At 40.5% G+C, this 69,865-nt stretch overlaps 3 protein-coding genes across 7 annotated transcripts; 2 read left to right on the top strand and 1 right to left on the bottom strand.

Annotated features, from left to right (window-relative positions):
* Positions 1 to 7,536: 7,536 nt before the first annotated feature.
* LOC129756735 (coiled-coil domain-containing protein 6) lies at positions 7,537 to 12,010 on the bottom strand. The gene is made up of 5 exons (XM_055753730.1): positions 11,629 to 12,010; positions 9,509 to 9,639; positions 9,310 to 9,400; positions 8,811 to 9,244; positions 7,537 to 8,751 (listed from the first exon to the last, which is right to left on the bottom strand). The coding sequence occupies exons 2-5, from the start codon at positions 9,622 to 9,624 to the stop codon at positions 8,091 to 8,093; spliced, it is 1,302 nt and encodes a 433-aa protein (XP_055609705.1). The 5' UTR covers positions 9,625 to 9,639; positions 11,629 to 12,010; the 3' UTR covers positions 7,537 to 8,090.
* Positions 12,011 to 18,886: 6,876 nt separating this feature from the next.
* On the top strand, positions 18,887 to 20,947 carry LOC129754619 (IST1 homolog). 3 transcript variants are annotated; one of them, XM_055750782.1, is made up of 4 exons: positions 18,887 to 18,974; positions 19,054 to 19,813; positions 19,888 to 20,088; positions 20,353 to 20,947. In XM_055750782.1, the coding sequence occupies exons 2-4, from the start codon at positions 19,055 to 19,057 to the stop codon at positions 20,512 to 20,514; spliced, it is 1,122 nt and encodes a 373-aa protein (XP_055606757.1). In that variant the 5' UTR covers positions 18,887 to 18,974; position 19,054; the 3' UTR covers positions 20,515 to 20,947. The 3 variants fall into 3 exon arrangements, with proteins under 3 accessions (XP_055606757.1, XP_055606756.1, XP_055606755.1); XM_055750781.1 differs by having other exon boundaries at positions 20,341 to 20,947; XM_055750780.1 differs by having other exon boundaries at positions 20,317 to 20,947.
* Positions 20,948 to 27,969: 7,022 nt separating this feature from the next.
* Positions 27,970 to 69,232, top strand: LOC129751286 (uncharacterized). 3 transcript variants are annotated; one of them, XM_055746689.1, is made up of 11 exons: positions 27,970 to 29,600; positions 29,682 to 31,115; positions 56,415 to 57,275; positions 57,344 to 57,425; positions 63,161 to 63,273; positions 65,979 to 66,186; positions 66,251 to 66,455; positions 66,519 to 67,163; positions 67,220 to 67,445; positions 67,508 to 67,673; positions 67,990 to 69,232. In XM_055746689.1, the coding sequence occupies exons 1-11, from the start codon at positions 28,653 to 28,655 to the stop codon at positions 68,424 to 68,426; spliced, it is 5,325 nt and encodes a 1,774-aa protein (XP_055602664.1). In that variant the 5' UTR covers positions 27,970 to 28,652; the 3' UTR covers positions 68,427 to 69,232. The 3 variants fall into 3 exon arrangements, with proteins under 3 accessions (XP_055602664.1, XP_055602665.1, XP_055602663.1); XM_055746690.1 differs by having other exon boundaries at positions 27,970 to 29,193; positions 29,332 to 31,115; positions 67,990 to 69,231; XM_055746688.1 differs by having other exon boundaries at positions 27,970 to 31,115; positions 67,990 to 69,231.
* Positions 69,233 to 69,865: the final 633 nt, after the last annotated feature.

Below are 69,865 nucleotides of genomic sequence, written 5' to 3'. Positions count from 1 at the left end.
AGTTGTGTTTATCTACACTCATGATTGAATAGGTGTATATGTGCAATCGGTTCAATCAGCTGAATGAACTGATGCACGTTTAGAGTAAAAACCCCAATTTACGGCTTTGAACGCAACCCTACGCGCGAAATTGCTCGCTCAAGGTTTTAAAATGGCCTGTGGGTACATTCAGTTTGTCACGGCTGATTTTAATTTTTAATCGTCATCAGACCCAACAGACGGACCATTAAAGGCAACAATGCTACGCTACCGATCGAGCTGGACCCGCCCAGGCTTCCCCCACTTCCGAGCGGTGCCTCAGTCGAGAACGACAACAGCAGCAGCAGCTCATCGTCGAGTGAAAAATTCCCCATCATCTCAACAGCACGACCACTCAGGCATTGGTTAAGGTTCCGCCAGCTCACAGTGCTCCGGTGCACTCCGGAGTCAGTCACATCGGGCAAAAAAAGGAGCTGGGTAAGGATGCTTCTTGTGTATTTTCAACTGAGAATGACGACACTTGTTTTCCAGGAAACGTTCGGTGACCAAACGTACTGTTTCCGGAAGCGGTGATGTTTTGAGGATAGAAGTCGAAAATAATTCCACCGACTCAGCTGGCACGGTTTCATTCATGGGAGTCAGCCTTCAAGCTTTATCCATCCGATCCAGCAAATTACGAATGGAGGGTGAAGATTATCACAGCACCGAATTGCAGGGCGTCATTTTGCCTCACGTGCTTCCCTATCTATGTGAATTATTACGAAGGACAACTTCAGTACAACACTAGCTTCCATGATATTCTGGAAACAGGATCCCGTCAAGAACCTGGAACGAATAGTCTAAAACAAAGATTCCGAAGGTTATACTTAAAGTTAGGAAAAAAAAATTGAATTATATTGCCTAAATGGCTAAATGTTGTGTCCATTTCAACAAACACGATGCTTTAAAATAAATAATATGATAACACGATTTTTTTCTTTTATTCTGTTCGACCGAATGACCATATAATGAATCGGCTGGCTGCAAACACGACTAGGAGGATGTATGGAACGAATTATTGTTGTTTACAATTGAAGTTTATTTATTTAAGTTGCTGAAACTGTGGCCGGGTGTTTCCATCAGCAGTATCTTCAGCATAGATAGGTTTGAACCGGGCAATGACAACATGTTCCTCCATCTCGCTGCACCATGGTAAAAGGTTTCGAAGCCGAAGTCCTGGGACCAGCGGCGGAAAACCTCCTGCTTAATGGTGGAAATCCACGCAGCAGCTGGCATATTTCGCGCAGGTTCCGCTGACTTTTGGATAATCCCGGCAGCTGCTGCCCGGAAGTTCTTGCTGCACCCGCCACGGGTTCCGATTGCTGGTTGCTCGAAGCTGCTTGGCTCTGCTGCTGCTGTACGGCATGTTTAACTAGGATGTCGACTTTGACGTCACTTTATACAGATAGCAGCTAACCCGTCGAAGAACCGCCAACAACTCAGGCCCTTTTAAGGCCCACCATTAATCGAAATTTAAACAAAACAACTCACGACATCGAAAATTTATTCTGTCCGTATTAATTTAAGTTTTTTGAAAAAGTTTTCTCAGTGCTATGCTAAATTTAAAAATAATAAATGCGGCCGCCCGGTGCGCGAAAGAGTGTGTATCCTAAAACCGGTCCGCTGAAATGAGCAAATCCGGGCCGCGTTTACTCCCGTATTGGTGCGTTTGCTCTAACCCTTGGTCTGTACGACTCGGTGGTCGAGTGGTTAGCGTGGTAAGACGGTAATCGCTGGTCCACTGATGGAATGGGTTCGATTCCCATCTCGGTACTGGGTGTTAAATGTTGATCTTACACACAAAACTTTCGAGGCTCCACTTAGCAAAATTTTGTTGTTACTTTCGATTAGCAAAAAGGATTATTTTACTAATGTGATAGCAAAAAGCCAATTTTGCTTCTTTTTAGTAATTAAAAAGGCAATTTTACTTGATATTAGTAAAACGAAGGTTTTCTAGCCGCTTTGTTTATAGACAGCAGCCGCCGCCAGTTGGGGGAAAAATAATAAACTGACGCGATAAGGTGCGGTTCTGAAAGCGCGATGCTAGTGGTCCTAGCGGTGGCAAAATGATAGCCAGATCAATTCCGGATGCGTACAGGTAAGGGCCGATCAAGTAGTGTACAGATTTTCCGATATTCGAATTGTAAAATTGTTTGTTTTTTTTTTCAACCAGGTTTCAATTTCCGACAAGATTGACGGGTTTTTTACAACAGTTCGGAAGTGGACAACTGGAGTTTCAACGCACTGCATCAGGCACAATCATCGATGCATGAATGACGATCGGTCGCTTGGGGTTTCATTAGCCGGAAGGTGCGTTTCCAGGATCCAAACATTTTATGAAAAGTGTTAGTGAAAGGTGTTTTGAAAAATATAAAAAAAATCAAAGTGATGTTATCCGAGCAATCTTTTAAATAATCGAATATTCCCTCGAAATTTGCAGATAAAAACATAAAAAATTGAAATTTCAGATTCTGCAGGATTTTTTTCACTGGTTTTTGCTAAAATTTTAGTAAAACATGCCGGCGGCTTATTTTTCTCTAATTTGCTAAAATTTGAGCAGAAAAAAATTGCTAAATTGATTGCTAAATTTCTAGCTGGTCAAATTTGAGCAAAATTTTGCTAAATTTCGGCCTCGAAAGTTTTGTGTGTAAGTTGTCAACGTCATTTATTTAGTCTGTAAAGCCTAAATCGGCTAAGACGGTGTATGTCTTTTAACCCCGGTCATAAGATTCTGAACAACCTGTTAATCAACCGTTTTTTGCATATGAACCCATACTTTCTTCAGTTCCTAGACTTTCTTCACTACCTTAGGTCGTTTAAGAAGGTGCTGCTTCATAAGTACTTCTCGATGGGGCGGAGCTCCGGAGTGTTGAACATTTTCGGTACGGAATTGACCTTATTGTCCGCATACCCCTTCATCACGTCCTTGGAGTAGTGGCATGAGGCCAAATACGGCCAAAAGATTGTTGGGACATTGTGGGCCTTCAGGAGAGGAAGCAGCCGCTTCTGGAGGCACTTTTTCATGTACACCTCTCCGTTCATCGTGTCCTGGGTCACGAAAGGTGCACTCCGCTTCCTGCACGTGCAGTTGGCTTGCCAAACCAGGAATTTATCGGCAAATTTGGACATCCTCTGAGTGCGGACATGCTCCGGAACGCTGAACTTATCCTTGGCCGTGAAAAACAGGTTGCCGGGGATCTGTTTGAAGTCGGCCTTCACATATGTTTCGTCGTCCATGATGCAGCATTCAATTTTCGTCAGCATGTTGAGGTACAACTTCCTGCCAGGGGTTTTGGCAGACTTGTTCTGCTTCTCGTCGCGATAAGAGGCCTTTTGTACCTTGAACGTTCGAAGCCCAGCCTTAGTTTTGGCCTTCTGGAAAAACTTCGGCTTAGTTGCTGCTTCTTAGCCACATCCCGAACGGAGACGTTCGGGGTTCGGTTGAAGGTTGTGATTTTTGGTGTTGTATAGAAAACTTTTTCCTTCACTTCTGGGCTTCCGATCGGTGGTCAAGTTCCTCGAACCGCTTAATCACTCGCGACACCATGGAAGTGGCCATTCCCAACGTTTTAGCGATGGAACGATGCGAGAGATCCTTCTCGTGATGAATGCGCAAGATTTTATCACGCACGAGCTGTTCTTTCGTCTCCATTTCCGCAAGTTTTGATCACATGACTTTAAAACTTGTAGGATGTAAACAATCCACTATGAACTAAATCCATCCAAATTTTCAATAAATTCTACCCAACGGATAAAAAGTTGGAGCAATTTCATAGTGTGGCAATTTCATCGTGAACACCCTTTATTCGAATACGAGGAATGTTACAATGATATTTTGAGAACCCTTGGATCTTCCAGTTGGAGAATTTTAAGGAAAGAGACTGCTTCCATGCAATTTTTGACATTACTCGAAAACTTATCCAACAAATGGAAACAAATTTGGCTTCGAAGGGTATTTGGATACGAGTAATGTTTCTTTGAATATTCAGTAGTACATACTGCTTCCTCCCAGTGGGGTGATAGGAAGGAGAGGGGAGCTTCTTTACCATTTTTCTCATAACTTTAGAGCTTATCAAGGAAATGGAACCAAATTATGCATGGGAGCCCTCCCCTTGGATACGAGAAAAGATTATATGCTTATTTGAGACTTCTTTCTTCTTCAATTGGTGATAAAGTTTGGGAAGAGGGAAGCTTCCATACAATTGTTTTGCATAAACCAAGAACTTATCTAACAAATGGAACCAAATATGACATGGGAAATCATTTGGGTACGAACACGCCTGAATTGGAAGGGGGAAAGGGTGAGGAATCCATACCAGTAAACAATACATTTAGGATAGTTTAAGAATCAATGTGAAGCAAAAATTGCAGATCCTTGAAAACTAGAACGATTTTCAGAAAATTAGATTAAATCATCTTTGTAGTGCAAGTCGAAACTTCTCGAAAATTTCCGAAATTAGAAAAGTTTAAATTCTCATTTTAGAGCGGTTGCTTCAGAATAATTCAGAAGCAACCGCTCTAAAATGAGAATTTAAACTTTTCTAATTTCGGAAATTTTCGAGAAGTTTCGACTTGCACTACAAAGATGATTTAATCTAATTTTCTGAAAATCGTTCTAGTTTTCAAGGATCTGCAATTATTATGTGGAAATTTTATTTAAGATGATTCCAGCGAAAAAACCAAATTTCAATAATTTTAATGAATAAAGCACACCGGGTCAGCTAGTTTTGATATAAACTGACGATGAAGATGTTTAAATATCAAAATTTATACGAACCATTTTATAAAACCATTTCGTCAACGTTCTTCTTCAATCGTGTCCAGGAGCAGGAGGAACTTGAAATACATCTCATCGTCATCTGTCTGCATGCACTGCTTTACAAGGCTCACTGTTCTCTTCAACTGATAGGTTTTTTTTTACAATTTTCCTGAAACATGAAAAAATAAAACAGAATATGTAATAAGGTTAGTACACAGAAGTTTTTAAACACGGGTTTCGGGAGTTAGCACGTTTTTTACGCGAGTCCTTTCAATGGAAAACACTTGGACTTTTTTAAAGTTGGAGAAATCCTGGCTCTCAGGCTTGGAAAGTGAGACCTGAGACCAGAGACATGAGCCATAAGACATGACGCATTAGACTGAGTCGATTTGAGGTCATTTTTGAATTGCTCAAACCCTGGGGTCTTAAAAGCTTCGTTTTAGTCCAAAACCCATCCATCATTTTTTGCAGAATTTTTTGGTAACGTTTACATGAGTATATTTGAACTTTTAGGTTTTTATGGGAAAATTGAACATTTTGTACTGAAAAATCGACATCATTTTTGTTTCTTCTGTGGAACCGAGCCAGCTCATGATTTTTGTGCCAATTTATAAATTCTTATAGGAAATTTTCCGCTAAACAACTTTGTCGAATATCATAACTTCGTATCTTTTTTTGACAAAAAAGTTATTAGCTCTTTAACAGGTGTATGTCTTCTGGCATTGATAAACAAGAAATTCAATTGACACCACTGCTTGGTGCCTAGCAAAGCATTGCAAGATCACTTTTCAAGCCATACTTCGTGGGGCACAAGCAGTGGTGTCAATTTAATTCATGGTTTATCAATCCAAAAAGACAAACACCTGTTAAACAGCTAATAACTTTTTTGTCAAAAAAGATACGAAGTTATGATATTCGACAAAGTTGTTCAGCGGAAAATTTCCTTGAAGGAATTTATAAATTGGCACAAAAACCATTAGCAGGCTCGGTTCCACAGAAGAAACAAAAATGATGTTGATTTTTCAGTACAAAATATTCAATTTTCCCATACAAACCTTAAAGTTCAAATTTACTCATGATACCTGAGAATGAGAAGTGAGACCTGAGAATTATGAAATGAGACGTGGTATGTGAGAAGAGAGAGATCTCACTTTCACGTCTCATGGCTCAGGTTTCATGCCGCAGGTTTCATTATCTCGAATTTCAGAGCAGGTCAGCCCAGTCACAACTTTTAACGTCATTTTCCAAAATAAGCACGGGTCCTTACACGGTTTCCGGGAATTAACTAACAAGTATTTTTTGCGGTACGTAATACCAGTGTAAAAAACTTACTGCAACCCTCTAATGAAAGATTTACAACCGTAAATCAGAATACTCACCAAGTGTGTAAATTCATTAAGTCGCTTTCACTGTTCTATCGCCCACAGGTTATGTTTGGAAAACGCATAAGCGACGATGGTCCTCGAATTCCATCGAACTCATAATTTCTTTCGATCAAAAAACACTGGTAACGTTTATTACGATTATTTATTTTTAATGGTTCCTGTATTGTAAAAAAATAAAATAAAATAATGAATAGCATAAGCGGGTAGGCAATTTTTTTTCCTTTCGTTTTTTTTTCTTTCCCTGGAAATACAGCACACTGTAGGTACAAGATCAATAAATACAACCCAGATCAATTTTTTAACTTTTCCCACGAGGAACAGGGGACACATAAAACACTTTTTTTGCAAACCATCCAACACATGAGGAAGTTGCCTAGTCATCACAATTTCATGATAAATGGTAATCAACAATAGCTTCAAGACCGAATTTTGCTTTCCAACGATTGAAGTGAAGGTATAGAATATCATTGTTTAGAAACTTTGCCAAGTTTGTCGTTGCTTGAAATTATTTAAGCGAGATGTAACAAATGTACTGTTGTAAGCATAATATTGGTACACAAATAACGATTAGAAGTTTGAGAAGTTTCTGTTTTTTCTCCCCATCGATTGCATTCTGTGCCTTCCGTTTTACTTCTCTAAGTGTTTTTACTTGTTTGCTTTCGTTTGAAATCCACTGGTGTTCGAAGGTGTGAGATTATTTAACGTTACGTTGACTATTTGGTTGTGTTGTGACTCGGTTGCATATTTATGTTGTCTATAATTTCGATAATGTGCTCGTATGTTTCTTTCTATTGCTGATCACTGCGCGGCGCTGCATTTGACTGGGGAATTGTAATGGCGTTTGCATTCCATGAATTGCTGTCCTTCGACTAATTCCGGGTATTGCAGTTATGCGTAAGCGAATCTTGTTTGTAGATATCCATTTTTTAAAACGTGCACCTTCCGTGCTTATTTTTGTTTATGAATAATTGTAAATATAAGTACTGCCCTGTTCCATTCTTCTTTTTTTATCATCTGCAGGTTTTCTAGATACAGCTCCATCATATTAATAGTTTATAACACTCAATTTCCTATATAGAACTCAGTTCACGATTTCAATCCAGTTCAATGACTATCACGCTTTACCGTAGGAAATGACGCCTTCTTCTTACGTTTAGCTTACCTAGTACATACTACTGTCATATTGTTTGTATACGACCAATCCGTTTACGATAACTAGCAACATTTTAAAATTCTTTCCTATCTTAGAAGAAATAGTTTTGTTTTGCTGTAATGTTACTTATTTTTTTAGTACGACCTTAAATAGCAAATATTGATGGAAAAGTTATGATTCCGATATTATGATAAACGAATAATCAAAACATGTGCATATAAGAGATGTTCTTTTCCATACAGCTTAGTACCATCATGAGCAAGGGAAGGTTGTTTGATTGATGTATTGACCTTTTGATTTGTGGAGTCCTTTAAGTTCAACATTCAACCGGTTGAGGAACATAGCATATGAATGACAAACATCGTTCACTATTTCGTGTGAATGCTCTGAAATAGCTGTTTACTGAATATTGTGCTATAACACCCTCGTATAATTGCTGGTTCCGTGTGTATTAATTATAGTACACATAGAATGGAATTCGACCTTAGCGTTTATCGAATCCTTTATCGTCTTTATAATCGCAGTATTTTGTCATACAAAATAAGTTCATATCTGACTGTTTCGAAAATAATAGTAATATTGAAAAAAACATGGTTATGAAGAAAAAAAAAGTAAATCATTAACAACTTGGACATTTCTCCCGAACAGTACTATAATCCCGCCCTATGTTTCGTCGTATATGCGTAGTTCGTTTCTCCGTTTTCGAGAATGAGGTGACGAGTTATTAAATTCATACGGAATCCGTCGCTCAGAGACTAGTCTATCGTTCTAAAATCTAGTCCTTACACATTGAGGTATCCATTGGACTGGCCGGCTGTACAAAGGACGAATTTCCTCCAAAGGAAATGTTACTGCTAGTGTTGTGAGCTGATGACGACGAGCTGTTCAGGGAGCTGCTCGCACCGGTACCACCAACTCCGGTAGAACTGGCAGTCACGGTGGGGAAATTTGGGAAATGACCTCCCGGTGGGCATGATTGATTATGAAGCACGTTCGGTGCCGACGTATTAAGGCCAATGGGAATGGCCGGTTTGATGAATCGCTCGCTGGTACGACGAGCCACCAGCTGGCCGCATGCGTGACATCGGGTCAAACCTCCAGGACTTATCGGACGGTTGCTGCTGCTGGCAAAGGCAGAAACATTCTCATTGAACAGCCGTTCCTCTTCAAATTCCAGCGAAGATTCTGATTCAGACAACTGGCGCGACAGAGCCTCTCTGCGTTCAACTTCTAGTTGAAGTTTCCGTTGCAATCGCTTATTTTCATCACGAATGCATTTTTCTTCCTGAGCAAATTGCTGAGATTTTTCCTTATTTTCTTTCTCCGCAGCAGCCAAGTTGCTGCGGAGCTGATCCACCTCAGATCGTAGATTTTGAATATGAGCCGTCAGCTGTGAGGCAGTGTCGTTCCCATTTTCAATGCGAACGCTGATTTCTCTGAAAAATTGGAGAATTAACTTTATACTGTTTCAGGTGAAATGCAAACGATCACTTACTTCGGGCTTGTTGGATCGGACACTGGTTGGTCCAGTTTGATTTGCAGCGAACGCTTCTCCGCTTCCAGTTTATCCATGCGTTTCCACAACTTGTTGACCAGGGCTTCTTGTTCCTGTTCCAGTGTATTTTCCAGCTCCACCATCTCTCGTCGCAACTGCTCAAGGTGATTCTGCTTGGCAGAAGTTTCCGCTTCCAGCTTTTCAATCTTTCGCATCAACTTGTTGACCAAGCACTCCTGTTCCTGCTCCAAGGTGAGCTCAAGCTTGCATTTTTCCTGTCTCAATTGATCCAATTTGCGGGACAGGTCATTGGTCAGGCATTCCTCTTCCCGTTCGTAATGGTGAGCCAGTGTTTCCTTCTCTTTTTTCAAGGCCTGAATTTTCTTCAGCAAAGTGTTGGAAATGTATTCCTCCTCCTGTTCGGCTTTAGCTTGCTGAAAGGGTTGAAATTGAGTAGCATTACAAGTACATCTGACAATAAATCTTCAAAACTTCTTACAATTATGACAGAAGCCTGACGTAATGAGCGGTTCTCTTCCTGGATAACTTTCACGCGGATTTTATAAGTCTCCAGCTCAACCTTCAACACCCTGGAAAAGAAACGATATACGTATAAATACAGAGAACAGTCTGATAGAGTCTACAGATAAAATCAAACATCTAACTTTAAAATAAAATTAATCAGTCAATTTGCTTACTTGTTTTGCTGGGTGAGGCTTTCGATCCGTTTCTGCAGCTGCTCCCGGGACACCGGACTTGGCGGAAGCATCGCTCCTCCATCCAACGAGCTCTCCGACTCGCAGGGGCTGTCCATCGCTAAATGATTAATCTGGGAATGGAAAATAGGAACACAAGAGAAGTGAAAGGTTTTGTTATTATAACGTGAGCATAAGTTTGATTTGTTAAATGAGCTATCTGGAATCTAACAGAATAAAAATAAACATTTAATGTACCCTATTAATAGGCATTTCATTCTTCTTTGACACTGTGAGATCAGGCAGATTATGGTTTTTATTCGATAATATTGAGACAACTGCAAGACGAAGACACTTGGAACTTGGCAGGAATGACAAATAACAGGAAACTGGAATTTACTTCTACAGTTCAATCAAGTTGATTCAATTAGTCAATTTTAGCAATATTTGTCTGTAATTTAGAATGAATGTGTTCGTTCATTCGTTTCCACTATGACTGTTTTTCTGTTTTCATAGGAGCTTCTTATGAAAGTAGATAAATTGTATAAGATTCTTATGCAAAACTAATTTCAATATAAGTCGATTTGGTGTCATTTTTGAATTTCTCGAACCCTTGGGTCTAAAAAGCTTCGTTTTGCTTTAAAACTCATCCATGATTTTTAGTAGCGTTTTTAAGTAACGTTTGCATGAATAAATTTTAACTTTTAGGTTGGTATGGGAAAATTGAATATTTTGTACTGAAAAATCAACATCATTTTTGTTTCTTATGTGGAACCGAGCCTGCTCATGGTTTTTACGACAATTTATAAATTTTCTAAAGGAAATTTTTCGCTGAACAACCTTGTCCAAGACCGTAATTTCGTATCTTATTAGAAAAAAAGTTTAAAGCTGTTTTACAGGAGTATGTCTTTTGGCATTGATAAATAATAAATTCAATTGACATCACTGCTGGTGCCTCGCGAAGTATTGCATGACTACTTTTCATACAATTCTTCGCGAGGCACCAGCAGTGATGCCAACTGAATTTATTGTTTATCAATGCCAAAAGACATATCCCTGTCAAACAGCTAATAACTTTTTGCCTAAGATACTAAGAGAACCTGAAACTGAAAACCTAAATTACCTAAATGTTGAAAGTAAATTGTTTATTCACTTTTACTCTTTGGCTTTAAAGGCTTCCTAATTCATACTTTAAGAAAACAATGTAGAACATTATTGAAACCTATGTTTAGGTATAAGTAGTCAAATCTCTGAGGCCGATGACATAGAAAGCGAATTGGTGAACGCGATCCATGCGAACTCGAGCGGCGGAACAAATTGGCATCTGCTCCGCCGCAATATCAAAATATTGTTTAAAAACGATTGAACTACCTATTTGTTATTGTAATTATATTGAGTAACGATAGCCTTTTTCGGTAATACATAAGGTTAAGGAGAATACAGGGAAAGTATTACACAGGGGAATCAACGTGATCACAACACATTGAGACTGGAATAATAACGTTTAACAGTTCTTTTAAAACTGGCTTCGTATTTCGTATGTACACATATTTATCCCCATTGGCGACGCTTATTCAAAACAGCAAAAGTTTGGACTTGATAAAAAAGTGAGATAAGAAATTAATTTATTTGATGGAGTATTTGTTAGGTTTAAAAGGTGTGAGTGAAGTGGGTCTCGAAAAAAACTTTTTTTTTTGACCTCGTCATCTTTGCCCCACCTTACCCCATAGTAGGTGCCAGGGTGGAACGAAAGCTCAGGGTAGTTTTTGTTGAACCAACGTTTACTGGGCAGAGTTATTGTGATATTTTATTTTCGTCACCATGAACCTCATGAACTGTTATCCTTAATTTGATTACCAATCGGTGTTTACCGTGGCGATAACGAAAGTTTTCTACGATCAACAAACTCGATTAAGTAATCATTTCGCTACTGTTTAATATTTGTGGAACTGGTTTGTCGTCCAATTATAGCACCTCAGGCTACCAAAAAATATCGCCCCACTGACAAGACAGGAAATAAGCAACGGAATTAATTTTCGGGGCGTAATTCCTGTTTTTTTTTTTCTTATTGTACCTATCCGTCGATGCACTAAATGGAAAACGGTGGCAGAGTTCCCACTTACTTTTTGTTCCTTTTCTTCACGGGCGCTGCTCTTTATTGTCGTCTCGTGCACTCCGCCAGCTGTCCGCTGCTTTTTGCTGTTGCTGTAGTTTTTGTTTTCTGCCACCGCTGCTAAATGAACCAGCCTTTTTTTTCCTTCCACCGAGAAGCAAATCCGATTCCACAAATTGGAAAGCACTGGCACGTATCAGGTCTGATAACGCTTCCACCGGGTTGAAAACCGTTTTCCTAATGATCCGCACTAACCTCCGAACAACTGGCAGCAAAATTTAGCACTTAACTTGCACAAATTTTGGATAATCTACGTAGAAAATGTCACACTCATCGTTTTCTTCCTCGCTGTAGGGGATGGCGAATAAAAGATGGATGATCGCCGTGCGAAGAAAACGGAGAGAGACCGAAAAAAGGCAGCAAGGCGTTACGCCCGTGGAATTGATGATGATGAGAGAGCCGTAACGCTCAATGATTTTGATAGGATTACACGGTAAATGCAATGTAGGATACGCTACTTCGAGGGTTATTTATTTTCAGGGAACTATTTAAAGGATGCATGCATGATGGCTCTAGTATGGTGATCTCATATGCCAAATCGCCATTCCGCCATATTGAAAAAAGTTTTGACAGCTGGCTGTAGTGTTTACGAAAAAAGGGGTCCAGGGATGCCAGGTGTTAGAGATAAAAAATCACATGGCAAAAAAGTGTGTATGTGCACAAGCCAATCGTAAACGAAAGATCAAAAGATTCAAAACCGTACTGGGGTTTATTTTATTTTATTATATTTAAATTGAGTTTTCGGAAAAAAGCAATGATATGAGTATACTCAATGAACTAATTTGTATTCTAAACACTTTTTTATAATAAAATTACAATACAGTTCGGTCTATCCGTATGTTCCGAAAAAGAAAAACTTTTCATTGACCGTTATGATAGAAAGGATCTTAAAGGGTGGAACAAACAACCAAAACCCTAAACCGGATGTTGCTTGTTCCTTATTCTTGTTACCTTATCCAAAGAGCTATTTTGTTTCCCTCCAATCGAAAAGTGTTGGATGAAAATAAAAGTAAATCGGTTCTGCTAAAGGAATGCTATAAATTCTGCTATTGATAATTTTCATGATTAAATGATAAACTATTTTATGGTTCGAAATTTTTTTCAAATAACTGTTGCATCATGTAAATACCCGAATAGCAAAGACCGTGGTTTTAATATAACCGAACAATGATTTCTAATGTAACTATTTTTTTTTTGTAAATTCTTTATTTGAAACGGCTCATACCTTTAGGCTTTAAGGAGCCAAACTCGTTTTGTTTGATAACAATTGTGTGCTTATATCTAGTTCACTTTTAAAGAAAAAAGAAGATAGATAGGGAAATATGAGAATAAGAAGAAATTATAGACGAAGATCAATAGCTTTTAGGAAAAGATATATTTCGAACATGTAGTCCAAGTCTCTCACACCCAGCACATCTCTCACTGGAACATAGGGTGGTTTTCCTCGGGCCCGAAGGGAGTCTATCAAATTCGTTCTAGCGACAAGATGGACCTCGCACGACCAAACAATATGCTCGATGTCGTGGTAACCTTGACCGCAACTACACAAATTGCTGCTAGCAATATTCAAACGATAGAGTACCGCGTCTAAGGAATAATGATTGGACATGAGACGGGAAAATATACGAATAAAATCTCGACTCAGGTCCAATCTATTAAACCAGGGTTTGAGGCTTACCTTTGGGATAATCGAGTGGAGCCATCGACCCAACTCATCCTCGTCCCATTTGCGCTGCCAGTTGACAAGAGAGTTCCTTCGAGCTATGAAGTAAAATTCGTTGAAGACGATTTCACGGTGATATGTGTCGCCTTCCATCGCCCCCACCTTTGCCAGAGAGTCCGCCCTCTCATTACCCAATATCGAGCAATGTGAGGGGACCCAAACGAAGGTGATGGCAAAGCAACGTCTTGATAAAGCACTCAGAGTCTCTCGTATCTTCCCGAGGAAATACGGTGAGTGCTTTCCTGGTCTTATTGAACGGATTGCTTCAACAGAACTGAGGCTGTCCGTTATAATATAGTAGTGTCCTACTGGCCTTGAAACGACGCTGTCCAACGCCCAGTAAATGGCTCCTAATTCTGCGATGTATACCGAGCATGGTGGATGGAGGTTATATGAGGCAGTAGCTATTTCGTTAAAAACTCCAAATCCCGTTGATTCTAATGTAACTATAAATTTCATCGTAACATCATAATCATTATTAACCACTTTAAATATACAATTTCTCACAAGTTACTCTATAATAAACTTATAAATTATTATGGATTCTCATTGAATGCTGCCAATTTGCTAAAATCGTATCTAAACGGTAGATCTCAAGCTGTTTTTAATAATAGAGAATACTCGAGATTCGTACCAGTTACATCTGGGGTACCTCAGGGGTCAATTTTAGGGCCCGTTCTTTTCACATTGTATATAAATGATCTGCCTACTGTATTGAAGCATTGTGAGATACATATATTTGCAGACGATGTTCAACTATACTTCGATTGCAGTGACTGTAATGTAGAAGAAATCACAAGTAAGATTAATGAAGACTTATCAAGAGTCAGTAAATGGTCTTCAAAAAACATGCTTTCACTCAATTCTTCCAAAACTTGTGCCATTATGTTCAACAAAAATTGTAATTTTCTCCCATGTATTACGCTGAATAATCTTCCTATAGTTTTTGTTGACACAGGCATAAGTTTGGGCTTCCGATTTCAGTCAAATTTCCAGTGGGATGCTACTTTACAAACACAATGTGGAAAAATATACAATGCTTTGCGTTCTTTACGGCAGAGTGACTCTATAATAAGCATTGAAACAAAAATTCGACTCTTTAAAAGCTTGATTTATCCACATTTTTTGACATGTGATTTTCTGATGCTACAAGCTACGGCGCAAATGCTTAATAGATTACGTGTTGCATTGAACTCTTGTGTTCGCTATGTTTTCAATTTGAACAGTTTTTCCCACGTTTCTCATCTCCAGTGTCATCTTATCGGCTGTTCATTTGAAAGTTTTATTAAGTTTAGATACTGTATGTTGCTCCATAAGCTTATCGAATGTAAAACTCCAGGATATTTATATGAGAAATTAACATTTGCAAGAAGTACTCGGTCAAGAAAATTAATAATACCATGACATCGCACCGCAAAATACGGCGATTCATTTTTCGTAAAAGGCGTATCTTTATGGAACTCATTACCTAATAGTGTGACGATAGAAAAAAGTGAAAAAGTTTTTAGAAAAACATGTCTTGAGCATTTTAGTGTTTAACTAGTTGAAAAATTATAAATTGTGAAAATTGTATTATATTCAATAACTCTCATTCTATGTACCGCAAACAAACTGTTGTAACAATTAAAAAAGATGTTAGTCTTAAGTTACAGAAATAAACAAATAAAATAAAATAAATAAATAAATACCATATTTCATTAATCTTCTTGTGATTTTCAATGTTACAGTGTTTTTCAAGGTTTAATGAGAATTCGAACAATGGAAAACGGTAAACTTTAGCTCTTTTTACATTTTCATATTTTTTCGTGTAGAGGAAAATTTGGGCGCCATGTTCTGCATTTCTTGCTGTCGAAACCGGGTTATTCCGGACAGTTTCTGATTTGCTGGAAATAAAGATGAAAGATTGGGATCGGAAAGCGACGGCACGGATTATGGTGATAGCGGTGAGTACTGGAGTATTTTACATAAGGCTTAAAAGTTATTTGTATATTATTTTCTTCCAGATGCAGATGGAGAGAGCAGTGTGTCGCAGAGGTAGTTTCAGCAGCTTCAGCCGTGGGCGCATGCAATTGCACAACCCGTGCGAATATATTCACACATCCTGTGGTTAGAATGTGCGCCAGGTCCGTCTCCCGAGAATGGTTGCGCAGGATGTAGCCAGCCGGTGCGCAGTGCAGGTGATGGAAAAACAATCAAATTAGTGCCAATTAAGCGTATCATAGTGAAATTTTTTGTCTAAAAAACCCGGATTATCAACCGGTATGTGTGAATCAAGTGTTGATAATAAATAATAAATTAATTTATTTTTAATTAAACCATTGTAGAAAAATGATGACAACCAAAAAATAAATAATAAATCCGACCACGAGCAAATTTTTTTATTTCAGTGGGTTAACAATGAAAATGAATGGATTTTCATGGTTTTACTATGAAAAAATAGAAGTTGTAATTACCATGAACTTTATATTTTTTGGATTCTGAATGTATGGAAAATCGCCATTTTTTTCATGGTCACGCTGCATAACAATACCCCTTTTTCATGGTTATTTTCGTCAATACGATGACATTATGGTCGAAAACAATGAATTCCAATGTGCATTCACGGTATCGTGGATCATAGAAATGATTGTGCCAACCATACAATTGATGGTAATGTGAACATGAACTTCATGGTTTTTTCACGGTATAATTCTATTCGGGTACTGCTTAAGCCTTTTTCAGTATTAACATATTCAGTTAATCTACCTTCACCACCACCCACGAGCAGCGCTGAGCTGGAGGTTTGCTGCACTTGAGGATGACTAGCAATTGGACAGCATCACCTGCAGAATCCTTCAGGGGCTCAATACATTCCGGACAATCAACAGTCTGCAGTGGATCGAACTGATTCCCCAACCCACTCATCGGACTTATCGTCATGCTGCTCAGGCGCCTAACGTTGCGCCTATTTTCCTATTTCAGCTCATCGGTCCCATCATTCAAAAGTGCCAAAAACTTCATCTGATTTTCCCAAATGCTACCCATCAGATCCGGATTACTCGATTGGATCTTCTGGAGCAGCGATGGCAACAGACGGGGGTCCTCCTGAAGCAGCTTTTTAATCTCGATGAAGATCGGATGTTCCTGCAGGAGAGCGCTTCTCGGACGATAGAATGTAACGCCTCGCCATGTTACCATCCGATTCGATGACTTTCTGCTGCTTCTAGATAGCTCTTGAAAGAAAAAAGTGTTGAATAAGCATAAATTTGTCATAAGTAATGCAAAATTAATGTTACTCACCGCTACCGACAAAGCTGGCACCGTCGTTTATAGGTCCAACTTCTTCCAGCTTTGCTTACCAGCCCGGAGCTCAGCCGGAAGATTTTGTTTCGATTCTATGAATAATATTTGCAAAAATCAAGGCGAAATCTTTGTCTAAGCAATACCTTGGTGATTGGCAAAACTTCGTGTTTTACAAAAAATCAGAGCACCTGGCATCCCAGCCAGCCAGCAGCCAGCCGAACAGCCAGCTGTCAAATTTCGGATCCTCCTCCGCCTCCAACCCTCGTCTACTTTTTGCCAAAGAGAGACCACCATATCTAGAGGCATCATGGATGCATGGTTAAAAATTTTGTACCCGGATGTTGCTGTTCCGGTCAGGGATGCCAGGTGTTGAGGATAAAAAATCTGGGCAATTTTGAAAAAAAGTCTGTGTGTGTCTGTGCACAAGGAAGATCACAAATTTGATACTGAACAAGAAGTTTTTCGATGCGTGTGAGGTGGGAGGGGGGGGGGGGGGGCTGGGTATTCGGGTTATTTTCGAGTTGAGAACTACATAACTGACACTGTTTCCTACCAGTTACCATGCCAAAAAAAAATGTTTATGAATGATTGGTAGAATACCCATGAATACAAGCGAGATTTTCAGTCTAATCTGGCACTTCAGGATCAAATCCGATACATGAATACTGATTTCATCACTCAATTTCAAAAGTCTGTAAAATCTGGGCACTCTGATAAAAAATCTGGGCAAAATCTGTGTCTGACCAATATCTGGACGAAGGGTCAAAAGTCTTGGTTTTACAGACAAATCTGGGCACCTGGCAACCCAGGTTCCGGTACATTGCATTGCAATTAAAGAGCGGTGGAAAGTTTTGACACTTTTTTTTTTTTTTTTTTTTTATTCTACAAATGGCTTAACCTCTAATACATAGCCGGCCAAGTGTTAAATGGTAAATTGTAAATTACATGTCTATATTACAATCAATGAAAAAATCAGCAATATTTCTAAACATATTTAAATTTTTGGTTTTTAACATCAACTGTAGATCAGGTAGTGCGATTCGTTTTTCCAGCAGAATTTTCCAAATAGGCCATCTCATCTGTCCAAAATTGGGACAGCTGAAAGTTTTGACACTTTATTACTTACTTACTTAATGATCCCGCGCCGATCTTCCGGTGCATAGGGCCGTGGTAAAAGACCTCCACTGTTGACGATCCGGAGCCAGCGTCTTCCCAGTCAAGATTCTCGTCGACAGTTCGGATTTTAGCGGCTAGGCTTCGCCGCCACGAGTTTCTGGGTCTACCTCTTCTTCGATGTCCTTCTGGATTTCAATCTAGCGCTTCACTGCAAACCTCGTTTTCATCTTTTCGCAGCGTGTGCCCAATCCATCTCCACTTACCTTTGATGACACCGGTGATGTAGTTCCTCATTCGAGATCCAGTTACCAGGCCACCAAGCGCGGCTGATATTATGCAGACAGTTTACGCGGTTTACGAAGTCAGTTTTCGCGTCGTCACCGCATATGTGCACCAAGTTTCGCACCCGTACAGCAAGCAATACGGGTTTGACGTTTGAGTTGAAGATTCGGATTTTCGTTCGTAGAGAGATCTGGCGGGAGGGCCAGATGTTTCGGAGACTCGCAAACGCAAATCGGGCCTTTCTGATCCGGGATTTGATGTTTTTCCTGGTACCACCATCAGGTGTAATCTGGCTACCAAGATATATACTGGCCAGCACCATGAAACTGGAGGGATTTCCTGTGTTGATCTTCATCGACTTGGTCCTTCCGACATTGACTTTGAGATCTGCTGCCTTGGAACTTTCGGTGAGGTCGTCGAGTTTGCTCTGCATATCCGGTTGTGTTTGGGCGAGCAAAACAATATCGTCAGCCAAGTCAAGGTCGTTCAGTTGCTCTATTGTTGAAGGATTCCACATTCAGTTAAAGAAAACTTCCGGATATTACTTCCCACGGGAAGTTAATAACATCCGGAAGTTTCCGGACATTCCAAGCTGCTCACCATATGATGACAATGACGGACAGAATTTTACGTTTATACGGCGAGCATTCCATTATGAAGTTCCTTCATCCGGTAGTTGTTCCGGAACGACACAATTTTGCGTCGTGTTACTCAACTTAACGTTCGTGTTCGCAAACAAGACTCAAATTGGAGGAAGAGCATAATTTTACATGAATACATCTGAAATTTATGTAGTATGTATTAATCCAGACGTAACGCCTGAATTGAATTTAGCGTGTTGTTTTTACTCCAAAATTTTCAAACTCGACATCAGTGACTCACCTTTTAAACAAGTAAGGATAATATTTCTATTTTAACATTCCTTTAGACTAATTTTAAGCATTTTTACATTTTCTCCCAAACCCGTTGAAGAATGTTTTCCAGTGGACCAAACTACACAAAGTTGAAAACCAACCTCCGGCTGGCATGCAATCGGCTCAAGCTACTAGAGAAAAAGAAAACCGAGCTGGCCCAGAAGGCTCGCAAAGAAATCGCAGACTATTTGATGGCAGGAAAACCGGAGCGGGCCAAAATCCGAGTTGAGCACATAATTCGAGAAGACTATCTGGTCGAAGCAATGGAAATTGTGGAAATGTATTGCGATCTGATACTGGCTCGTTTCGGGCTGATAACGCAGATGAAAGAAATTGACGAAGGAATCGAGGAGGCGGTCAGCACCATCATCTGGGTGGCCCCAAGGCTGCAGTCGGATGTGCAAGAGCTGAAAATCTGTGCGGACATATTCGCCATCAAATACGGGAAACCGTTTGCTGATTCTGCCAGGGCTGCAGCTCCACCTCACAAAGTTTCGGACAAGGTGATGCATAAGTTGGCCATCCAGGCTCCCCCGAAGCTGCTAATTGAGAAGTACATCATCGAGATTGCGAAGATTTTCAACGTCGACTACGAACCGGATCCACTGGTGATGAAGGACGATAAGCCGAACGAGGCCAGTACCCTGATAGACCTCTCGGATCGGAACAATCTGGATGGAGGTGGACATTCAGGCGGAAGCGGTGGAGCAGGAGGAGGCGGTGGAATGCCAGCTCCGGTAGGTTTTATAGGATATCCCTTGCCACCAGCCATTCCACAGCTACCTCAGGATTCTTCGCAGGCGCCCTTCAATTATCCGGTAAATTCGTAGATTGAAAACATTTCTAAGTTTCACGGAATTGTTTAAACAATTTTCTATATCTCCCGTATTAGGGCCCTAGTAACAGTTTCGTTCCAGCTTCGGCTCCTCCACCGTTCAGCTACAACATCCCCCCGAATCCAGCAGGGCCTCCCCCATCGGAGGAGAAGGATTTGAACATTAATGCTAACTTTATCAATCAGGAGAAGAACAAAGGTCCGGACCCGGGTCCACCACCAAGCTATGCTTCGCTGAGTCCAGACGACAATATGCAGGTAAGCAGCTCGTGTCTTGACCCCACTTTTTGTCTAGTCCATTTTCTTATATGGTTTTACCCCATTCCTTCTCTCTGTATGTCTTTAAATGTCTTGATTTTCGGATTTTTGTGAGTACGACCCTTTTGCATTTACGCAACTCTTAACGCTTTAAATGTAAGCCTGTTTTTCAAACGGTCCTCATACACCCGTCTATAAATGACATTCGTTTCCCTCTTTTCTCCCCAGAATTCAACTAAACCCAAACCGCAGCCTCGCTCGAAGATTTCGCCGGACATGAACATGCCAACGCTGCCGAACGTGCCGTTCGATCTACCGGACGTGCCCTCCGGAAACGCCGATGGTGCTGGAGCCGAGGACAACGATGAAATTGATTTTGACGAGCTGTCGAGACGCTTCGAGGAGTTGAAGAAAAAGAAATACTAGAAAGAAGCGGACCGTGGAACTATGCAATGCTATTACTAATCTTAGAGCAGCTCATTTAGAAATGTTCGCAAAACACATAAGTCACTAGAACTCAGTGCTGGACGGAAACGAGTTAGCGATCGCCTACATTACCATAGTGTTCAGTTTTTTTTGATAAGGGAGGTTTGAGATATTGAATGTTGATATTACACCCAAACACTTGAACTCATTCCTAGGTAAGGAAAAATAGTTTGTTTAAGAGGCCAGAATATTCGAGGTAGCGATTCGCGGTCGATGTGCTATGTTTTTTCTGAACACTTCCATATTTGGGATTTGTAAAATCGCTTGGATTGTACTGTGAATTATATCCACTATGATTATTATTTGTGTTTTATGAAATTATTCGTTGAAAGAGTATATTTTACACGAAATAAATACTAACATTTATGATTAAGCTTAGCAGTATTTTTTTTACAGAATCCGAAACAAGTATAATAAATGTAGCTGAAACGTTTAGAGAACTGAACAGGACGCAGAGACGCATAGTCTTTTGCAAAAAAAGACACAGATTTAATTTCTGTGTACTCTTTAATTTAAAATTTTCATGAGGCAATCAAAAAGCGAAGTTTTTTGTGGAATGCGGAAAGCTGACACTAGATTAAAATCAAACGAATAAATACTCTTCCTCTTTATACACTTGTTTGCTCATGGAATTCACAGCGAATATGCTAGGTCTTCTTCTTCTGCACATTCGTCGTTTGGAGGATGGGCGTATGCAACATTGAAATGGGCAACCAAGGTTTTTTTCATTCGTCATTTTGAAAGTCATTAATTTTATACATCAAAAGATTGTTTTATCAATCATACAGATAAGGCTATAACAAGGCATTTTAAATGAAAATCTCAGTTTTTCATATTTTGTTTCATTCGACGTAATGAAACCTCATGCGAGAAATTTAAAACAAACATTTAAAATTACAGTCTCGTTTGAACTACGGTACGTTGCACATCGTGTGTGTGAGCTGAATTGAAATCTAATTTATTTTTCTTCTCTCCTTCCACACTCTATTGTCGAGCGGTGCAATGACCCACAACGATACACCAAGGTCATCGAAAAATGAAGTTCGAGTACGGAAATATCACGAAAATTATGCTGGGCCATATCTCGTTATGGCTGAAACAAATGTCGGGAATATATCTGCTGCGAAGATTGCTAAAAGTCTGGTGAAGAAATTTGGTGACGATTTTATTCGTGCTATGCCGGTTTCTAAAACCAAAATGAAAATTTTGATGCGATCGAGGGATGCTGCTAATGAAATAGCAGGCATCGGTACCTCAAATGAAGTGCGTTTTTTTATCCCCCAACGGCTGGTGGAGTGTCTGGGGGTAGCCTATATTGAGCCGGATATTTGTGATGAAGAATTGAAGTTTGCTAATGCTTACGATAAACGCAAGTCGAATCAAGTTGATAACCCGGAGATAGTTCATGCTCGTCGTGTGCTTAGAAAATTGGCTGATGATAAAGAGGAAGCCCTGTTTACGGTGATTTTTACTTTCGCTGGGCAGAATTTACCTACTCACATCGAGTTAAATAGAGTGCTTTATGCTGTTAAGCAATACATTTATCCTGTCCGCCAGTGTGGTAACTGCTGGCGCTTGGGACATGACAAAAAAGGATGCAAGAGTGCTAAACGCTGCAATCAGTGCTTGGATCAAGTGGGCGGCGAAGATCATGCGTGTGAAAATAGTGAGCCACAGTGCGTTAACTGTTTAGGCTCCCATCGGGCCAATGATCACAAGCTATGTCCGAAAATAATTCAAAAAAAGAAAACCGATAAAGAGCGGCGTGACACTTTTTCACAAGGACGTGTCGATTGGTTTTGTGGAACAAATTCAAATGATTCATCAAACTCACTACCTATCATCTCTCAACCAACAACAATATCCACCGTGGCAGTAGCTTGCCAAACAAATAATGTTGACAAGAATGGATCTAATCCTTCCAGCAAACGTCGTTATAATGTCGATTCGGACGATGAGCTTCCCCAACTTGAAGTTAACATTTCTGACGGGGTTTGCGATTCGATCCGATCGACGATTGAATCTACTGAGGTCATCGATATCGTTGCAGATGCTCTGGAAGTTCCTGAGGAAGATATTGAAACTCGACAAAAAATCCAGCAAATGGTTTTGGAGAGAATTTCAGATGTTGTTAGTGATAAAATGAAAGGCTATTTTGCTAATCTCAGATTATGAAAAAGACCACACCAAGCACTTTAACAACCACCGTTCCTCTGCAATGTCTACAATGGAATTGTAGAGGGATAAATAGTAAACGCTCATCCTTAATCCAGCTCATAAATACACATAATATCAATATTTCGCTTTTGAGTGAAACACATCTCGACAGTCACACAAACTTTAATCTACCGCAGCACACCATGTTTCGTAAAGATCACAGACGAAACTCGATGGGCGTAGCCATCGCGATTCGTTCAGAACTAAATCCCGTAGCATTTCCTATTGCACTGCCAGCGGATATTCAAGCCGTTGCCTGCCAGATCAAATACATCTCCGGGTTGATCACTATTGTATCTGTGTACATACACCCGCAAGCCAACATATCGCAGACTCAGTTTGAAAATTTTTTATCAACCGTTCCGAAACCGTGCATCATTGGAGGAGACTTTAACGCAAAACATCACCTATGGGGAAGCGAGCATGGAAACATACGTGGAGACCGTCTTCATCAAGCCATCGAAACATCTCATCTCGTCATTCTCAACAACGGTCAGCCAACTAGGTTTGATGTAAACCGGTCGTGGGGCGCAATTGATATCACGCTGGTTTCTTTGAGCCTTAGTTTGTGCTTCGACTGGGAGGTTTTGGATTCACCAAATGGAAGCGATCATTTTCCGATAGTTTTTCATTCGAGTACTACATGCGCGATGAAATTCTACTCTGGAATTAATGTTCGAAAAATCGACTGGGAACGTTTTGCCGGAAGCCTCGAGGAATCATTCGTCGAAAATGGAGAACCGGATAGCTTTGATGTCTTCTTTGAGCTGATTTGGCAAGCACTGCGCAGGTCCTGCCCATCAGTAAACTCGAACCACACCCGCCGAATACCGCAACCCTATTGGGACGAAGAGCTAACAGAAGCGAAGAAAGCCACCAGAGTTGCTTTCCGCGCTTGGAAACGGGAACTGTCAACCGAAGCTTACGAAGGGTACGCTAATACAGAACGAAGGTTCAGAAATTTGGTACGCGAGAAGAAGAGGAAAAGTTGGCAACATTTTTGTGATAGCTGTGATAGTTCTACGTCCCTCACAACCTTATGGAGGATGGCCAGAAGGTTCAAAGGACGCGGAGAGCCATCAAAAAACATCAGAATTTCGGACAATTTGGCCAACGATGTTTTGGACAAGTTGGCTCCCTCATCTGCCAAAAATCCACCCCCGGTTTTTCTACAATGTTCGTGTTGCTCTCAAACTGGTTTTCCATTCTCAGTATCGGATATTCAAGCTGTTTTGAAAACCGGTAAAGATTCGGCTCCTGGTTTGGATGGTGTTCCATATTCCGTCATAAATCGTCTCCCATGGGCGGCGCTTAGTCAGTTGCGAATAATCTATTGCCAAATTTTTGCTTCAGGAAGAATTCCGGAAAGCTGGAAAACCTATAAAATTGTACCGATTCCTAAAAGTGGCCATGATCCGATTTCTCCTTCTGCTGTTCGTCCAATCGCGTTAGCTTCATGTTTTCGCAAAGTGTATGAACTCATAATCAAAGATCGACTAGAACATTTCATCGAAAACAACAACCTGTTCCCTTCAGCTATCAACGGTTTTAGGAAAGGACGAGGAACAATGGATGCGTTGTTTCCACTGATTAACGAAGCTTCCTTAGCTTTGAAAAGAAGAGAGCATGTGGTGATATGTAGCCTCGATATCAAAGCCGCCTACGACAACGTGGAAATTAATGTTCTGGTCCGCGAATTACGCTCATTAACAGTCCCTGAATGTCTAGTAAAAAGTATCTTCCATCTGTTTGAAGAAAGGAATTTGTGCATTTCGAGTGGATTAGATTCAATATCTAGGACAACGTGGAAAGGCCTTCCTCAGGGATCTCCACTAAGTCCGTTATGCTTTAATGTTGTGATCAGTGGATTGATCAACAGTGTCCCTCCTGATGTGATAACCGTAAATTACGCCGATGACACAACAATTGCTGTAAGAGGAACCTCACTGGAGCATAGTTGCGAATCTCTCCAAAGGGCAGTGGATATAGTTGTGGAAAATATTTTCGACCTTGGGTTAGAACTTTCGCCGACGAAATGTAAGTGCCTCCTGATCTCGACACAACAATGCGATAATCCTCCAGAAATAAATATCGGCGGTTGCACTTTGGAATACGTCAGATCCCTGAGGTTACTCGGCATGTACCTCACACGAAATCTGTCGTGGTCGTGTCATATTAGAGAGGTACAGAAACGTACAGCTCCGTATCTTAACTTTTTACGAAGCATATCGGGCCAGTTATGGGGAGCACATCCAGCAGCATTGTTAGTTATTTTTAAGTCATGTGTGAGATCAATATTGGAATACGGTTCCATATTTATGACGGAGTTATCACAAAAAGAAGCCATTATTTTGGATAGACTACAATGGGCAGGAATTCGAATCTGTTTGGGCTCCACAAAAACCACCCACACAGGTTCACTCGAAGTGATGGCTGGTATTATTCCGCTGCAACAAAGAAGAGAACTTGCGGTCATGCGTTTTGTAAATAAAAGAGCGTCACTCCTTTCTTGGCATCGACAATATTCCAGACCGATCTTGGACGGTGGCTTAGTGGCTACGGGAATACACCGCGCAACAAGAATGCTTAACGAATTCATTCCACTTGAACAGCCTCTAAATAATCTCCCATGCTACATGTTCAACCGTGAAGTTGTAAGAACAAAAATATCCATTGATCTCACTGTTAAACGGTTATGTTTAGAACACCAGAACTCATCGGCAGCTGATTTGGTGTCAAACTATCTCTTGGAAGTGTATGCCAACGCGAAAATCTTGGCAACTGACGGGTCGAAAGATATTCAAGGCACAGGTTATGCTGTGGTAAATAACTTTGGAACACCTGCAGAAGGGATCAAACTCGACAGTAAAGCATCCGTTTATATGGCAGAGCTTCTGGCAATCAGGCATGCTGCGAAAATGATCGTAAGTCTTCCTGTTGCTCAGTATATTATTCTATCCGATAGTTTGAGTTGTCTCACGAGCCTGCAAAAAATCAACATCAATCAAAAATATCCCGTTGCTTGGTACGATATAAAAGAATCCATTCTTGAAGGTCAAAGAATGGGGTACGAAATCCATCTGATATGGGTTCCGTCTCACAGAGGTATTCCAATGAACGAGTTGGCAGATCAAGAGGCGAAAAGTGCGTGCATCAATGGTGGTACAGCAGATTATATTTTAACATCATTCGACATCCAGTTTCCGATTCGGCGTACAACAATGCACAAATGGCAAGCAAAATGGAATTCAGGAACTAAAGGACGTTTCTGTCACAGCATCATCTCTAACGTTTCGCTCCAACCATGGTTTAGTAGCTTGGATCTCAACCGCAGACAAATTGTAATCCTTTCCAAATTAATATCAAATCATTCACGACTCCCTGCTCATCTCACTAGGAATGGTATCCTATTGGATGCTACGTGTAGTTGTGGCGAATCCATCGCAGATCCTGATCACATTATCTTTGCATGCAGCAGATTTGAAAATCTTCGTAGACCTATTTGGCGAATTTTAATGAAAAAAGGAATTCCACCCGATATTCATTTGATACTTAAAAAGAAAGACATTGAATTATATAAAACGATAGCTAATTTTGTAATTGAATGTGAAATAGACATGTAAGTAGAACAGTAATCAACACTTGGCCGGTTATGTTATAGAGGTAAAGCCAATAAAAAATTAAAAAAAAAAAAAAAAAAAAAAAAACATTTAAAATTAAAATTTTCTTTCTCGAAGAGACGAATTAACGCAAAGTTTAAAACTTAAAAAGGAAATAATGAACGTGAATTAACGTTAAGAAATGAATCCATCAGCAAAAAACTTTCCCGAAAACAATGATTAATTTTTTCATTTTTCTTATTTGTTCAAAAATTTAAATAATAAAGGATAATTTAGAAAGTATTTTCTTCTGAAATTGCTAAAAAAGTCAAACTCCATAGACGCCAGGAATAATTATGACTTCATCTATGGATATAATAAAGAGGAATTTATTTCTTCAAAGCTTCATATTTCTGAAACCGGAAAATCTTGTCAAAAATTGAAATACTAAATCAGAATATAAGGATTTGAATTTAGTTTGAAATCGGTTTAAAATGTTTGGTATTTTGTTCTTCAATTGACTGATTTTATTGAAATCAGTTGATTTTTTTTCAAAAATCTTACAAAACCCAAGCCAATTTTAGGAACTATTTTGAATTTTTTTTAAGAATGAAGAAATCATCAGAATGAATATCGAAACAGGTTCATAATTTTATAATATTGATTATAATTTATTTGTATCTACATTCAATTTTGACGTTCTAGGCGTCAGTTGGCTGCACTTTACAGAAGTTTCAAAAAGCAACCAATCCCCGAATAAATTCTATAAAGTTTGTTAACTAAACAATCTACCGACATTTTCAGTATTTTTCATTTTTAAATATCAGAACAATATTTTTTTTAAGTGTAACATTGCGACGCCATGAGCCCTTCAGAAATAAACTGACATAGGGATGACGTTCATGCGTTTGTCAGTCAACAACTCTTTCAGAAGGGCGAGTTAAATTTACATGGAACGTAACCTCAAAGTGTCAGCCGCTTACCACACCCTCAGTGGTCCCACTAGCAGCTAGTGGTCCCACTGTTCTGCCTACTCTGCCTGCTTGCAACAATTGATGACGTCACGAGCTCCCAACCAACCCACCCAACACCCAACAGTGGGAATGAGGTTATGTGTTTCTATTATGCCGGCGGGAGTTCTTGATGCAAGCAACAAGTCGAATACTGGAAATTTAGAAAAAAACTTACTGGCACTTTTTTTTCTAAAATGAAAATTACGAGTCGTCCATTTTGATTAAAGCGTTCATATGAGTACAGTTTCACACGCAATCAATCAAACTGCTGCACCAATTACATATCTCGAGGGAGAAGTTTGAAAATTTGCTTCAGCAACGTTCACTGAGGCACTGATTTTCGAGGTAGCATCATCGGGACGATTTGACGTCATAATTTCAGCTGGTTTAACAGTTTCGTGACGTCATTATTTGGTTTTGATCCTACCTCGTTCCAGTGGTTTGCGCAGTAGCCACAGTTTCCACAAGATGGCGTCTTGATTACGAGGAAAAAACTGAACCCGAAGCGCGTTCCTTCACCAGCGAACATCGAAGCAGCAAAAAAAAAGAAGAACCAACTTCGCGAGATTTTTTCACCCCAGCAAATCGTAACGACGGGCTCCGCGAAACCAAACGAATTTCGAGTTTTGGAAGTGTACGGATTGCGTCGAAATTAGTGGCAATTGATAGACAGTGAACCGAGTCAAAGGCCGAAATTGAAATAAAAAGCGGAAGTGAATTGGTTGAGGAGGAAATTCGTGCGAAAATTTCGCTTTAGTGCATGGCTGGAGTGGGACATTTTTGTACCTAGTTTTCTTTTATTTTTTCCTCCAAAGCGAGGCTGCTGTGCGATTGCTTTGGGCGAGTTTGGCAGTGTGCGTGCGTTCATTGATCAAAAACACCGAAAAGGCGACGTGCTTTTGGGCGTTTATCTGGCCACGGTAGTGTGCGTGACGTAAACAGTGAAGATTTGACAGCAGATTTTTGGGTCGTTTCGCCAAGTAGAAAGTGACGCGCTTTTAATTTTCTCGAAAAAAAACAGTGATTTTATTTTATACGGGACTTGGATTTGGGAAAGTTTTACCTTTTGGGATTATGATAAAGTGCTATGGAATGCTATGTTAGAATATACAAAAGTGACAATGAACAGTTTTTCAAGCAATAGTTTGTAAAGTAGTAAAGTTTATGGGCTGAGCATCGATTTAGTGCTGTCTTTTTTGCTTAAAATGGAACGGTAGTGAAAGGCATCGATTTCACATAACTTTTTATAATGGCATACTATCAGATCGTCCAGACGGATGAGTTAAAGAATCTTTATCCACAATTAATCGATGCAAATGGGGGTATTCAGTTGGTGATGCAGGATGACGTCCAATTCGGATCACAACAGGTCATCTTGGCACCGGACCAGCAAGAATTGGTCCTAAATGAAAACAATCAGCACCAGTTACAACAAATAGTTTATCAGACACAACCTCAACAACAGGTTCAACCCCAGTCTGTCCAAGCTCAGCAATCTCAGCAGCAACAAGCTGAAGCCCACTATCTGATACAACAAGATGATGGTGCTCTCACCGATGCATTTGGGCAACAGAATCAGCCCCAGCAGATTTACTATTCGGAAGTTCCTAACGATGGTTCCCAGCAAATGATTCAAGCCAATATGGTCCATGAGCAGACCCACCAAACTACTTTGCACACACTGCAAACTCCTGCTGAACAGTTGCAGCAACAGCAATTGCAGCAGCAACAGCACCAGCAGCAGCAACAGCAACATCAGGTTCTGCAAGTTGTTCATGGACCGCGACCAGGTCAGCAAATAATTCTGAGACAACAGGCACAGGAACCTCCCAAGGTTCAGCAACAGCCTCAGCAGATTGCGATTCAGCCACCGCAACAGCACATATTAGCTCATCAGCAACCGACTCACGTTATTTTACATCAACCAGGTCATCAAATTGTACATCGTCAAGCACCGCAGCAGCAACAACAACATCAGATAATTTACGAGCATGTTCAACAGCAACCTCACGCTGTACCACAGAATATTCAACTGGCACCACAGCTAGTCCATCAGAATCAGCAACAATCCGTGACTCAGATGGCTCAACAGGCTCCACAACAGACTCAACGCGTCAGTATCCAGAAATTGACTCCACAACAACATCAACAGTACATACAGCAAATGCACCATCAACCGCAACTTGCTCAGCAACAAGTAATTCAGCAACAGCCCCAATTATTACCACAAGCCGGAGTCAGACCTTGCCTAATAATAACTAAACCCCAAAATCCCCAGGGTCAGCAAACAACCGTCACCGTGACGCAGCAACCTCAAGCTACTGGTCAACCTCCGGTTGCGCAAAATGTTGCTCGTATACGAAACTATCGTCCCCGAACCCCGAAAACTCCTCCCAGACCACGAAATGCTCCAGGATCGACACCGATCCCTGCTAACCCCCAAATACGCCCTCCAAGACCACCGGCAAAAGTCGTTACAGGCCCCGTCGTTCGTCAACCAGCAGTTCAACAACAGCAACAGCAACAGCAACCCCAGCTCCACATTCAACAGCAACCGCAAGCTGTCGTTGGCTCCCGTAACATCATTTTGACAAGTGGTGGCCAAAGGATCGTCGCTGTTAATCGTGCTCCACAACTTGTTTCAACGACATCCGCAACAGCCAAAGGAACTCAAATCAAACGGGTCGTAACCACAACAGCAGCATCCCAACCACCGCAGTTGGCTCCCGTTTCACAAACCCAACCTCAACAGCAAACGCCAGCAGAAGGCACACAATCAACCGGTCCGCTTCAACAGTCCCCGCAATCGACAGTTGCTAAACCCCCCGGATATTCCAACGATTTGGAGGACCTCGAAGACAGCATCCAAGCTGCTGTTCTCACGAAACAATCTTCAGGCGCCCAACCTGCGCAGCCAACCGAACAACAACCCGTCTATCAACAGCAACAACAACCGGGACCTTCACTTCAACAACAACAACCCAACCAACAACAATCTCAACAAGTTGTTCAACAACAGGCTCCCCAACCTACCCAACAACAAACACAATCACCCCAGGCCCAACCATCAATCTATGACGATCCCAACAATCTGATTCAACTGGGAAACGGTCAAACTATGACGGCCGCTCAGTTCCGCTCGTTCCAAGAGAAACAACAACAACGGCAGCAGGAAAACTTCCGGGGTGGTTTCACCCAACGGGGTCGAGGCTTGGTCGCTGCCCGTGGAATGGTCATCCGCAAAACAGTTCCCCTCAATCGCCAACAGCTGGCCCTGCAGCAGCAACAGCAGCAACAACAACAACAGCAATCTATGCAGCTCCAGCAGCAGCAACCTCCACACCTACAATTGCAACCGATCCAGCAGCCACCTCCGCCACCCCCACCTCAACCAGAACCGGAACTGCGCGAAAGCGCTAAAATGTTGGTCATCCTCCAGAGTGGTGAACAGCGCCTGATCACGTTTACCCTACCGAAAGAGAGCTGCACCGTACAGGAGCTATTGGAACAGGTGGGGGTCCAATTTTCACCGGACAGCAACATCCAGTGCATTTCCAACCCGGGTGGGGATATTGATTACATCGTTACCGTGGGCGTTACCATGCAGGAGACCACCGAATATCTCAAGGCTGCCGAGAATACCATCAAGAGTCAGCAGCAGCAGCAACTTCAGCAGCAGCAACAACAACAGCAGCAGCAGCAACAGCATGCGGTAAGTTTTTTTTAAAATGTTTCTACTTATACGTTTTATACTTATTTAAATCTACAGAGTGTAAACACTAACAATCTAAAAAAAAAAACATATACAATCAAATCGAATCAACTAATCAATAGTAACACTTTTCGTGTTCTTGGTTCTCAAGTGGAATTAAAAAAAACAAGAATAACTCAAAATGACTTCTTTAGACTTCCATACATTTTTTCAGTAAGTGGAACATGCCTTGGAAGCTGCTCGCTACTACAATTTTTCACAGTGTTTTCTTTACCAACGTCAAGGTTTTCACAACTGAGCCATTTCTCTGCCACCAGTTGCTCAAGGAGGGTCAGCAGAAGCAAAAAAAATCTCCAAAAATGTTCCAAATTTTTCCGTGAAAAAAGACCAAACCTCTGTCCCTGGAAGGACCCCTGTATGTTGTTTTTTGAGTGTTACTTCATGACCAATACTGTTAACCTTTCAGCAACGGAACCTCCGTGACTTACTGAAGACGTGCGCAGTAAAGCACTTTGGTCCAGATGGATACACAGCTTCAGTAGGCTTGAAGCTTGGCGAATTTCGCAAAATCTACCTTTTTTTTTTTTTTAACATAGGTTTGTTTATTAAGGCATTTTACTTTTTATAAAGTTTCGTTTTGCCGAGTGTATCACTTTCTTAATCTATGTTAGTAGAAGGGGGAGCCGTAATAGTCGCGGCGACTCAACTGTTAGATTAAAATTTAATTTAGGAGAGGGAAGGGGAACGTCTATATAGGGTTCACTATAAAAAAATTCCATCTGGGTACGCTGGTGGCTTCCTGTAGCTGAGGTTCCGATAGCTACTCCAGGTGATCGTCTTCCTGGCCAGCCTTCTGGTAGAGTTTGTCGGACCCATCGCATGAGAGGTTACTCTATTAATTAAACGAAGCCAAGATTAATAGGGTACATATACAGGGGGAAAGATGTGAAGGTAAGAGGACTAAACGACCGAGTCAGACATTTTAAGATATTTGTAGATAGGGTACAAATATTCAAGATCAAGTTTTGCCAAGATGTCTCGAATTGGAACACCAGGTGGTTTACGTCGGGCCCTAAGGGTATCCAGTAGCCAAGCCCTCGATCGATCAAACCGTTCACACGTCCACACAACATGATCAATGTCGTGGTAGCCATCCCCACAAACACAAACATTGCTTGTAACTAGTTGTATACGAAACAAATGCGCGTCAAGCCGGCAGTGATTTGACATGAGCCGAGAAACCACGCGAATGAAATCGCGACTCATGTTGAAATGCTTAACACATGCCTTCGTCGGAACCTTAGGGATAATCGTATGGAGCCAACGTCCCTTTGTGCCATTATCCCAGCTAGACTGCCAAGCGTTAATCGCTAAAGTGCGAGGTATTGAAAAATATTCATTGTAAGTTATTATCCTCTCAAAGATTTCACCTTGTAACGCGCCCACCTTAGCCAATGAGTCCGCCTTCTCATTGCCTTGTATAAGACAATGAGACGGGATCCAAGCTAAGGTAATCCTATACGAATTTTCGATCAGAGCGCCCAATATCCCTGAAATTTCCAGCAAAAAATGGGAAGAGCGCTTCATCAGTTTCATCGATCGAATTGCCTCAACGGAGCTGAGACTATCCGAATAGATGAAATAGTGGTCTGCGGGCAGTGTGCGAATGTGTTTCAAGGTGCAGTAAATAGCGGCTAGTTCAGCAGTGTAAACGGAGCATGGCTCTCGAAGCTTGAACGATGCTTCAAAGCCCTCATTATACACTGCGAAGCCAGTCGCATTGTCGATTCTAGAACCATCAGTAAAGAACATTTTTATAGGATCAATTTCACGTACTTTTGAAGCAAAGATTGAAGGAATAATGTTGGGTCGGACGTGATCTGGTATTCCACGGATGTCAGCGGTCATGGACAGATCGAATCTTATCAAGGAACTGCTACTCGGGTAAAAGTGACTCGTGTCCGAATTTAATAAAGAAGGATTTATTTCTAATTGACTAAAAGTTTTATAATTATTTACATATGTTACTTGCGGATTAATATTCATAAGCCTTTCCAAATTTTCTATCACCAAAGGATTCATAGTTTCACTTCGAATTAGGAAACGTAGCGATAAATCGAAGAACCGATTTTTCAACGGCATTATTCCCGCCAGTACTTCGAGACACAGCGTATGTGTCGACTGCATACAACCCATGGCAATACGCAAACAACGATACTGTATTCGTTCTAGTTTAATCAAGGGGGTATCCGCGGCTGACCCAAAGCAAAAGCTTCCGTATTCTATGACCGACAGTATCGTTGTTTGGTATAACCTGATGAGGTCCTGTGGATGAGCACCCCACCAGGTTCCAGTAATCGTTCGAAGAAAATTGATTCTCTTTTGGCATTTTTGTGTCAAGTACCTAATATGTTTACCCCAGAGGCATTTAGAGTCGAACCAGACACCCAAATATTTAAAACTAAGAGATTGAGTTAGAGTTCTACCCATCATAAGGAGCTCTATTTGAGGAGGGGAATGCTTCCTTGAAAAAACTACTAACTCGGTTTTACTAGGTGAAAACTCGATACCTAGATTCCTGGCCCAATGTGATAAGTTATTTAGAGTTTCTTGCAAAGGAGGTTTTATTTGAGTGCCTGTTTTACCTGTGATGTGAACAACACAGTCATCCGCAAGCTGTCGTAGCGTGCAATTTTGTGCGATACAAGCATCGATTTCTCGGATATAAAAGTTGTATAGCAGGGGGCTTAAACATGAGCCTTGGGGTAGACCCATGTAACTAATGCGTTCAACGTTGGTTTCTCCATGACTAAAATGCATAATTTTTTCAGACAACAGGTTGTATAGAAAATTGTTCAATATTGGTGAAAGTCCGCAAGAGTTAAGATTACTTGATAGCACTTCCATGGACACCGAATCGAATGCCCCTTTGATGTCCAGAAATACTGCCCCCATCTGCTCTTTTTGGGCAAACGCCAATTGAATGTCTGATGAAAGTAATGCTAGACAGTCGTTCGTACCCTTGCCTCTACGGAATCCAAATTGTGTACTTGACAACAGGTTGTTTGATTCAACCCATTTATCCAGCCGAAAAAGAATCATTTTTTCGAGCAATTTCCGGAGACACGAGAGCATTGCAATCGGCCTATACGAATTGTATTCAGAAGCTGGTTTTCCCGGTTTTTGTATGGCGATGACTTTCACTTGTCTCCAGTCATGCGGAACAATGTTCAGCTCCAAACACTTATTGAATGAATTCAACAAGCGTTTCTTAGCGGTATCTGGCAGATTCTTCAACAAGTTGAATTTGATTCTGTCCAGTCCAGGAGCTGAATTGTTGCAAGACCAGAGCGCAAGTGAAAGTTCGACCATCGAGAATTGATCCTCCGTTTCGGAACTATTCTCTGTATCCCGATAGTGTCTCTGAGCTGGTGCTGCGTCCGGGCAGACCTTTTTCGCGAACTGTGTCAGCCATTGACTTGAACTTTCTTCAGTTTCGTTCGAAGGAGTGTGATTTCGCATGTTTCGTGCCGTTCTCCAAAGCGTGTGCAAAGACGTTTCTCGAGATAACCCATCCACGAATCGCCGCCAGTACCCCCGTTTCTTGCCCCTGATCAAGTTCTTGAACTTGCGTTCCAAGGCCAAGTAACGTTGGAACTTCTCTGGCAATCCGGTTCTGCGAAACTCAACAAACGCCTTGCACTTATCAGTTCGCGCGCGCGAGCAATCTCCATCCCACCACGGAGTGGGAGGCCGTTTCTGTATCGTCGAGCTTTCATTCCGTCTGACCTGTGCCCCGATTGCACAGTCCACAATTGTCCCGGAAATAAAACTGTACTCTGCCTCCGGAGGCAGTTCTTCTGTTGAGTCAATGGCTTCAATGACGTCCGATGCATACTTTTTTCAATCTATATTCCTTGTGAGGTCATAAGGAATATTGATTTCTTCGGGTGGACTACGACCACTGATGACAGAAATATTGATAGGCAAATGATCGCTTCCCTGAGGGTCTTGGATTACCTTCCACGTACAATCCAAACTCAGAGAGGAAGAAGCTAAAGAAAGGTCTAAAATACTATGCTGTGATTGGGATCCATTAATTCGAGTCACTTCCCCATTGTTTAAAACAGTCATGTTGAAGTCGTCGCACAGCTCATAAATAATGTTAGCACGTTCATCATCACGTGAGCATACCCCAGCCCACGCCATGGGAGTTAAAGTCTCCCAGAACTAGCCGGGGTTCTGGGAGAAGTGAAATAATATTCGCCAATTGGTTCCGGCTAACGCTTGAAGATGGCGGAATATAAACCGAGGCTAGACAAAGGTCTTAGAATACGGTGACTCTTAAAAACGGAGTCACTTCACGTCACTCGCCTCGCAGAATAAGCCCCTTTGTCTCCCTAACCTAAATTCACATATGGTGGAAAGAGAAGCATATTGTTTGGCAGATTTGACAGCTCGTTTGAAAGCTCCAGCAGAGCCTTCAACTGTTATAAAGACATCAAAAGTCTACATCTAGGGGCTTTTTCTATTGATGAGTGCAACAATTGCGCTTAAATTCCTTTTTAAAAATCATTGAATATAGTGTTTTAAAACTTCTATGAGTATAAAAACAAGTTCATATCAGTTTTAAAAAAATGTTCTTATATTTTGAAACTCAAAATTAACTTCAAAAGTGTGTATATTACGTATAAAAATTTAAAGAGGAATGCATCAATACGTATACATGAATAATGGGCCTTATTCTGCGAGGCGAATGAAGTGACTCGGAGTCACATTAGTCGTAGTCACGTGACTCTAGTCGGGGTATTCTGAGAGGCGACTCACTTTAGGTGACTACACCCAAAATTCAGCCTTTGTGCCAATGGAGTGTAGTCAATTACATAGCATCATTGGTACAAGAAGATAACGCGATCGGTGCTGATTCGATTTGCTCCCACCGGCATTAATCTCCCAAGTTAACCGAATTGCGTATGTCTGAAAGAAACAAAATAAAAACGCTTTCACGTCCCTCCCTATCGCATCATAAGACGAAGAAGGATGGAAATAAATACCGGCCAACACCAGGCAGCCAGCGAACCGAGCACTGTGCGTGTGAATGTAGCAAAAGCAACAACAAAAACATCCTTCTAATTCAATCCCTTCAAATAACCACGGCCGAGCTGTGCGTGTGTATGCAGTAAAAGCAACAACAACAAAAACATTCCTTCAATTCAATTCGCCGGCAAACAACCACGGCTAAGCTGTGCGTGTGTATGTAGCAAAACCAACAAGAATATATTCCTTCAATTTACCGGCAAACAAGCACCGGCCAAGCTGCCCGGCTTTAGCAGCTGTGTATATGTAGCGTGTGTATGTAATAGCAGGCAGTAAGCAAAGCACAGTTCTCATTCAATGGGTTTCCCGTTTCCTCCACTCCCGTTCCCTTTCCCGTTTCCATCGCAAGACAAATGAATACCTTGAAAGGAGGCCAAACGCCGGGAAGCCACTGTCGTGCGTTTCTTTTGTGATTGATCGGTGGCAGAATGCCTATGACAAATATCCCTCTTCCTGCATGAAGCTCAAATAGTACACTGGTTAAGATGTCGGTCTGGCAAGACCATTTGATTAGTGATTTGAGTTCGTTTCTCCCTACGGGCGCTGTGGCTTATATTTTTATTTTCTTGTTTCTGGGATGAATTATCCAATAGGAACGAAATCCCATAAAATGTTTTTCTTGTTTTGCTTGAATGTAGTGGTCATGCATCATTTTAGTTGGGAGCCGAGTCCTTATGCCAGTTACGGTTTTTCAAACATATCATCTTCGGCACAGTGCACATTTCAACGCATTATCGGCACAGAGATGTGCTAAATAGGCATTGGATTTTTGCAACCTCTTCTATGGGTGTAGTTCATTGCCTCGGTGGCTTGATGTTCATTTTGACGTTCCAGAGGCAATGAACCAGTTTCATCGGGTTCACCATGCGAACTGTCAAACATGTAGGAACATTCAAAGCAGGTAGTGTAATATTCAATTTCTTGGATGACGTCACATTCATGAAGAATTTAAAAATAATGCATTCAATTTTTATGTAACCAAACCCAATGTAGGACTTCAATAAAACAAAACAATCTTCTTCGAACATGCTGTAAATTCCTAAGCAAAATTGAAATTGTCTTTCGTTCCAGTTGTGGTTGAGAATTGGAATTTGCGTTTATGTACGCATAAAAAGGTTAAATAGCTATAGAGAATTTCAAATAAAAAGATGAAATACAGATTTACATTTAATTACAGATTTGAAATTAAAATAAATATTTTTCAGATTCAGATTTCAAAATTCATATTGTTTATTAATATTCAGAATCAAAAGTTCAGGCCAAGATCAAAGTCTTTCGGACATTTGAATTTGAAGATTGGATGCAATTTTTAGTTAAAACAGAGGAATATTTTTTTATGATTGCGTTTGTTTTGGACTGGTTATAACAATTGGGTTTTTAAGATAATTTTAATATTGAAGATTCTTTTTTAAAGTACTATAAAACAAACATATATAGCATTTTCAGTATTGATTTTCTTAAATATGATGTTTTAAATGTCTAGAAAGGCATCTCAACCTTTATTGTTATCACACATTTGAAAATGTTGTTATTTTACAAACTAAGCTTTTTATATATTTAACGAATCACCAAAATTGTTCAAGAATTACGCATGAAAACACTCTGACAGTTGCTGTTTGAAATTGAATTTCAGAAAATTTATACTCAAAATTGTTTTTTTTTAATTAGAAATAGTTTTATTAAGTCTAATAACTCGTAAAGTTTTGTTGGGCCGAGTATTCACTTCACTTGTGTTGTGTTAGTAAGAAAGGAATAAATTTTGTTTGATTAGAGCAAAGGGATGAGGATTTTATAGGATCGCTCTCGAGAACAGATTTCCCTTTCGGGTCGGTGCGGTGGTGGCTTCCCGTATAGCGAATTGCTCAATTTGTGAATTATAAATATACTCCGATTGACAAAAGAAGGAACTCAAAATTCTTTCTACCTAATCAATAGTCACTTTAATGTGCGTGTGACTGAAATCAATAAATTTCCCTTAAAACCATAAAACGAAACACGTTGGTTGATAATTTTTTTTTATTAAGAGTTTTTAAATAACAGTGATATAATAACTCGCTTAACTTTTAGAACTACACCCATAGAAGAGGTTGCAAAAATCCAATGCCTATTTAGCAAATCTCTGTGCCGATAATGCGCTGAAATGTGCACTGTGCCGAAGACGGTATGTTTGAAAAACCGTAACTGGCATAAGGACTCGGCTCCCAACCAAAATGATGACCACTACATTCAAGCGAAACAAGAAAAACATTTTATGGGATTTCCTTCCTATTGGATAATTTATCCCAGAAACGAGAAAATAAAAATTAAAACCACAGCGCTGTAGTGAGAATCGAACTCACATCACCAATTGTATAGTCTTGCCAGTCCGACATTCTAACCAGTGTACTATTCGAGCTTCATGCAGGACGAGGGATATTTGTCATAGGTTTTCTGTTACCGATCAATCACAAAAAAAACGTACAACGGCGGCTTCCCGGCGTTTGGCCTCCTTTCAATGCATTCCTTTGTCTTAAGATGGAAACGGGAAAGGGAACGGGAGTGAAGGAACGGGAAACCCATTGAATGAGAACTGTGCTTTGCTTACTGCCTGCTATTACATACACACGCTACATATACACAGCTGCTAAAGCCGGGCAGCTTGGCCGGTGTTGTTTGCCAGTGAATTGAAGGAATGTTTTTGTTGTTGCTTTTGCTACATACACACGCACAGCTTAGCCGTGTTTGCCTGTGGATTGAATTAGAAGGATGTTTTTGTTGTTGCTTTTGCTACATTCACACGCACAGTGCTCGGTTCGCTGGCTGCCTGGTGTTGGCCGGTATTTATTTCCATCCTTCTTCGGCTTGTGATGCGATGGGGAGGGACGCGAAAACGTTTTTATTTTGTTTCATTCAGACATACGCAATTCGGTTGCGCTGGGAGGTTAATGCCGGTGGGCGCAAATCGAATCAGCACCGGTCGCGTTATCTTCTTGTACCAATGATGCTATGAAATTGACTACACGCCATTGGCACAGAGGCTGAATTTTGGGTGTACTTATACATAGCCCAAAAACAAAATGTTATACCTGAGAAATCAGGTTCACCTTATGGATTGACCGTTCGTCGGAATTCATCAGAAATAAATTTGGTCCATTGAGCGTACATACTAAGGTGACCCAAAACAAATCTTTTTGACTTACAACTTTGTACAATAAGTTTGAAATTTTAAAGAAAAATAGGTTTCGCTCAGTGCGGTAAATCATTTTTGGGTTTTCCGCCTAACTTCAGCTTTAGAATATTTTGTTTATATCAACGAAAAATCTAAATTTCACTTCGTTTTGGTGAATGCCAAAATTACAAGGAAATTTGTTCATCACCTGCCTTTGCACAGCGTTGGCTTTTGCTGCAGAATTCATTCGCGATGAACAGATTGAACCTCGCGAACTGTCAAAAACTGAAACCAACTACTCATTGGATGTTTACGTCGATAGAGTGGATGTGTTTTTTTCATGCGGAAAATTTTTAATCAATTTTTAATTTGTCGTCTGTTATAAAAACAAAAAACCTGTGATAATAACGAGCTGTGATATATAATCCGTGATATTTACGGTGATCGTCTCACAAGTGCAGTAGAGTTTGGTGTTCGTCCGAAAAATGAGTGAGCAGGATGCTGCTCCTGATGGAGTAGCATCAATACCTAACCTCACGCAACCGCCAAGGAGTTCCGAATCGATAGAGCGAATGGATGACGAGATTTCGGCAACACAAATCAACGAAAAGGAAAACAACAACAACAGAACAGGAAATGGAAGGACCTACATCAACTATAATTATCAACCGGGTGATTGTCGGCCGTACAGAGTGGTAGTCGAGAACACGGACACGGAGAGACGGAAAGTAGTAAATAGACTACAAATAGGCATTTTATTACACCAAAACGGGTTTGACAAATCAATTGACGACATTAAAAAAACAGGTAAAAATAAGGTGACGGTTTATGTTGGGAACATTAAGGATGCAAATAGACTAGCCAACTGTAAAAATCTACATTTGAAAGGCTATAAGGCATATGTACCAAAACAATTTGTCACGGTAACAGGAGTTATTTCTGGAATTCCGTTAGAACTGAAGGATGACGAGGTAAAAAATTTCATCAAGGCTAAAGTAGAAGTTGAATCGGTATTTAGAATGCATCGCTTCAAGGACAAAAAAAAGAGAACCAACATACAAAATGGGTGTAGTTTTTCGAAGCAATATTTTACCAAATGACATTAGTATTTATTCCGTAATTCATAGAGTACAGCCATATGTAAGAAAACCAGTGATTTGTTTTAAATGTCTACGTTACAATCATTTGTCTAAAAATTGTAAAGCGTCCATAGAGAAGTGTTCAAACTGTGCGACAGAGCATTCAGCCGACAATTCCTGTAATATTTTAAAATGTATGTATTGTGATAACAGTAGCCATAAAACGACTGACAAAATATGCCCTAGGTGGACTAAGGAAGTTAATATACAAACAATAATGGCAAAAAAATGTATGACTTACCAAGAAGCTAAACAGTATTATGAAATTCCTACAGAAAATTTATTTGATGTCTTGAGGATTTCGGAAGATTTTCCCACACCAGCAGAATCATTCTCCAAAGTAGCAGCCAGAGGTCCAGGATTCCCCCAACAACTACAACAAAAGAACAATGAGAGGAGTTACAACGATAATAGAAATAGAACTAGAAAGGGAAGTAAACCTAAGGAAGGGATAGAAATAGTACCAGGTGTAGCAGGTATATTAGGAATGAATCACAACGATTTTGCGAAAAAGAGGAAAATGGAAGAAGAACCTAGAGGTATGGAACTGTGGAACAAATACACAACTGGAGAGCTAGAGAGGTTGAAGAAAGAAATAGAAGAGTCGGTGAAAAAACAATCACAAGAAGAGTGGAAGAAATTAATAGCAACTGTTAATATGAAATTAGAATCAATTACAAAACCCCATGGAAAAACAGGAGGAGAAATAACAGCATGCATAATGGGTGAACTTAATAAATTGGGAGGAATATCGGGTGACTATTCTTAACATGTTCAAAATATTACAAACAAATATACAGAGTCTTTACAGAAACAAAAACGAACTAACACATGAGCTGGTTACTCATAACTATGAAGCGGCAATTATATCGGAGATCTGGGTGAAACCAGATCAAATAAACACTTTAAGGTGGAATATACAAGGTTATCACCGCCTCTTAGCTCCTCGTAATGATGGATTTGGAGGCGTAGGAATATTCCTTAAAGAGGAATTTAATTTTGAAAATATTCAACTAACGACATCTGATGATTTTGAAACGTTAGGATTGTTTATAACCTCGATGAAACTTGCTTTAGTAGTTGTTTATATCAATCCAAGAATATCAACAAATAATCTAGAAACATCAATTACAATTTTCCTCAACGAACTGACCAAATTTGAGAGAGTACTGGTGGGAGGAGATTTTAATAGTCACAACGTGATATGGGGATGTGATGACACAAATTGCAAGGGCAAAATTGTTCATGACGCTATATCAATCTCTAATTTGATGCTGTTGAACACTGGAGTGTCTACTTATATTCCTCCAGTCGCTAACCACAGACCAAGTGCCATAGATCTGACATAGTGTTCATTAAACCTGTTTGATAAAGTTCGTTGGAATGTATCAGAAAAAACTTTTGGCGGAAGTGGACATCTAATGATCGAAACGAGCCTAGACTTAGGAGTTAAATCCAAACAAAAGTTTTACTATGACAGAAAGAAAATAATAGACGAAATAGCTCAAACCAAGCACTGGGAGTTTGATAACCTAAAAGATCTATCAAACCTTACCAAAAATATAAGCAAACAACATAAAAAACCAAGTAAACACACCCCAAAATATTATTGGAGCACAGAATTATCGCAATTATATGAACACAAGCAAAATGCTCTTCGTGAATATAATAGATGTAGCAGCAGTGAAAAATTAATTATCTGGAAAAAATCTTCAGCAATATTTATAAAAGCCAAATTGCAACATATCAAAAATAAAATGATAGAACTTTCTAGCTCTATTGATCCGAGGAATACTCAGGAAAATTGGAGATTAATCAAAAGACTAAAACTCCTCCCAGTAACTAACCCAAAAAACAACCCCATAAATAATAATAAAGAGATGGCTGTACAATTCCTACTTAAAAACTTCGGAACCACAAGTATAATGGAACCTTTACCTCCGGAAACCAACACAAGAACAAACATAATAAGCTACCAAAACTGGAAAAAATTCCTTAAAAATAAATTGTTATCATCATCACCAGGAACTGACAATATTACCTATGGTGTTTTAAAGAATTTAGACCTACCATCAGTAATGAAAATCATCGACCTACTAAATGAAATGTGGAGAAAAGCTATGTTAGATGAACACCTGAAAGAAATAAAAATAATCCCAATATTAAAACCCAACAAGCCACCCAATGAAATTAGCTCTAGCCGACCTATTTCTCTTCTACCAACTATAGTTAAACTTTTAAATGCAGCAGTTCTAGAAGACATCCAGGAAACATGCAAAAGGAACAATATTCTTCCAGACCATTCATTCGGATTTCGTAAAGGAATGTCCACAGAGCATTGTGTGACATTTGCTACAAACCATATAAAAGCAGCAAGACGAGAAAAGTACACAATAATTGGCGTTTTCTTTGACTTTTCTAATGCCTTCAACACCGTTGATATTAAAAAACTTTATAAAATAATGCTGAATAATAGTTTTAACAAAGACACCTGCACATGGATCTATAATTTCCTAAATAATAGGAAAACTTTAGTTTACACTGAACAAGGAATAGTCAGTCAACAAATCAGCACTGGAGTACCCCAGGGAGATGTCATGTCTCCTGTACTGTTTAATATATATACTGCTTCATTACACAATACAAACCTCGATCCAGACGTAACTACATTACAATTTGCCGACGATTTTTTCAAAATCGTCAAAGCAAAGTCATTGGATTTAGCCACAAGGAAAATGCAATCTGAAATAGATCAGTTTGTAACAAAAGCTACAGAGTTGGGTTTACTACTTAATAGCACAAAAACCAAAGCTATGCTATTTAAAGATAGTAATAAACAACTCCAATTGACGATGGCAGGTGAAACACTAGAAACAGTCAGGAGCTACAAATATCTTGGAATTACACTTGATCAGACGCTTAGATACGGTATGCATATCAAAACACTAAAACAAAGTATATTAGACAAACAAAATATGCTGAAAATAATAGGTGGTATCAGATATGGCGGTACACCAAAAGTTATGATGTTGTATCATAAAGCATTATATGGTAATTACCTGAATTATGGAGCTGTTATTTACGGGGCAACAGCCAAAAAATACTGTGATATGTTAGAGATTACAAACAGACAATGTCTACGTATTGCTACGGGATGCACAAAAACTACACCCATAAACACTTTAGCAGCTATAGCAGGAGAAGAACCTCTGTTCATTAAAAGAAACTATTTAGCCAAAAAACGCATTGCCTTGCACATACACCGAAATGACTTAATAGCCCAGCAACTACACTCATTAGATTTGTCAAACATTAAGAATGAAAGTCAATACACCTTTATTGAGAAAATTTACCTGCAAAATGTGCAAAAATTTCAAACAATATATACCGAAACAAAACCAGAGATAGAGCTAAACGTCAAAGTGGAAGAACAAATCATAGGTTCAGAAATTAAAAAGAAAAACACATCACCAAGCGTATTGAGACAACTTGTACACGAAATGATAAACAACCACTACAGTCACCGTGACCATTGGTACACAGATGCCTCAAAAAGAATAAATAAATGTGGAATAGGGATTTATGACGCGTCATCCGGAAACAGCATATGCATGGGTTTAGTGAACGATGTAAATATCTCAACAGCAGAATTACTAGCAATCAGAGTAGCGCTAGAACAAGCTGAGAATAGTACTGATACCGGATTAGTAATTTTTACTGACTCCCAGACAGCTTGTAAAATCATTAAAAAAGACCTAAAACATAAAAAATTCGATCAAATAACCCATGACATTTGTACACTTGCTACAACAAAAAGAGCCACAATCCAATGGATCCCCTCACATATTGGGATTGAGGGCAACGAAAACGCTGACATACTGGCACGCCAAGGACTAGATGATCCGATACTTTTGGAAAATAAATTACGACTAGATGATGCTTTTAGAAGATTTAAACATGAATCTCTCGAGAATACTAACTCTTGGTACAAAAATATGGTTAGACAAGAAAGAAAAGGCATGAAATTCTATGAGTTCCAATCAAATTTTTCAACTAAACCATGGTATTGGAATATCGATCTCAGCAACACCCAAATTCGAACGCTAAACCGGCTACTAAGTGGACATGATTATTCGCCATATTATTTGGGAATCATGAGGATTCGTGACACGAAACTTTGCGAATTATGCAATATGAATTTCACAACAGAGCATGCACTTCTGTACTGTGTACAGTTCAATCATATAAGAAACCATTATGATTGGGATCACTATACCAATCTGATCGAAATGGTTCAGAACTTTGAAGAAACAAAATTAAAAGAAATTCTCAGTTTCCTAGAAAAAGCACGACTAAAGATTTAAAAGCTGAAGACGAAAATTAAAAAGATTAATATTAAGGAACACCCTATGGTAGTCATCGAAAACACTACGAACACCATCGAAAAGTGGCGATATAGAGTATCAAACTCTCAGCCATAACGTCAGATCCTTACATACATACAAAAACTGAAACCAAAACAAAAAGTTCGCGGCCGAAAAATATTGAATGCCTTCAGCGCACATCGGAAGTTATCGGTTCCAGGAAGTTCAATCCGGATATCTGAAGTCGTTGGCGACTGTCCTCCGCAACAAATAATTATTCAGCAAAGAATAAAAATGCCACAGATGGCTTTTAAACTGTGTGACCAGGTGCTGAACGGCCTTGGACTGCTGACGTACTTATTCCGAAAAGCGCTTAGCCCGTAAGGAAAACTTTACTTTCAATACAATTAAATTTGAAAATAGAAATCATCTTTTATTTACAGAACTGCCTCCTACTTTCACTTCCTTTTCCAGCCGTTGAGTGAAAAAGATCATCAATCAGACGAAAAGGCGGCCTAAATTATTGAAAGTCCCAACGAACCACAAGTTTTTCCCGTTCCCAAGATAACGAAAAGCCGACCCATGATCGACAGAATTCTGGGCGATTAACAGCAACTATGGATTATTTGAGAAAACTGCTTACTTATCTCAAGTACGAAAAGTGTTGAATTCTCTTGCAAAGAAAATAAACGAAAATCATTAGAAAACTTTTGGTTTTTTTGATGACATGATTCTGAATTAAACTTAAGATTAATCAAGAACTAAACAAGATTCTCAGAGTCAGTTCCAAATTTTAAAGCTTCGATTTTAATTCAAGAGCTCAGGTTCAAATTCTCAAGAATATTATCCAGTTTCAAATACAATACTGGAGATTACAGTTACAAATAAGATGTTGATCTAGAATTTGAATGTGAAATTTAATTTGTGTTTCGTAACTTATCCATATTCTTGGAATTTTACTCAAAATTCTTCATAACATTTTAATAACTGATTTCAATTTTGGTTGAAATTTCAATTTGAAAGTTTAGAATATTTTTTAAAATTTGTTTTAAGCCTTAGACTAAAGTAACGATGTTTTTATCAACAACTTGATTTGAGTTTTTAAAATATATATACAGATATATGGATGATGCAATTAAACAATAAAGAATTAAAATCTTTAGTTTATCAACATGGTAAATCAAAAAAACATATAAGAATGTTTGAAGCTACCCGATTACACATATTTGAAGAAATTTTGGACTGTTATGTTAAATTTTTCAGATTTTTTTCTTCAAGTCACTTGCTGAATAGGTAACGACTCCAAAAGTCACTTGCCACCGACTCGAGTCACGCCATTCGCCTCTGAGAATACGGTGACAGTTAAAAAAAGTTCATTCAAGTCACCTAAAGTTCATTGAAGTCACGGCATTCGCCTGCTAGAATACGGTGACTCTGAAAAACCAAGTCACTTCACGTCACTCGCCTCGCAGAATAAGCCCCACTGATGGGCCTGAATTCTGAAGGGAAGCCTGGGGTTTTGACTTCCCAGAAAGTGGAGGGAAGTCCTTCGGGGATGGATTAAAACCCGGAGGATTCTGAATAGGAGGGGAAGAATTACTATTTCCACTTTGAGGATTTCTTTTAGTTTTAATTTTACTGGCAGCCAATGTGGTTTGTGTTTTAGTGGTGCGTTTCCTTTTTGGAGCCTGTGAAACATTATTTTTTAAAAATGGCCCAGTTGATGTTCCTTCGCATGGATCCTCCCCTTCGGACTCATCCTCGCTTAGAAGGCCAAACTGGTTTTCTGAGACGATTGGCAAAGACTTTATTAGCATGTCTCTATAGGACTTTTTGACACGAGTTTTTAGAGAAGTCTTGATTTTTTCCCGGCGCGATATGTACTTCGGACACGCCGAGAGAGCATGAGATGCTTCCCCAGTGCAATACAAACACCTGTTTGCTGCTGGTGTTGTACACGAATCTTCCTCATGCTTCTCCCCGCACTTAGAGCAGCGTGCCTGATTGCAACAGTAGGCGGCCGTATGATCCAACTGCTTGCACTTCTGGCAGAACATGACCGAAGGCACATAAAGTCTCACAGGAAGACGAACCTTCCCGATCGCAACGTAATCAGGAAGTAACGGAAAAAGTGCCGGAAAAGGTAACGCGATAGGAGTTCGTCAGGGAAAATGTTCGTTCTTCCCCCTCGCCAGATGCTGATTTTAGTTGTCGCGCGTCCAACACCTTGACCGTAGGAAGACCAGGGTCTTTAAATCGGCCAACCCCGGACTTCACCAGATCATCGACGGACAAACCCTCTTCGGTTACCACTCCGTCGATTTCCACGTCACGAGCGGGAACGTAAACGCGGTACTCGATCGTAAACTTCGGGTCACAAGCAATGGCATTCGCTTCCTTCAAGCTACCAACAACAATGCGCATCTTGTGCGGTCTCATAGGCTGGTAGCTTATTACGGAAGGGTAAGATCGATCAAGGCCCCGTGCAATTGAAATCACATTGGGTGATTTCCCATTCGGTTTGGACCGGATGTAAACCACCCAAGGTCCCGTCGATTCAGGTTGGTAAACCCGACGACGAGGGGGAGGTTTAGGCAACTCTAAAAGCGGGGCTTTTGATATTGGAGGGGAAACATTTGAGGTTGAGGAAGGTTTGCCGAAAGTAAAGGGAATCGGTGAAATCGATAGTCGACAGGGTTGAGGGGTAGGGGAAGTAGAAGGGTTATTTTCGGTGTCCATGTATATCATGGGAACATTAGGTGCTATGTCATGGTCAGATTCATCGGAAAAAAAATCCTCGGAAATAAGTGCCTCTCGGATGGGAGGTTCTTTTCCTCCCTCGCCGCCGTCATCCATTAGTGGGTAACTTCCCTAGCTAATGGGTAAGTGGAGAACGAAACCGTATAAAAGTTATCAAAATTAGATCCAATAATTAAGGTCAAATTGTGGAGAAAAAAAGTGTATACATATAAATAAAGATTCAGCATAAAAAACGAAAGGGTAAAAAGGAAGAAAAGAAGAGAAGGGAAAAATTACTAAGAAAAAAAAAAATCAAAAAAAAAACTTTTTGGAAAAAAAAATCCAACTTTGGATTTTTGGGTAACCCTATTATTGGGTATACCCTATACCACCTGCTGCCAACGTGGCCTTTTGTTGACTTTCCACTATCTACAGCTCGGTCTTTTGTCTTCGCTGCTGGAAAACGCCAACGATGATTATCACTTATAATGGCCGAGGGGAACACTGCTGTGACACAATCTCGTGCCTGGTCCTTCTCCCAGAACGAACGGCACATAAGACCGGATCTATCGGGAAACACGGAACGGCACGGACGGTATCCACTCACTGGTTGGTATCAACTTCTCACAATTCGGTTCAATAACTTTCACGGGGAAAAAACACAACCGCTTGCGTCAACTGTTGCGAGACGAAATGCAAAATCTACCATTGTCATTGTAAAAAGCTGTTGTTTTCGCTTTTGGAGTCTTAGGGTCAACAATACTAGCCTGCCAAACTCACAGGTATATAATACCTAATGGACCATGTAATCCATTTGTTACTCACTGAAGAAATTAATTTCGATCGATTAAATCTCCAGACACAACTTTTGTTAGGGTTAATCACAAAATTTATTATAATTTCCTCGATTGACTAATGGGGACTTACTCGACGAGTACATAAAATCAGATTAACCAATACCTCTTAAATAATAGTTCATTTTTTGCTTGAAGGTACTAAGTGCATTTCTATAGTTTACTAAAAAAAATTGAACAGCTATGAATATCCGGAAAACATCCGGATTTTTTACACGGGATTTAACGTCCCGTGTAAAAGAACCGTGCAAAAAAACAATTTTACAAAACGAGCTGATTCCGAAGCTGTGAAACTTGAAACAATTAGACATGTTACTTGAGAACTGAGACCTGTGACATGAGACGTGAAACTTGCTATGTGAGACCTGAAACCTGAGACCAGACATTTATGATTCGTGACGTGAAACCTGTGACTTGAGACTAAAGACCTGAGACATGAGACGAAAAAAGTGAGAAGGGACGTGAGGCGTCAGACCTGAGACTTGACAAGTAAGATGAGACAACTGAGAAAAAGCACGTTAGAAGTGAGACGTTGGACATGAGAAGTGAGAATAAGACGTGAGAAGAGAGAAAAGAGGCATGAAAAGTAAAACGTAAAAAGTATGATGAGAAACGTCTCATTTCTCATTTCTTATGTTTTAGTTTTAACTTCTCTCTTCTCACGTCTCACTACTGGTGACATCTCGCGTTTCATTGTTCATGTGTCACATCTCTCTTTTCTCTTCTCACGACCCACTTCCCACATTTCACGTCACATTTTTCGCGTTCCACTTGTCATGTCTCCCGTTTCGCATCTCAGGCGTCTTTTCTTTCGCATATCAGAGCCACATATATTGTGGATTTTAATAAAAAAAAATTTGAAACGTCTCTGCTGAACTGGCAACAAAACACAGATTTTCGACAATCTAGTACTTCACTTTTCTTTGTCGGAAGTCTGCAAGTCCAGACTTCCGAAGTAAAATTTAATGCCTGCGCCTTAATAGCAGAGTGAATTGCGCAGTTATTAAGGCGCCAGCACCAAATTTTACTTCGGAAGTCTGGACTTCAGACTTCCGACAAAGAAAAGTGAAGTAATAGATTGTCGAAAATCTGTGTTTTGTTGCCAGTTCACCAGCGGCGTTTCTAAAAATTTTATTAAAATTCACAATAACTTCCCGCTGAGCCCTTACGGTCGTGCCTTCGGTTTTTTTTTGGTGCAACATTACCCGGTTTAGTTAGTTTCGCAGTAGTGAAAATGGACATTTGGAGAATGAACGTGATTCGAATAAACAATCCGAATCACGACACGTGTTCGTTTAAGGCCCAGATGTTGAAGCGGCGTGTGGGAACGTAGGGCTAAGTTCATCTGCGAGTGCCCCCAGATTCGATAACTGACGCTTTGAGGGAAGGAGATTCCAAAACGAGAGCTACGGCTGCTGGTAGAAGATAATTAGAACAATTTAATCCTCAGTACTGAGACAGCGAAGACATGGGATTTTTCTAAAACCCTCCATCACAAGGCCACTCTCTCGGGAAAAAATTCGCTGCTGAAGGATGTTTGTAAAACGAATTACAAAGAAGACAAAAACATGTAAGTAATAATTTCTCTGCGGAATGGAGGTGCTCTATTCGCGGTTAGAGAATTTCGATGAAAAGCTTTCGCACTGTATTAAGGTGGCGATGATTTTAAGGAGTCTCCCGGAAGTATTTGATGCCCTGACCATAGCTTTGGAGAGTCGATCGAATAATGATCTCACGATGGAGCTGGTTCGATCGAAGCTCGTTGACAAGAGCGGTAAGTTGTACGGCAGAAGAAGCGGGTGCTGGAGCCGAGTGGCATTCCAGTGTTACGATCGCGGCTGAAACAAAAATTTCGCGGAAGGCAACGGCGACTGCCTGCTGAGTGCGTCGTCGATGTCGAGGAATCGGTGTAATAAACGCTGCGCCGAGTTTTATGTCTTGACTTCGAAAGGTTGTCGTGCGGAGTTCATCGGTTCCTGTTGAGATTTGTCTCATCGTAGCAATCAATGCGACAAATAACAACATACACATAATCATGCTTGGCATCGCTCCTCAGATTTGCCCGTTCAGAGTAAGAGCGTGTATTTTTTTCGCTGTGCTCTTCCCAAACGGAGAATCTTAAAAAAATTCTCAGTTACCTCCAGAGCGACCAAGCGTCCACCCAAGTGTGGGCAAGAGAAGCAAGCAAACTGATGAAGTGCGTTCTCGGTGCAGATAAATTCGTTCGCACTCGGGCGAAAGAGAAGCTTTACAGAAAACTCAGTTTGTCTTCATCGGTTGCGTCTGGATCGATGTTTCGAAGTGCGTCAGAATTTACAATGTAGAACATAAATCTAACGGAACTTAATTAATAACGCCAAAGCTAGTTAAGATAGAATGCTGGTGTCTTCGACAACATTGCTCTGTATAATAAAGCGCATATTTTGATATGAAATATAAAGTTTAGAGGTCCACCAATAGCGAGATATAAATCATAACTTTCTTGTTTAGCATTTAAGAGCTTAAGTTTTTTCTACAAAGTTATTTATCTCAATAAAATACACAACTTTGCTTAACATGTCAAAGTTCTACAATTTTAACCCAAGGAGATACGGTTAAATTAAAAAAAAATACTTGAAAAATGCTCTACAAAAAGTTATTATTATTATCGCGCTATTTTTGAATCTCTCGACTTTAAATTTTATATCAAAATATGCGAACTAACAACTTTGCCCAAAACACCTATCTTTTCATTCCTGAACGAGTTCCACTAGATTGATGTTCTGCACCAGGACCAATGATTAGCTACGAAAGCTTTCTTCGGTCGAAAAATATTAAAAGCGTAGCGGTAAAGGAGGATAAATCCTAAATTTTACGATTTGTGAAAGTTTTGCAATTTTATTACTAAAATTTGTCCTAGATCCCTGCGTAATTTTCACGGTTTGTTTAATAGATAAAGATTGGATAATTTTAGTAAATGTTACTTTGCGAATTGCTGCTTTTGTAAATTAATGCTACCCACGTACGATATTAAAAGTACATAACATTAACCTAAGTATACAGCAATTTGCGGAAGCCCGGATATTGTGAAAAAACTACTTGGATTTTGCCCAGTTTTATCCACATTATTTGGAAAAACAAAAAACAAGAAAATCGAATTCAGTTTAAAATTGTTTGTCAAAATTGGATTTGTGAAAGTTTGTTTCATCAAAAATCAAACCAAAACTTTCCTTCGTATGCTTTAAACATAAATTTAACACTGCTGATGTGTTGCGACAAAAAATTTAAAGTCGTTTTTCTTCACTAGATAAATGCCTATAATTTCCTCAGATTTGGCCGGATATTGCTCGGTTTTTGGAATAGGGAATTTCAGATTATTTACCCGGTTTTCACCATGTTTTTCAAATAATTTGCCAGGCAGTGCCCGGCCCGGCTACGTACAAAAATAGTTCATACATAAACCTACATTGGACCTCTTAAACTGATGCACTGTTCCGCATTGCATTACGGCTTTTTTGAAGAAAACATTCCTGCATTGAAATCTTTCTGGCTTGATACACTGAGCTACTCAGCAGCGTCGCCAGAGCACAATTTTCTAGCCAGCTCCATCTCTTTTCTGTAGAGCGAGCGACGTCCACCCGACCGTCAGAGCAACCGCAATTGGGCGCACTCGGCAAAAAGATTTGTGAACGTTGATCGGCTGAGCAGTGCACTCGGAAACCGAAGTGATAAAAGTGTAATTCGTTCTCTGCTCTGTTCTGTTTGCGAGGTGTTGGACAAGCATGCACATAATTAATAAACAATTAGATATGTTTAACCATAGGGATGGTTTAACTATAAATAGGATGTTAAGATATATAGAAAAAAAATATTCCAAGTTCTACCACCAAGCAGAACAAGTCTCTCCTTTCCACTGCCCAAAGCGCTTCCAGTAACAGGTCATGGACCCAGCACTAATAGTGGAAAGGAGGAGAAGCGGAATCAACAGTGGACAGTCATCCAGTCAGGAAACCGATGTAAGGACGATGAGTCGAAATCAACGAAAGTCAACGAGCCGGGTACCGTGGAAGGTTGTAGAACCAGGAGCCATCTAGAAGGTCGTCGGACCGGGAAGCCAGGTGGAGGTCGAGAACCCAGGAAAAATGGTGGTCGTCTTACAGGTACCAAGAGAGGTCGTTGGGCCGAATCCATTGCGAACTAACCAGAATCCATAGGAAGGTCGGCGAGCCAGGAGCCAGAAAAAGGTCGTCATGCCATTGGTGAGGCGTCGGGCGAAAAAAAGAGCGTCGAGCCGGAACCAAACGAAGTCATCGGACCGGAGCCACTGAGAGGTCGTCGGACCGTTGCCATGGAAGGTCGCTGGACTGAGACAACGAAGTAGTCGGCGGGCCAGATTTGCTGGTAGGTCGTTGTACCAAAAGCCATGGAAGGTTGGCGGGTCGGTATCATGGATATCATCGTCAAGTCAGGAACCAGAGTCACTGGTGGACTTGCGAACGGAGTACCACGGAAAGTCGCCAAGCCGGTGCCATGGAAGGTCATCGGACCGGAAAGCCAAGTGGAAGTCGTATGGCTGGAACCACTGGGAAGCGCAGGCCTCAGAAAAGGCGTCGAGGCAAACGAGGAAGATTCGAGACGCAGCAAGGGAGCCGAGACCAGAAGTCAGATGGAAGGTCGTCGGATCGAGGTCAGTTGGAGGTCGCCGAGCCAGGAATCATAGAAGATCGACGAGCTGGAGCCACTGGTAGATCGTCGAGCCAGAAGTGTTGAGATTTGTCCAATCGAAGCGATTGATGGGACAAATAACAACATACACATAATAAATAAACAATCAAATATGTAACCATAGGGATGTTTTTCCTATAAATAGGATGTTAGGATAGTCAAATAAAGTATTCCAAGTTCTACCGAGTTCTACGGTACTAACAAGTTTCTCCTTTCCACTGCCCAAGTGCTGCAACAACAGGTTATGGGCCCAGCACTAGTGGAAAGGAGGAGAAACGGAATCAACAGTGGACAGTCATCCAGCCAGGAAGCCGATGGGAGGACAACAAGCCGAAGCCAAAAAAAAGTCGTCGGACAGGTGCTAAGGAAGGTCGTTGGGCCTAACCCATTGCGAGCTGACCGGAATCCATAGAAAGGTCGGCGAGCCAGAGGAAGGTCGTCGTGCCATTGGTGAGGCGTCGGGCCAATAGGAGAGCGTCTAGCCGGAACCAAACAAGGTCGTCGGACCGGAGCCACTGGAAGGTCGTCGGATCGGTGCCATGGAAGGTCGTAGGGCTGGGACCACGAATGCGGTCGTCGGGCCAGATTCACTGGTAGGTCGTCGTACCGAAAGCCATGGAAGGTTGGCGGGCCGGTATCATGGAACGTCGTCAAGTCAGGAACCAGGTGGTGGTCGTTGGACCAGGAGCCACTGGAGGACTTGCGAGCGGGATACCACCGAAGGTCGTCGAGCCGGTGCCATGGAAGGTCGTCGGACCGGAAAGCCAAGTGGAGGTCGTCGGACTGGAACCACTGGGAGGCGCAGGCCTCAGGAATGGTGTCGAGGCGAAGGAGAAAGCTTCGAGACACAGGAAGAGTGCCAGAGCCATGGAAGGTAGTCGGGCCAGAGCCATTGGGAGATCATCGTGCCAGATCCGTGTGAGGTTGTCGGACCAGGAGCCTGGTAGGTCGTCAGACCGGGAAGCCAGCTGGAGGTCGGCAAGCCAGGAGACACGGGAGGGAAGTCGTCGGACAGGTGCTTTGGAATGTCGTTGGTCCGGAGCCATTGAGAGAGGACCGGAATCACTGGTGGTTCGTCGTGCCGGAAGTCATGGGAGGTTGGCGGACAGGAACCGTGGAAGGTCGTGAAATTGGAGGCCAGGGGGTGGTCGTCGGACCAGAAACCTCTGGTGGACTCACGAGCCAGGAACTACGGAAGGTCGTCAAGCCGGTGCCATGGAAGGGAGTCGTACCGGAAAGCCAAGAGGAGGTCGTTGGGCTGGTGCCACTGGGAGGCGTTAGGCCTCAGGAGGAGCGTCGAAGCGTAGAGCGACGCGGCTGGAAGCTTGAAAGGACGTCGAGCCACGAGGATCCCGATGGAGGTCGTTGAACTGGAGCCATGGAAGGTCATCAAGTTGCAACAGGGGTGAGAGCGTGTTCCGGTGCGTGCATTGAAGAGTAGCATCTCCAACTTCAGGAGGAGCCGCCGAAGGTAGTTGAAAGACTGCGAATGCGTATGTTGAGGAGGAGTGTTGAGATTTGTCCAATCGAAGCAATCAATGGGACAAATACACATAATAAATAAACAACCAAATATGTAACCATAGGGATGGTTTTCCTATAAATAGGATGTTAGGATAGTCAAATAAAGTATTCCAGTTTCTACCCTCAAGTAGTAAAGTCTCTCCTTTCCACTGCCCAAGTGCTGCAACAACAAGAAGTAAGGTCGTCAAGCTGCAAAAGCGGCGAGAGCGTCGTGCAATGAATGCGACGAATGAGGTCCGGTGCGTGCTTAGCAGCCCCATCTTCAGGAGAAGCCGCCGTTGCTTTATGTCGACGTTTGTAATTTGTTAGACGGAAAGCGAGTTCAAAGGCATTGTCGGCAACCTGAATCAAGATCTCGGTCATGGGTGATCTGAAGTTCTTCCTAGGGATCGAAGTCAGTCTCGATGCCGAATCAAGCTAATAGGATATCTGAGCTATCTTTTTGAGCGAAGCTAAATCATCGAAGGTTCCGATGGATCCGGCTACCTCCAACACAGGGAGGAGGGTAGCAACCGTCTGGAGTCTGTAGATCGATACCAGAGTCTTGTCGGGGCTTCATTGTGCGTAGCCGTGTACATACCAGGCTGAAATTTCGATAGCAACTCCGATCTTGGTACGTCGTGTTCAATCCTCCCCCCCCCCCAGCAGATTGAAATGAAGCGAGAGTTCTACGCTACCTGAAATCAACATTGGCCCTCTGCCTGGGAAGCGACGACATCCAGCTGGAGTACTTTGTAGACGCGAATTGGGTCGCTGATGTGTCCGTCAAGTTCCGTGGCGAAGTTATCGGACGTTGTCGCAAGCAGAAGTACGTCGCCTTATCAAGCACCGAAGCGTGCAGCTGCAATAATGTTCTAGCGACTTCATGAAAGCATACCTACTTAGCAAGCCACTGCAGTTGGTTCTGCCACAAGGTTGGGCTGTACCTTCCGAATCCCAGACTCAAGTCCAAACTGGTTCAAGTAAAGACAGGCATCCGACGCCTTTATCCAATGAAAGTTCAGTCCAGCGACAGTCTGCGAAGCGTTGTTCCCAGGACATCCGGAATGTCAAGCAGACAAGCTATGATCCCGCTTGTAAGAACATCAACCAAGGGTGTCTGCGAACTGCAACTGAACTACTGAATGTCAATGAACATCAATCGTTTACTAGGTAAATCGTAGACTTTCATTATTCGGTACAGCTCTAGTCAACGAGCAGAAATCGATTGTACCGCCAATTACAGTAGAGATCTTTGGGCTGGAACCACTGGGTGGCGTCGAGGCGCAAACATCTTCAAACCGTAAGAAGGGAATCAAGGTGCAAAAATCTTCGAGCAACCAGAAGGGCGTCGAGACCAGAAGCCAACTGGAAAGTCTTCGAATCGAAGCCAGGAACCGTGGGAGGCCGACAGACCGGGGCCACCGGAAGATCTTCGTGGTCACATTACAATGTTTTCTTCTTAATTTTTGCATCCTTTAAATATACTCCTTAGAATAGAAACAAATACATTTTTTTCAGTACATACATTGTTTTTTTTTTTAATTTTTCATTCAATGATTTGAATCGATTTGATGGTTTATTTATTCATAAGTTTGCTATTTACATTGATGACATTTGCAATTCTCATTAGTTAGGCTGCTTTTCAACAAAATCCTATAAAATCAAATTGTTTATCAAAATAAAGTTTTTCTAATTTTGTAAAAGTTCAATTTCCCTGATTAAACAAACTTTACTTCTTTCACTTGCAGCTCCAACAACAGCAACTTCTTCAGCAACAGCAGCAGCAGCAACAACAACATCATCATCAACAACAGCTGCAGCAGCAACAACAACAGCAGCAGCAACAACAAATACATCATCAATCTCCGATGGGCCTTCCACAGCAACCACCGCAGCAGCCTATGCAGCAGCAGCAGCATCAACAACAGCTCCAGCAAACACCGACCCATCATCAGCCGAATCGGTTCAACGAGTCCTATCGACAGGCAACGATGGCTGCAGGCACACCAGTCTCGCATCTTTCGGTCTCGCAGGGTCATGCTGCTGCCAGCGAAACCCCTAAAGGAACAAGTATTGATTCCGATGGTAAAAAGGAACCACCCGTTAAGATTGTAAAAGGATTTTTGGCTGTTTGCCATTCCTGTGGTTACACTGGCCTCGATCATGCCAAGTGTCAACGCTGTAAGAGAATCTTCACCGATCCTCCCCGAAGAATTCCGGAACCGGACAAACCAACGGCATCGCCTCATCCTCCCCCGTTGGTACCGACAGCTACATCAACGCCCATGCACACCAAGGTGCTGCTGACGGGTGAAAAAGTTTTGCCGGGAAGTGCCGATCGTGTGGATTCGCTGGTTGCTGTGAAGGGAATTACGCTGCAAAAGAAACCTTCACAGTCATCGCTAGGGAACATGTTGACCATGAGGGGCGTTGGCAGGGGTTCAGCGCAAAATCGCGGAGCACGTAGTGGTCGGGGCAGGGGAACCTCGAACAAGTACCAGGACGTTGAACCGGTGGTGTTCACTTTAAGCAGTGACGACGAAGATCACGACTCTCAGGACAAGTCGAAGAACGGAAACAAAACTGCCAACATGAGTTCGCAGCAAAAGGTAAAAGCTTGAATGCTGGAAGGGGAATTGAAACAGTTTCTAATATTATTTGTTTTTATCATTCACAGACGCTTCCAGTTCCACAGGTAGAAAAACCACGAGAACCACTCAAATGCGAACCGATCATCAAGGAAACAGATAAAATTGAGGGTAAGTTACGAACTTGGTACCCGGTGTATCAATGAATTTATTTGATTATCAAATAGCACAATTCCGTAACGGTAGCCATTGATTAAGTGAGAGAAATTCATCATTTAGTTCCTACACACAAGAGAGATGTCCTGAACTTTTTTGCTTTGTTATTTGTTACGCAATTTTTTAAAGAAAACTTTAGAGAAAATATAATTATTCTTCTTGTCGAATCCACATTTCGTTCTCATACATCTGAAATCAAGTGGACATCCGGGAAATACCTCTAACAGATTGGCCCATTAGATGCTGCATATCTCCAAAAAGACTTGCCGAGATATTTAACAGCTTAGTTTTACGATATGATTACGTTGATTTAACCGATAAAGACAGAGAGCAACTCACTTCTTATGAATCAGTATCCTGTTTCGATTGGATTGAATTCTCTGCAAGGGGTTTCGAGATTTCAATTTGATCTATGTAATGTGGCCCTACAATGCAAATTTGTTATTTTAACCCTTGAGACTTCGCTTAACAATTATAAAGAATATTTGAAAATCATCCGAAAAGTGATAATTTTCGCATTGATAGAGCTGTTGAAATGAGTTCCGGATCATCAGTCCCTGTTATTTGAAAATGGAAATCAAATGTATGGTGCACATAAGGCGAATATTAAAGAGTGTATTTCTTCTTGTTCTCCGTGTTTTGTATTGTGAAAAAACGGCAACTTTTTCATCATTGGATTTCGAGTGTCGCGTTTGAGCGATTTGAGTTGTCTCATTACATCACCGGCTTCGCACAGAAAAGCTGTTGCAGTGATATCCAGGTAAGTTTTAAAACCTAACATTGTATAGTAACCCAAGTATCGGATAACTTGCAAATTCAAATTACTAATAATAAAAAAAGATTTTTCATTTTACAACTGGAATTATTTCATGCTGTTGCTGGGTAAACAGGCGGCGGCAACTTTACACGATTTGTCTATGTATCGTGTGACCAACATCTTTTGAATATGTGCTCGTGAATCTCGTTTTTAAGCTTTTTTTCCTCAGATTTAAGCTTTTTTTGCCTTGAGAGCATAGGAGACGAAAGCTTAAATCTGAGGAAAAAAGCTTAAATCTGTCAAAACGAGGGGAAATAAAGGGGAAATCTAATGCCATATTCGTTTTCATCCTGGTGGTGCACCGGTAGTGCACCAAGTGCTGTCAAAGCGTTTTTTTTATATGAAGATGACAGCAGTTGGTGCACAACCATCTTTCCACCAGATGAAAACGAATATGGCATAAGAGATGTGCTCCATACGGTTTGAATAGCGTTGCCGCCGCCTGTGGGTAAACAGCTCACGAGTGGTTTTCAACGTATGTGAGACGACTGTTCACAGAAGTCAGCTGATAGTTGGGTCGGATCGGCTTGTCGGTACAAAATCAAGCCAATTGAATTAGTGTGCCCGCTCACCTATTTCGCCTTGATGAATGGGCTTTTATTTATCATATTAAAGCTTTTTTCTCAGCTTTCATCTAAAGTGCCATCAAGGCAAAAAAAGCTTAAATCTGAGGAAAAAAAAGCTTAAAAACGAGATTCACTAACTAATTTTCATTGGGAAAATAGTCCATTTTCGAAACAATTGGTCAAGGCTTTATATGATAGGAGTATACTTCAGTGATCTACGGCATTGAAGTCCAAAAAATCCATCTTCCTCAAAGACACGGAATAACATTAATTACCTTATACATTAATAATTGACTTTTAAAAAAAAAATCCAATACAGATAATTTTGGGTCTGTAGATTTTTCGTCATGATTGGGACCCGGTACATGCCTGCTCAATTCCGACTTTCGCCTTTCTCCGAACATCGACTATCCTCCAAGTTTCATCCGACATCCATTCGCTTCTTCTTCCACAAACTTCACCGAAAGTACCATGGCTCGTCATGAGAAAGGCATTTTTGATTCTACACCACTGTTCTTCGACTGTTCCGTCTGTCGGCAATTCCGAGGCTCGGAATTCAAGCTGTTCAACGTATGCCCTTTTCACTTCTGGATTCTCCAACGGGCGGACGTCGTATCGACATCCGACTTTCTTCTCTCGCCGCTGGGCACGCGCGACTCTCAGTCGTATCTCACCAAGGACGAGGTGATGGTCAGATGCAATGTTGGCGCTTCGTTTGTTGCGTACATCAATGAGGCTCCTTCTCCATTTTCGGCTGATGCAGATGTGGTCAATTTGATTTTCTGTTCGGCCATCTCGGGATACCCAAGTGACCTTATGTGCTTTTCGCTCATCAGTCGTAGGCCATGGCGCCCCAAGGTACGCTCAAGGTCCTGATTATCGGAACCAATTTTTGCGTTCAAGTCGCCTAAGTGCACCGAAAGAATTCTTCACATGAACGCTACGTAAAAATGTACATAGATTTTTGCCACCAAGAAAATCACGTGAAACCTCCGTGAATTTCAGGTAGAATCCATGGATTTGAATGTCACCCTTCGAAATTTTCTCATCCAAACTGTTCAATTGGCTGTTAAACGCTCGCTTGTTATTGCTCTTTATCCTGTAAATCGGCAACGTCAGTTGGCGCATAACACTGGACCATTGTAAGGTTTCTAACCCGTGTTCTGAATCTGGCTACAATTATTCTTTCGTTTATCGGTTCCCATCTGATGAGGGCCGTATGGGCCTGCTGGCTTAATAGGAAACCAACTCCTCGTACCCGAGTAGCGTGTTTTCCTCGTATGCTAGAGTAAAGCAGTACTTGCCCGGACTGTGTTTTGTGTTCTCCAGTGTTAGGCCAACGGCCAACGCTTAGTCCCAATATCTCTAGCTTGAGGCGGCTAGCTTCTCTAGCAAGTTGAGCAAGGGTAATGGGCAAGGGTCAAAACATTCCAAGTTCCAAATCTAGTCCGTGTTTTCATGCTACAAGTCGTTGCCAAGATACCAATTCGGTCATTTCTTCTCTCAGTTTCCGTAGCAATTTAATAAATCGGGAGCTAGTTGTTACTTACTAGTTGTTAGCCTATCCCGCGATGGGGCTGCCATCTTGGTCTTAGCTGGCGGGAGCCGCATTTCATAAATTCAGCCGCTCACTGCAAGACAGACGCTGTTTGAGCCGCCCCTGACCAGGACGCTCGGTTGTCATTGCACGCCGCCCTGACATGGGGAACAGACAATCTGCATGCGCCAAAGCATCCACTGGGGTTGGGTGCCCGGTCTCCGCTTAGGTTACTCGCATCCCAGCCGGTACCACGGGGAGGTTGAGATAGGAGTTGTGAATAAGAGGTGGTATGACTTATATGATAATGTGTTACACATTATCCACCATTCGTCAGCCAGCTGCTAGGCTGAAATAATTCTTCCAATGTGCACTATGATAAAACCTTTGATAGCACTTGATCTCTGATGGAGCTCTTATAATTTTTTCATACACTCAACTTACTAGTGGTTAAATGTTAAAAACGTTAATGAAATTTGCTTGCTTAATAGTTTCGTTCTCACTCACCTTGTTTCACTAGCGATTGTCACCTTTCAAGTGCACTGAACAAAATCCGGCTATAAGGTTTATCGGGAATTTTAGTGTTTTCGCACTAAAGGAAAATCCAATACTTTTTATCACAAGACAAATGATTTATTCTATCAGAATTTTCAATGAATGTTATAGAGAGCAAAAATATTACGATTTATTATTTAAACTAGTGTAATGAATGGTTCCATCATTGAAATCAAATATGCCTGTAATTTAATTTCTATTTCTCATCTTATTTATCCAAATAAACAAATATAAGCAAAATGTGTGTATATGATTCAAACATTTATTATAACAAATCAAGATATTGCACTGCACTGCACTTCAAACACTTGTTATGGATGGTGGGACGCAGTTTCATGTCTGGTGCATGTTGATGCTGGCTGATAATAAATCCAGATTCAGCGGATTGGGTGCTATGTTCTGGTGGATTTGTGTTTCCTGAAAAAAAAATCCGCATTAAGTTTCAAACGAATTATGTTTTAAAAAATGAATTAGGTACCTATGCATGGCGAAGAATGGAACCGTGCGCATTCTCGCTGAAGCTCGAATCTGTTTTCCTCCGCTGCTGTCCCTCATTTTAAGACCCGTGTTTTACCTGTTAGAATAGACATTAAAATATAAACACCAAGTAGTTCAGCCATTCCACTTTTCTAACTTACGTTCGTAAATGTTTGCTTATATTCCTGCGATGAAATTTAATTGATCTTTGTTGCCACTCAGCTGGTAAAATCCTCCGGCGAAAAATTACTACTGGCACAAAACACAAACAATCGTTCTGCTGGGTTTATGTTTCCCAAACAAATTAACAGAGATTGATACGGATCTCGACTCAGGCACGCCAAAATGTGTTCTAACTTCAGAATGATGAATTGTATAGGAATTTCATATATGTTTTATTAGGTATAAAGAGCTTCTAAAATTCATTGGACTTTTCTTTATTTCGTAATGGATTTATCGTTAGCTTCTATCACACACTGAATGATAAGATTTATTAGATTGACTCTATAAATTTCATAGCCCAATTTAGTTTAATAATTAATGGATTGTCCTTTGCATTTCACCAATTCAGTGAGGCAGATACAATTTATTGGATTTTCCTATATTTTTTAAAGGATAATTTAATAGCTAAAATTTGACTGTGAATAATCAGATTTATTAAAACGACCCTATAAATTTAATCGCCCAATTTGGTTCAGTGTGGCTTTTCAGTAGGGGTGCCAGATGTCCTTATTTTTCAGGATTTGTCCTGATTTTCGATACCGAATCGTTAATATTTATCAACTTTTGTCATAATTGTTAATCAATGGCACAACTATAAAAGGTATTTTTTTCCAGCTTTTAGCGGTTCAAAATGTATGTTTCGATGATGTGCCAAGGTGGCTTGTTACCAAATTACGAATTTGATTTGAAAAAAAAAACAACTGAAATTTATCACCCGTACATTCTAAAGAAAATCATTTGCAAAAAACAAGTCATGTTATTGATTCATATAGGCATATTATCGATTTGAATTTATTTAAATTTAAACCTCACAATGGACTTCAAATCTAATTCTTCCCGTTTAAATAAAATGTTAAAATAGTCTTAAAACAAAATTAACATAGTATTTTCAACACCCAAGAAATGCATTGAATTTTCTCGCACATAACCCATTCATAAATAACAAGCCAACTTCACATTGGAAAACCATGATCCCCGTGCCAGCAAACGAAACGTGAGCCAAAATTGACAGGCGGCCATATTTGCGCTTTTGGCTCATATTTGGTTGCTTCACACGCACACTTCGAAAGTATATCGAATATATCGGACAGTTCGAAACGTTCGCACGCAGATATTTTCTCGATGGGTGCCGACATTTGAAAATTTTAATTTTCAGCGAGAAAAACGTGAAACGCGGTTGCTGTAATTGCAGTAAATTACTAAATTTTGTGACTCTTCGTTAGAGGAAAAGTGTGGTGTGAAGAGAGTTGATTCAGGTTTATTGAATAGCAGCAAACTGAAAAGTTTGCATTTTCGATTTTACTGGGTGCATTTCCCACCTGGATTGGTTTGGCTGGGATCGTCTGCTGTCGCAGAACTTCTGAATATTCCGGGTGTGCTGGTATTTCGTATTTACTAGCGGAACAATTTGCGGTCATGGGTGAACGAGGCGGTGCGTTTCGATAGAAAATTGGCATTTTTTTTCGTAGACATGGAATTAATATTTTTCCTTGTTTTTTTTTCACTTCTTCCTCAGACTTCCCCCGGTTGGATTGTACCGACATCAAGAACATGCCGGACGGGCTCATTACCCATCTCGAGTGTCGCACCATCCGTATCGGAACCTTGAAATTTGATACCACGGACAAGGTAAGTAATGGCCTTTATTAGGCTATCCGAATGATTTATGATGCCAGTAAAAAAAACCTATACAAATTTTAAGATTTAATTATATTCACGGGCGATTACTTCTAAACAACCTTCATAATTTTTTTTACAAAGTTTTCTTTTATTTTTTATTGTATTATAGGTAATATCAGCTATCTTCATGCCGTTTCATGTATTCATTTCCAAACAAAATGGGGAAACATGGAGTTTGAGAGGAAAAAAAAACTGTTTAGAAACATTTTACACATGCCTTTGCTTGATTGAAACCTACCACGCCTACTACATATTTTATTTAGTTAGGTTTCTTAGTATCCATTTTAATTTCTCATGTTAAGTACATATTATGTTCATATGTACCTACATATATCAAATACTATGAACATGTTATTTAATATGTTTAACATTTACTTTACACCATGTTTTTGACAAATTTACACCATTTTTTGGGATATAATAAAATCCTACTGGAACGAGATGAAATGAGCTACATAACTATCATTTCTTACGGGATAATTAAAGAAACATAATACAACATATTATATCTTAAACTAAATTTAATGCTGAAATTAGATGTATTCTTAGATCTCTAGTTTTAGGGGATGAATAAACCAATTGGTTTAAAATCCCAAAAAAAAAAAAAAAAAAAAAAAAAAAAAAAAAAAAAAAAATCTCTAGTTTTAGGAGCTACAGATCGAGATCCAAATTCATGGTTTTAGCACATGCGTCCTTCTGATATAAGAGCCTCAAAGAAAACGAAAACAATAAGATTGTTAGTTTTGTTAATTGTGGCCCTATCGGTGTATGTTATGTATTTGAAAGCTTTCTGCCTAACTTTTCCCCTTTTTCCTATTTTGTTTGCTCGTTTGCGCTGTAGGAATTTCATAATTTGTGAAATATAATGTAACTGTTATATTCGTCCACTCAATCAAAGTTAAGCGACAAAATTGAATCGCTTCTTCCGATCTTGTATTCATATTTGCAAACCTACCTTTGGATGTTTATTGAGATTTTTTACAAAACACCTACTTAATTAGAGATAGAGAGGATGTTTAATTTGGAGGCCCTATATATCAGAAGAGTCTTCTTATACTTAACTAAAAACACGCAAGCAGAGCTTTGCGTTGGTTGCTTAACGTTGAAAGTAAAAAAAATCGAATCAATTGCAAACATTTTCTACATTAATTCAAGCATCCTATGCGACTATTTACCATAATCTTTTTAGTTTGAAAAATTACAATATTTTATTAGATGTTTATTAGGTATCGATTTTTGAAAAGGCTCAATACACCAAGATCTGCTTTGAGAAAAACGCATTTGAAGTTTCAATTGCCTATTTCACTGTATCTTACAATTTTCCTAACTAAGTTCCTAAACTTCTTTTTTTTTCCTTTTTTTCTCACTTTATCTAGCCAAAATGCAAGCACCCTTTAGAAATCCAGAATGACTGTTCGCCTTTTGGATCACTTATCACAGAAACAATATTTAGATCAGTTTTTGCTTTGCAAAGCAGCTAAAAGTAATCTCACTGAATTTTCACATATTTGCACATTTTAACACATAATTATTCAAAAATCACTATTATTCGCGTTTTTCGGTCTTGCTAAATTGATACACAAATATGAGAATAATGCCCTTTTTTCGTTTCCGGAATTACTTTATTGGCCTTTTTGTTCGCGCGATGAAATTTGGAGGGGAAAAAACCTCGCCGGATAAAAATAAACCAAATTACAATTTACAATTGGCACATAAGCCCTTTCCAAAAATTGATACCAAATTTTTAAACTGCAATTTGCTTTACGTTCAGAACATAGCGCTGATGTGGTCTAGTGGATAGGCTGGCGCGAGTCTGGTAACCCAGGCGTACTGGGCTCGATTCCCGGTATCGGCAATAAAAACTTTTGGGTTCGAATCCAATAAGTTTGCCGACAGGTGAGATGCTTGGGGAGTAAGTAGAGGCCAGTCTCGAACCCACCCTGTCCTTCCTCCAACTGGTATCAGGAGGGGTTGGTTTATTATCTTGAACTGCATTCTGTCCATATCCAGCCGGAATGGATATAATGAAGTGCATGATGGTCTAACCTACGTCTCATGATCGCTTACTATTCTACGCTGCCTACTCTAAATTTTAAAATTTCCTTCTCCAAACTATCTCTTATTTTCATTTCCAGCGTAAGCTCCCCGAGCTATTTAAACGCTACAAAAAAAAATTGCTTTACGTTTAGAACATAAAAAAAGCTTCCTCTACATTTTTTCTAGTTTGTATTGCAAAAAGAGGTTCAGCAAACTCAAACTAGACACTTCAAGTTATTTTCAACTAGCTCGAATCTGAGATATTAGGTTCAGAAGTTGAAAATCTGTTGAAGAAGTTGAAGTTGGAGTACCAGTTTTTTCGACATCGGGCCTTTCAGTGTTAAAAGGATTGTCAGTTTATCTTTCAGTAAAACAATGGATCTCAAAATTAAAATAGGTCCAACAAAATTGATAAACAGATTTGACCGCTTTGAAAATCGCCTTGATGCAGAATCTTCCTAAAAATTCTTCTCTAGAAGTTGATGTTTTGAAAGTATGAACCACACTGTAATTCTAACGATTATTTGTTTTTTAATATCGACAAAAGTAAAAATGTATTGAAGTAATAATCAGCGACTTTCACATTGAAGTAGACTCATGTTTTTCGTTGTCCCCAGGTCGTCGTTTCGTCGCTCGGTGTCCGAATCATTGCCCCGAACGTGAAACGCCCGTCTGAGAAAATCATCCTGGACCTGCAGCTGCAGGAGTTGGTGAAGGCCGTGGTGCATTTCTCGAAAACGTTGAACGTCATCTTTCTGTACACGCTGCCGTCCTGTGGAGCGTACGTGCGTGAAAGCCTGGAAATGGGGATAGCTGAGGAAAAAGGTATGATGATGTTTGGTTATTTTTTTATGATCCTCAATAAACAATGTTTGTTCTCGTTTGGTAGGACCGTACTTCAATCCGGTGAGTCGAGGCAACGATGCCCATCGGCGGATAACGCTGCTGGTTGATCGAGTTACCGAAGAGTCTAAGTCGATAGTGAAAAGTATCATATTGACCGAAAAACTGGAAGAAATTTCTGCTCGGGATGCCAATGAACTGTTGATGCGCTCTTGTGGAGGAAATCGTACCGTGGAAAACACTCCGAATAAGTATGTTATAAGGTATTGAAGATAAAAATTTGAGTATTCCTAACAAAATGTTTTCTATTTCAGCACTATAACTGGAAGTTCTGGGGACGTTGATGAGATTAGAAAAATCTTGATATATCCGCAAGGAAAGGGAGGAATTTCCATCAACACTGAAGACTATATGTGTTTAGCGATCGATCAATATCTGAACGATGTCATTATTGATTTTTATTTGAATTATCTAAAGTTGGAGCTGTTGAAGGATGAAGAACGTAAAAAGATTCACATCTTTAGTACATTCTTCTACAAACGTTTGACAACTATTGGAACGAGGCATCGCCAGGATAAGGATCAGAAGCTAACGGCAGCCCAGAAGCGTCACGCACGTGTAGCTAGTTGGACCAAGAAGGAAAATATTTTCGAAAAAGATTTTGTCGTTATCCCGATTAATGAGCAATCTCACTGGTTTCTGGCCATAATTTGTTTCCCGAGCATGGATGGTTTGGCTACACCGCTTAAACGTAAACGAGCTGCTCCGAAAAGTAAAAATATAACGCTGCAAATCGGTAACACCACGATAACGCCGGTTTCCAAACGTGAGCTGGATACCATCAACATGGGTGACGACGATATGAGCGAGCGGGATGAAGCCGAAGGTGACGACAGTGAGATGGCCAGCGATACGGAAGGAACAGACGAAGAGCAAGGCGACTCTAAACCTGTTAGACAGTGAGTTTTCGATATTTAGCTTGTGTACCATGTTGTAACTGTATCTTTCTTCGCAGACCTGTTATCCTTATCTTTGATTCGCTATCTGGAGCTTCTCGTAGCAGAGTGGTGGCCACACTTCGCGACTACCTAACTTGTGAGTACAAGTGCAAAATGACCGGCAAACCGCCAAAGGTATTCAACAAGAACAACATGCCTGGGCATTGCGTAAAGGTTCCCCAGCAGAACAACTTCACCGATTGCGGGTTGTATCTGCTGCAATATGTGGAACACTTTTTCATGGTAAGGTTTTGTGAAAGTTGTTACAAGCTTCCCTAGCAATAAATTACCGGTTTTGTTTTCAGGATCCCATAAAAGACTATCGCATTCCGATCAAACTGCCGGACTGGTTCGAAACAATAACCGTTACCAAGAAGCGTGAAGACATTTCCGAATTGCTAAAGGAATTGATTAAGAAACATAACCCAGAGGTGTTACCGTTACCGGACATCAAATTCCCCACGTTGAATGGTAAGTACATAGTTGGCTTAAAAGCGATAGACATTTGGTTTTGTTTGTAAACTTTGTATTTAAATAGCGACGAAACGTGGTTGAATTTTAATCTGGTCGGTTTGAAATTTATAGGTCCTCAAATAAGAAGAAGTCGCAGAAAATTAGCGAAAAATGTGATCAAAAAGTCTATTTCTAACCAAATTCAAACAGGAATGTATCTTCACTTTTAGCTAAAATCAATTTCTTGTGTATGCTAGAAGAATAGGCATTTTATTCAGATGTACCGTTTTTAATTCGAGATTTCCGTTAACAATATTTTTCACTCACTTTACAGGTAAATTGATAATCGACCCGGAGGATAGCTTCCAGGATGCCGAATTCGAGGAGGAAGAAATGGACGAGGAGTATCTGCCGGAGTCGTCTAGCAACGAGCGCATAACCGGAGATGAAGCCCCTGTGCCGAAAGTGATTAAGAAAACGATCAAATTGAAACGTTTTAATTCGGCCGGAAACTCAATAACGGTACCGGGAACACCAACGGTGGCAGCTACAACCAGCACCAGCGCAAGCTCCCTGACCGCAAATAACAGCATAAGCAACAACAGCAGTGGGATAGCAGCTGCGGGACAATCGTCCCTACTGGTAGTCGGACCAGCACAGAAAAGGCCACTGGACAGCAGTGGCGGTAAACTGAGCATAGACAGTAGTGTAAGGCCCAAGGCGCCAAAAATGAGTGATAGCCCTAATAAAATAGTTACTACACAAAACTAGTATGCGCGATCGAATGTGAACAATTTAAACTTAGAAGGAAAAACTAGTGCTACGTATAATTAATTATAATCGTAAGGATAAAGCAGGTCTAAAACTTCACTAGCGTATGAGATTTTTGACGATTGTATAGTTGAGCGAGAAAAAGCTGGCAAAAGGAATGTTTCCCTAGACGCATGAATGTTTATTTCTGCTCCGCGAGCGAATGAGCAAAACACATTTTCGTGTTTGCTCTTGGCATACACAGTACTAAGTGTTGTCACATTTTATTTAGCTAGATGTGTATTTTGAAAGTTATTCTTTTATTACTCAGAAATACATTCTCAGAAATATCCCAAAATCAGTTTTTATTTTTTTGCGTGATACACACTTCCTTTCATAAAAAATACAATGATAACCATACCAAAATATTACACAATCTACAACCTTGTCATGTAAATAAAAAAGTGGAGCGGAATTGTTTACATTGAATTTGCCAGATAGTACTTCTCCCAAAACAAAAACAATGTACCATAACCTCACTTTTAAAAGAACATAACCTGTACATTAGGTTCCGACTTTTTCTCCCAGATGTCAGGGTTACTTGCCGGCTTTTTCAAGATTAGGTTATCCATGTAACGCAGAAAAAGGAACTACAAGTTTGCTCCAAAATGTAATATACATGGCATGTATAAACACGCACACTAGTGCATATCCCATCTATTGCTAATCAGCATCGGGAAACAGGATAGTTGCTGTAATGCTTATCAAAGTAATTCATGTGACAAAACGTAATGTCAAATAGAATGGTTCTTATGTTAATTAATAACTTGTTTGAATACAATTTAACCCTAATAAAGTCCAGCGTTTAGTGTTCCGAAAGAAAAACATTCTTGGGTCAAGGGAGTCTCCATAAATTCCGACACATTTTTGACATTACTCAAAAATAAACGTTAATACTTAATATCGTTACAAAGTTACAGATGTCTTTTAGCTTGTTTTATAAAAAAATCAGACACAAAAAAACGACACCTTATTTATGGACGCGCACGCAATCAACCGATTGTAACTAATCCTGTCTAAATCCTTGACCTGCATTACTGGCTCTAGACCGAGCTCCATTCGGTGATATACATGGCGCCCATGGTGTTCCCATGTAAACGCAATCCGATGTTCCATGCCATGTATAGCAGCCGGGATTGGAGGTTATGTGTGGTGCTCCCTTCTCGAATATACATGGCATGTATAGTGTGACGTCATTGTTTAGGGAGGATAATTTTAATTAAACCTCCGCCTGCCCGTCGCTGTAACCCCCCTCCAACAAGGTTTCCATCAACTACGATGGATTGAGTTTTGGAAATGTCGAAAGAATAAAAAAAAAATGTATTTTTTGATATAGTATTCAAGGGCGTTTGAACGTATTTCCTCTCATAGTTCTACGAAGTTGAACATAATTAATATCT

The sequence above is a fragment of the Uranotaenia lowii genome, chromosome 3, assembly GCF_029784155.1.
Source record: "Uranotaenia lowii strain MFRU-FL chromosome 3, ASM2978415v1, whole genome shotgun sequence".
Taxonomy (NCBI): Eukaryota; Metazoa; Arthropoda; class Insecta; order Diptera; family Culicidae; genus Uranotaenia; species Uranotaenia lowii.
This window is presented reverse-complemented; position numbering and strand designations above follow the sequence as displayed.

What these genes read in the sequence shown, in the direction of transcription:
- LOC129756735 (XM_055753730.1), bottom strand. Translation starts at nt 9,624, where the DNA reads ATGGACAGCCCCTGCGAGTCGGAGAGCTCGTTGGATGGAGGAGCGATG. An exon ending in AGCCTCACCCAGCAAAACAA is followed by an intron (nt 9,401 to 9,508) that starts GTAAGCAAATTG and finishes TTTCTTTTCCAG; the next exon opens with GGTGTTGAAGGTTGAGCTGG. An exon ending in TCCGATCCAACAAGCCCGAA is followed by an intron (nt 8,752 to 8,810) that starts GTAAGTGATCGT and finishes CCAATTTTTCAG; the next exon opens with AGAAATCAGCGTTCGCATTG.
- LOC129751286 (XM_055746688.1), top strand. Translation starts at nt 28,653, where the DNA reads ATGGCATACTATCAGATCGTCCAGACGGATGAGTTAAAGAATCTTTAT. An exon ending in AGCAGCAGCAACAGCATGCG is followed by an intron (nt 31,116 to 56,414) that starts GTAAGTTTTTTT and finishes TTTCACTTGCAG; the next exon opens with CTCCAACAACAGCAACTTCT. An exon ending in GTGGAAAACACTCCGAATAA is followed by an intron (nt 66,456 to 66,518) that starts GTATGTTATAAG and finishes TTTCTATTTCAG; the next exon opens with CACTATAACTGGAAGTTCTG.
- LOC129754619 (XM_055750780.1), top strand. Translation starts at nt 19,055, where the DNA reads ATGTTTTCCAGTGGACCAAACTACACAAAGTTGAAAACCAACCTCCGG. An exon ending in AGGCGCCCTTCAATTATCCG is followed by an intron (nt 19,814 to 19,887) that starts GTAAATTCGTAG and finishes CTCCCGTATTAG; the next exon opens with GGCCCTAGTAACAGTTTCGT. An exon ending in GTCCAGACGACAATATGCAG is followed by an intron (nt 20,089 to 20,316) that starts GTAAGCAGCTCG and finishes TTTTCTCCCCAG; the next exon opens with AATTCAACTAAACCCAAACC.